The following is a 72,089-nucleotide window of genomic DNA, read 5'->3' as shown; positions in this document are numbered from 1 at the left end:
TATAGGGTATTTCACGACTTCATAAATAAGATAGATAGATAAATTACCTTAAAACCATTTCGATTTAACCGATTTAGTGTCACTGTTCGATATGACATGAGATTAAGGTACAGCAGTAAAATGGTGGACTTCTGAAATCGCGATGCCACGCAGGTGTGTTGTAAAGGATACCCGAAAGTTGTTCCCTTGGTCTATTTTGTCACAGTATTTCTACGCTATTGAAACCTCAGTATATTTTGTCTATCACTAATTTTTCGAAATCGTATGTAAGTAAGAAGTATGAAAATATGGAAAAGAAAGAAATGTATATTTTAAAAAGTAGCACAAAAAAAACGGATATGATATTCCTACAGGACGATGGCCTCCAGGAGCAAAATAATCTGAAAAGGGAGTTTTACAGATACAGATATATTGATGTGGTCATTAGATCTGTTGAACATGACTTCTACCAAATATCTATGCACTTAACAGCGATGCTTTGTATAAACACGAGTACCAACAGACGTTTAATAAATATGGGTATTGGCTGAAAGGAAGGAATGATTTACAGATTCGGGATTGGCAGAGACATCAAAACGCACCGAAACGTTTATCATACTAGTACATACATTTGTAAAAAAGAAGACACCTACTTGAAATTTCGTCGGTACGCGACAAATAATTTAATAAGTTAGTGGTGCTTATACCGGGGTTTAGAAATTAGTAAAATGCAGTGGATAAATGTATGTATTTAATACACATAGATTCGTTTTTGAATGAGTTTTCAATTGGTTCTATCAATAACATAAATTATTTGTAATAAATGTAATTTAGTAGTGATAATTAATATTATTATAAAAATTTGTTACACAGGTAAATCTGTTTTCACTTTCTTCGCCAGTATGCCTCCACCTAGCCCGGTGATTAGAAGAACCGCCAACGTCGTTGCCAGCATGTCTTTTGTATTACTATAGCTACTTGCGTAATTGGCGTATATCCAGTCGTTCAGTTACGCCTTATATAGATATTGATGACGTGCCAGCTTATCATTTATATAGGACTAAACGAACGGAATTGGGAAAGTTTATTTTGTTCTCATTGCGTTGGCATTACGCATGTAAAAGCTTATTAGGCACTTAAGAAATGCAAAATATTTTCCAATACTTTCAATTCTGGTCTAGTTTCAATGCACCATTGGTGCCAGAATAATCTGCTCTTGCCACCGATAGGCGAGACCTGTCCCGTTGTATGTGCACCTGTTTTACTATCGCGTTAAACGTACAACTTACACTGGGCACTCTTGCATACTTCAACATTATTTATTGATTTTTTATATGACATTATGTATTTAAATACTGGTGAAAATACACGTATGCAAATAGGAGGTTTTTATTATATTTGAGCGTGGACTGCTCAAGTCCGAAAATTAGAATTTTGCAAATTAAAAAAATGAGCTTGGAAAATGCCAAGAGGTTCGTCTCTTATAGAGAAAAAAAAAAGTATGTCTAGTTTGAACTGACACTAAACTGACCTAAAAAGGCCGCCTCGAAAATAAAAAAAAAAGCCGAAATGTATTAACTCAAAACGCTAACAAGAGGCAACTTTCAAATACTATGCATATTTTGTTAAACCAGATAGTCAAACGCACTTAGGTTAAACTGATCTTTAAGTTAAGAGTGTTTGTTGTATCATATAATTCGCTTTTTGATTTGCCAAATTTGACAGACATTTAAGAATCCGGATGAATCATAAAGCGTAAATAGGTAAGATCTATTATATATGATGATAGAGACGGTAATGCTTTTACAACTGGCACAAAAGTGGATAAGGCGATTAGTTTTATTTACTATTATCCTGACTATACGATAAAAGCAAATTACCAAAATTACCAGTATATACTTATCGTACTCTCTCAAGAGCTGAACGTAACTGCATGTTTTTTAGTACGTTTATCTTATAATAATAACAACTGAAGACTTAAAATACGGGTCCGGAGGACACATTATATCACTCCTCTCCACTGTTCGTTTTTAAACACAGGCACTGTAATGGATATTCAAAGCTTTTTGAAAATGCAATCGGTCGACCGAAAATAAAGCATGTTACGCACATTTCTGCTACCGAAATCAACAGAGTCGATTTAGGTTATATTACGCACGTTCCACAAACGCAGGTCCAATATTTCCAATCAATGTCTTCTTTTTCACGGTCGTTTGTTTAATATTAAAAAGATCAAGGCTGGTTTGCTATTGCTATGCTTATTTTCGAGCTGGCTTTTTTCTTGGTATAGTAGCCACGAAAGTGCACAGATTCATATAGCAAAGGATATTAAAATAGCTTCATAGCTGATAAGTTAAAGGTGGGGGCATATAGGACCAGGTACACTGATTATCGACAAATTTTGTAATTAAATAAACGTTTTATATTCAAAAAGGTTTTTTAAATGTTAAGCTACAAAAGTCGCTGGTGAGATTCCGCTACACAAATTCATTACATATGTAAGCTACAGTCCAAACGCTTTTAAGTACGCCTAAATTAACCTAATTTAATATATTATAAGGGGACGGTAAGAAGCTTCGAATCAGAGAATGGCAGCCTTTGCAGACATGAATCGCTCCGGTACCTAAGCCAGGAAAGACGACGAATCCAAATAATAAGTTATCGGGTGTAACATTCGAAAAAACTATTTATCAGAGAATCTTATAAAATGGTGAACTGCAAGGAATGATCTCAGAACAGCAACTCGCTTGAGGAGTACTATAGACTATCTTTTAGTATTTATTAACGACGTAAATCTGTGGACAAGCTTCGGTATACATACAGATCCCATGTGCTGTGGTTTTGAATGTATGTCTCATGATTTATTGGTATAGGCATTGCATACTAAGGACTGGTGAAAGAGTTAATCAAATATGATATAAAACACTTTAGGAAACCAAGTCTTCTGTGTTAAAGTGCGGATGTATTTTCTAGATTCGCGATGTACAATCGTAAAAAGTTTCTTCAATCTATCTTGTTTATTGGTTAGGTAAAAAAAATGCGGCTTTGTGAAGCTCGTAATACACGCGAATAGTATGATGTATATGCTCATCTATACAAGCAAGTTATAGCATGGTACAAAAAAGTTAAATAACTTCTTGGCCGTTGCGGCAACATAACTAGCGGCGCACAAACGCAGAACAATGCTCTTTGGCTTAAGGAGTTTTAGCAAAACTACAACAATTAGGATTAGTCTTTAGATAAACTGGATATAAATAAAGATCTAAGAGTTCCCTTCTTGATTATACTTAATTGTTATTGAACATACTTGAATGAAGTTAAGAAAAATGCGTCGTGTACCTTTCTATTACAAGTTTTTCTATCTACAAGAATAAGAATATGAATATTACAGTGTACGAATTCCATGTCATTGATCTATGCCAGTCAGATGTCGAACCAAAAGGTATGAAGCAACTTTCGGTCTTACGCAGAATTGAATCTAGATACAGGTCTCATTTGGTTGAAATTTTATTTCGAACTTAGAACATCGTATGATGTCGAAGGTATGTTAATTATGACGATGTCGGTAGCAGGCCGGAGGAACGCTGCAGATGTGATTCATTCAAAAGATTTACTGAAAAATGAGACTATGATTGATTTAGTATTAAAGCACTAAAGCCCAAACCTAAGGCGCGTCTATGACAAATGCATTGTGGACTCATAAAGTGAGTGTTAACAATGGGCTAACTACATCTGTGACAAATATAGAGATTTTTATCAAAATACTTTAAAATGAATGAGAATATGTGAGAATCGTCAATAGAATCAACAGCTGATAGTGTTTGTTGAAATTTCTTTGAGCTCCTATTACAAATAACAGCGGTGTTTTTTTCTCAATAAATGAAACACATTTATAGGCAAAATTTCTGGAACTCATATCAATCGAAATAGGGAAGCAGCGAAACTTTCCGAGATCTATAAAAGCAAGTGTAGATAGCAAATATACCAAGAACACATATAATCAACGGCAACTTATTATACAATTCGTTTGATACTGTATATATAAACATACGTCTAAAAAAAAATTTGGTATCTAGTCAAGAGTGACAGGAATCGGTTTATCAGTGGGGCAACCATACGGGGAGAGTGAAGAGATTTCATATCTCATACACTTCATGTTTTGGTTAGACGATGACGAATTAATTTTGGTTAGATTTGATGTGAGTCCAGATCCTAGTAGCCTTTCGTTGGCGTCTGTGTAACGGTATGGTAGGAGCTGTGTGGCTGCTGTAAAACTATATTCATTGGTCATATTAGTGCTAAAACGACAGAAGTGGGGAGCACTGACCACTGACTAGCCGCTTTAATGGGTATGGCAATTGGTGTCATGTATTATATTATAGAAACTGGGTGCTGACGGGTGAAAATTGGAGATTGCCTGAGCGTGTGTGTGAATGTGTGCGTGTATCTCTTGATGGGTGAGTGTGTACCATGCTGCTACAAGGACGGCAGTTCGTCAAGGTCGGAACTCTTGCGGCGATATAAAAGCCATTACCTCACTTTAACATGGTGTCTTTTACCGCCAGCGATCGCACCATGAAGATCGTAAGTCTGAGTAGTGTGTCTGCATAGCGTCGATATGCGCAAGTATCGCATGTTTTCACGCAAAGGACAAACACTAATCTCTATCGCGACCTAAGTAGAGTTTGTTAAATAATATGCATGACGCATGTAGCTCATAGAATAAAATTCCCCGATTGCAAGTGAGCTTTCATCGCGATCATTTAAGATTGCCATTACATGGCTAAAAAGTATTTCTACATTTTTCGTTACTAATTAAAGAAGCAAATTTTTCGCCTATGAATTTTACATAAGAAGCGTTACGTTGTTCATTTTACTGGTAAGCGAACTATGCTGATGTCGAGCTAGCTGATCGTAGCATTATTGTTAGCGCCAGTTTGTTCTTGCTGTTATAATGATAGTGCCTTATTACCATAATTACAAAGGCCATTTTCGGTTGCTGTCTGTCATATACAGAAATGATTCGTTAACTTCTGATTGAACATGACGTCGTTCCTATTAGGTATTAGCCTTTTTTGGAATACTAGCTGCCGCCTCGGCTGGCTATCTCGGCGGGTACGGGCCTGGATACATCTTTGAATACGGTATCGGCTTAGGGTACGGCATTGGCGGGTATAGCCTTGGCTATGGTCTCGGACACACTGGCTACGGCCTCGGCTATAAGGATTTCGGATATGGATATGGCCTTGGCCTTGGCTACGGTGGCTATGGTTATGGTTTTGGGTACGCTCCGGTCGTAAGGACGACCATCGCTGCCCCTGTCTTTGCCGCGCCTGTTGTCAAATCAGTGGCTATTGCTCCCGCTATCATACCTGCGATTACGCCTTTTGCAAAGGTGACATTATTTAATAACAGTAAAGAGATATGCACTGATGATGATGATGATAATACTCGTAACTTTTATAGCATAAATGATAATGCAAAGTAATATTGACGGACGTTTGTGAAGGACAAAATATTATGGACATGTGCATTAGAATTAAAAGTATTTTTTAAATTTCGATACATTAGTTTACCTTTGGCTTAGTAATGGTACGGAAAATTCTCTAATTCGAATTTAGCAATAATTCTACAAATGGCTTGTACCCACAATCAGGTGCACATGTGCTTGGTTATAATCTATTTTCGTAAAAATATGTAGCGAAGATCGAGAAAAGTGCAAGCTATTTCTCTCTATTCGTTTTGCAGGTAGCTCCCGTTGTTCCAATAAAGAGCGCTGCCATCGTAGCGCACTATGGGATCGGAGCTTCCATGTATGGTCATGGATACGGAGTTAGTCCCGTGCACACATACGGTCTTGACTTGCTTCACAAGAAGAAGGCGTAATTAATATTATTGTTAATTTAAAATAAAAGAAAAATACCAACGCTAATATGTTTTCATAATTTTAACTAAATATGTTAATAGAGGCAGTGTAATAATTGTTACTGTAGTAACTTTTAGTTAGTGACTTTTCACATTATGATTTTGTTTTTTGAGTTTACCAGGGAACAATGCAATAATTATAGTAATATCATAGATCCTTATCTAGGAACACACTCGTCTTCTACTGCATGTACAATATCGCTCAATACACAATGACAGATGCTTGTACGGGCGAAAATGGGGATCAAAGATGGCACCAAATTGTACTCCACAAGTGGCAAAAGAGGTATGGCCATTCTTTTCAGGTTTCAATCTCTACCAAGACTGATCTCATATTTTGATAATCATTAGGTACAGCGCAGTGCTGTAGTTGGGCTGATAGAAGATCATTTAAACATTTTTTTAAACGTTTCAACGGACTGCAAAGAAATAGAAGTTCTCATAATCTGCGGCGAAGAGTTGCGCAGTCGATATGGTTGTCCTGCTGATTCTCACTTGTGGCCCAGTCTATATCATGAATAAAATATCATAAGTGCAATAAAGCAACTACTAAAGTAGAAGCAAAAAGACCTATATATATATATATATATATATATATATATATATATATGTTGAAATGCGTAAGAGTTAAGGAAAATCTTTTATCTAAACGCGGAAATCCATATCTAGGATTGACTTTTCTGCGGTGCAGTCCGCCAAATACTTTTCATCGCCTGATGAATATGTTTAAGTGACAAAGGGCTGTTTGGGCCGTCCATCTACTGGATATATTACTTTCAGAACCCTCTCCAACCGTTATCGGAACTGTTACACAACTATTGGATTTCTCGCCAATATAATTAAGTCTTAAAATTTATTCGTAATTGCCATTCATTGTACGGATAAGCATATTCTAGTTATAAATGAAAAGTCTTCAGCTATGTTTTTTAGAGGCGCACTGTTTGTACTTACTAACGTGATGAGGAAAAAGCCTGAAAAATATACATCAAATACTTCTGCTGGTCAGCGCGCCTGTGATTGAGGTTATCGCAGCCGCTATGCCATATCATGCCTTCTTGGACCATATTTGTTGATGCAACGGTAATTTTTTGCCAACGGCCCGAAGCCAACCTTGGAAGTTCTAGAAAAATTTCTAGTCACAATAAGTTTCATTGCTACTTTAAAACTTTTCTTTCCTTCATAGGCCACCAATTTACTAATTTAAAGAGATGGATTCAGCAACCAATTTTTTTAACTACTAGTCCAGGTGGTATTTACAATACTGCTTTTCCAGCAGAAAGTTTCATTCGTTACAGATAACCCGTTCCAGGCACTTTTCCGCCGCAGCTTTGTCGTTCTAGGAATATTTTCTATAATTAATAAAGAGATATATCCCTAATAAAATCCGATCAATATCATAAGAAAGCACAAATTAAGATCCTCAAAGGAAAAAAGCTAGTCAGATGTCGGTCGCGATCTGACGCAAAGCCGTTACAGCGCCTCGTCAGTATATCTTGCGGCTATACTTTTAATAGCTCTGTCCACCAAGCACCATCCAGTGCGATGAGATGACTCGAAGCACTAACAAAATAGCTTGATTATTTGTTTTTCGCAAAAGTTGATTTCGAGTATGATAGTTCATCAAACTATCGATCAATAACCATCAGTCGATTCTATACGACACTCCTAGAAAGATGCGCGTTCGAGGGCCACATTTTTATTTATAGATTTCTCCAAATATGATTTTCTTCGTTTGCGGACGTGGCGGTTTTTGTCATTCGGCTCTCGGTTATTTCTATAATGATATAACCCGTTCCCGTGGAAGAAGCAACGCGCCCCTAATTAACGTCCTGGAGGATGCCCTTATAAAAATAATTACTGAAAACTTATATGAGCAGTCATTCTCTAATTTAATAAAGCTAGACATTTATGTTTATGCTTTATACATATACCCTGCTTCTTTACACGAGGTCCAAAAGAATATGCTACATTCTATTTAATTTACAGCTGGTTTCACTTTCACGAAATAGATTCGCAAATTGTCTCCCAGCGCCGATATCTGTAACTTTGAGAATAAACATTATATATATATATAGCTATGATGCATCGTGCCTCTGTATAAACTTTTCCAACACAAAAGGTATCATTTTTAGGATTTTTAAGTGTTAAGTTCGTTCGACATACGAAGTAATTCGGTCAACCTTAATGTAATCGTCGTTCAGCTGAATTTACCAGAAAGATATCTTGATTTGGTACTTGCACAGAGATTAGACTAGGATAGCCGTTCCCTTAAGTTTCGTCTGATATGGTATACTGATACTACTATTTTATCCGCTTTTCCTCGAACGCATATTTCTGCACTTTGGTAAATTCCTTCTTTAACCGATAATAAAGCGATAAGCTTTGTGGTTTGAGGCAGGGCATATTCTAAACATTCGAATACTACGTTGTCTAACATAATGCCATTTAGATAATCTTTGAATTAACTAAGTCTGCTTATACTTGAAGCTTGGAAATAAAGAAACCTACCTTACCGTTTCAAAGATCGAAACTTGAACAGCTTGTCAGATATTTAGAAGTAACCATAGAACATTGTTTGTTCATTCAATTAAACGCAGAAACTATGTAGTAAACCCTCCGCTTGCAACACAGCTACACTTAAAACTCCTCGCCACTTTTTATTATTTCCTACATCCAAAATAACAAAATGTGCTGCTCAAAATTACTATGAGTCATTAGGCATCGCCTTCAGTAATCGTTGTTCATACTTCTCTGTGGCTTCTGAAACTAAAATGTGATTCTTTGTTACGGTCAATATCTTACAAACCATTCCGGCTTATAGGCTCATATGCTTAACTGAATTTTTTGCAAAGGATAAGAGCCTGCCCCAGAAAATGCTAATGAAGCTGTTTTGACGAATCATCCTCATGGTGGTGGGCACGCACGGTGGTGACTCCGGCAAATCCGGTTTTGTACAGCGTATTGTTGACAACTATACATTTTTCCACCAAGGAAAGTTTTAGTTTTGTAGGTACTAGGATAATGAAAGGCTGCTTAGAGAAAAACTTTTTGAAAATAACCATATCGCATTACTAGACAGAGAAACCGTTTCAATTGGGAACACATGTGCACAGAATTTTGTATTTTTATGTGACGCTGTTGAGCCGAATAGCAGGTTGATAATAAAATATGCCTCTATCTAATACAAAAAAGTCAGACTGTATATCTTTTCTACTGGGCCCAATTTTAGACCCAACGCATTTAATGTGCAACCTACACCGATTCTTGATGTTGAAATAACAAGGAATCAGTAAAACAAGCAACATCAGTTGTTATTACTTACTTTTGAACTAGTGCACGTAACAAGTGCCTTATTGGGAATAAATTCTATTATACTCAAGCACCCTAGTAGTATCCTTTAGTTGCGGAACTTTTTCGTGTCTGAAATGTAGACTCTATGAGAGAGAAAGATAGAGAGGTTGGCAGAATAAAGGTCTTGAAAATACCAGACTCTTTACCGCAAATTAAATTAAAACAACGACACTCTTCAGATTGGTTTGTTGGAAAAATCTAATTTTACTAATTTATTATGACTTGAATAAAAGGATGTGACGTACCAAACATATAACCAAATGATCCTTATGACCTAAGCAAAGACCAGGTGTTCCTTTTGTGATCGAGTACAAGCCGGCTTATCTCTACCCCCGGGTCGGCTAGAAATATGAAAACTAACTCTCAGAAAACGTTTCAGGTTTCTAGTACTTGTAAAGGAAAAGTCTATCAATTATCTTTGATGGTCGACGGCGTTAACTGCGGCCTAGTCGTTCCTCACTTCGATTATGAGATACAGCCACGTATCAGGTCGCTATGAGAATCACTTATTAAAATTTCTCATCAGTTTCAAGTTAGCTGATCTCTCTGTTAATATCAGAAAATAATTCAGTAGATGAATGACACATTGGATTATTCATAGTACCTACAATTCTTATATTAGGTATAATAAATAATATTATATAAAAGATTCATTCCTTTGTGATTACAATACAAAGCTAAAGCTGTTCTAGGTGTGTCCATTTTAAGGCATAAATTTCAAGGGGCAAGGTCCCCTTCAGAAGCAGTCTGGGTACAAAGAACACTAGTCTCTAACAACTAATTTAGTATGGAAACTGCGTAACAGTACGGAATTATTTAAGTACGAGTATGCCTTTATTAAGCCAAGGGAGGTTTTTAGAATATGAACTGCACCAAAAAGATCTACAGTCAGTAGCACAGTTATCATTGCCTGTATTGACTGCGGAGTTTGTAATTTTCGAGTCAGACTGTGAAGGTACAAAAAACAAATGTACCAATTGACAGTTTTTAGTAAGCATCCTAGCACGATTGAAAGAAGAAATTTTAGAGTTATTATGTATGTAGAGTATGTTTTTTATAAGTTAACCGTACGAGTCGCATTAAGCAGGAAGACGTGACCATAGTAAATATGTATACGCTGAAATGTTTGTTGTTTATCAATTTTTTCATTAAGAATTAAATAGGTAGGAAAAAATAGACGGCTTTTTTTAAGCAAAAGGGAAACCGTCGTCGGTATAAGTATGGTAATGCATGCGTTGTTGTTTTCCAAAAACTACCTTTGCAGGCTAGAAAAGACACTCTCGTGCCTACTAACTCCTGGTTCCTTATTACCAGTGATGTGTCTCTCGCGTTACTGTCCTATACATATGTATGTTTCAAACGTAATATCGGTTACTATTGGTACTCGGTTTGAATGGTTTTTCTCACATAGGTAATAATAGATAACAACGAAACGTATACGTATTGCATTAAGGTAGACCATTTTCGTACACTTGCCTATATGCGTGTCTTTGATGAATTTCATACATAACTACACATGGTGAATTCGTTCTGTAAAATGCAACATTTTTGTAAGTTATTATGCCATTATTTTGGACGTTCGAGAAAGGCTACGGTGTACGTTACCGTCGTTTTCGACCTTTAGGGCAGTTACCCTATATGTGCTCATAAGTATTTTCTATTCTATGATGCGCCATTGATTCAAATTTATATTAACACATTTTCTCAAGACAGAGTCTTATGCTTGCTTCTATCTCTTCGTAAATTAATATAAGTCATGTTTTTTTTGCAGCGACGTTTACAGGATACATTTTTGTGCAAAATAACTTACTTTTACGACAGATAGAGATGTTTAGCAAAACTAATTAATCGAGCATTATTCTGTCGTCTTGAAATTATTTCAAATGAGACCGATAGAGGGTGCCGTCGCAACAACTGAAAGAGCTAGTGATTTGTTTGAGTAGCACATCTTGGTAGGCAAAATGATGCCATTGTACCACCATAGGGGCAAAATTCAATGAGCTATTGGTATTTTCGTAGCACTCCACGTATTTGTCAGCGTTATCGTGAGCACCATTGTTTCAATTAGTCACCACAATGAGCAGATGCACATAATTGTTACTCAATATGTAGTTTCGAAAATTAGAAGTATTTGATTCGTCTTAGCACCAACATGATGATTGCTGATATTTTTCGTGAAGTTAAATTATCGATCACGCAGCATAGAGCACTACTGGTACACAGTATATATATTGTAAACCCAGCAAGCACCCTTAGTCTGTTGAAAACAACTGACGATGTAGATTGTAGAGCCGAGCGACAGAACAGCCATTTTATATTATGAGGAGTAATCGGCAACTTTTGCCACTGTCCATTCACAAATTCGATTGTCCTCGAGCTTAATTTAAGTAAAGCTTTTGGCCGCAAATAATTCTAGCCCTATTCTTTAATGCGCGCACACAATTCTGAAGTGTACACAAGGAAAGCGATCTATGGATGAAGACTCTTCCGCTCAGGTGAAGACCTCGATTTTGCAGATTCAAACACTTACTTCAAAATGTCACAGAGGTTTAATATGGTAACCAAAAGTAAAGTATAAAAATCTCTCCATTCCAATGCTACCTCTGTCACCACTATATTATCACGTGCTTTTGTACCTCCGAAGACTGTAAAAGGTTAGCCTCACAAAGTGGATAACCGCATCAAATGAAACAGTTATGAAATAATTCTTAGTCTGAAAACGGAAAACTTTGGATCTGTCGGTTATCACAAAACCGACGACATTGCGCAATTCAGAGAAGTTGTTGATGTAGGACATCGCAATTATCATTCAGGTCACGCAGAACGTCACCATTCATGGGCAGGATGTCGCATACCGAGTGATTAAAATGTGTAAATCTTCCATTTGTTATTTAAGTCTAGCAGGTCTTTTTGGGAACACATGGACAGTCAAGTCCACTCACGCTTACGTTGTCACTTCCGCTCTGTCTAAGGGCGATTTATTCAGAGACCAACGGACAATGCGAATTGACGATAGTAAACCGTTACCACTAGTCACAATGTAATTGCGAAGTTAGAAAGCGCTTCAAGATGCCTGGAAAAAATAAGGTTACATTGTACTATTGCGGTGGACTAAATTTCACATCTAAAGTAACTGAGCGACAAACCTAAGCTCGTTCTAAACGTTCTAACAAAAACTTCAATACTAAAAAGGATTGACAACTTATTGAATTAATAGTTTTCCAAGTACATTTAATGCATGCATTGTTTATTATGATTATTATTACTATGATACTGTTTTCAATGATGATTGTTTCAAGCGAACCGCGAAAGAGAGAATTGAAAGAAAACAGCTTCTTTAAAATTCCTTTACGTTGTCAACAAGATGGCAGGAAGAAAAATTAGGAAATAGTGGGCAGAGTAAATGAAGTCCTGCATTTGACGAGTTCGATCAGCTATCAGAATATTTAGGTCAGATACTGCACGGACAGTTTGCGTTCTGACGTTCTATAAAACTATATATGGCCACTGTTATCTATAATAATAATATAAGAGGTAGAGAGAAAAATTATGTATATGTGCATATATAGCTTGTGCAAATTGGTCACAATGACGCTTTCTGGGAATCTCGATGCGCTCGAAAAAACTTTCAACGGGATGTTCCAATGCGTACTCGTTGGGTTAGAAATTTTCGAAATTCATTCTGATTTAAAGCGTTTCCGCGCGTTTAGAATCTTAAACATTTATAAATTAATGGACGTAGATTGTAAAGTTGACATTAATTTGCATGGTTCTATATATATATATATATATATATATATATATATATATATATGAGAATATTTTGCTACTGGGTACAAAAATGCGGAAAAACTGACTACAGCTATAAATTTTAAGATCAAACTATAAATCTTCGGCGATGCAGCCGAACAAATAATATGGCAATTAGTTTGTTTTCATCAATAACAATGAAATGGGCCAGTCAAAAACAATGGCTGTCATTTAATCGGGATTGAGTCCCCATTCTCAATTCATCGACTAAGCCGTTCCCACCGTATTAGTCACCTCTTAATTGGAGATAATAACAAAAAGAGAGAACTGCACCACTAATTAACTATTGGCTTCAATAATGACGGCTGCTATAATTTTCCACTGCTTATACTTTTTGCTTAGTATACTTACTGGTCTAACCCATAAGCTAAGTATCGCCGTGAACGGGTCAGAAAAGACGTAGAGTTGACCACTATAAGACTCTGTCTGAATTCTCAGCTAAGGCTTTTACGTTTTTTACGTTATCTACGGACAACCTATTTAAATTGATCTTCACCACACGAGTAGCGCTTTTAAGAGCTTTGAGCGCTCCGAAAAGTAGTATTTAATTTGCAGATCACAAACATTTGAGAAGAAACGAGTAACAAATCCTGTAATTCTTTTATAAACGACCGTCATTCGACTTGTCTTTGCAGCGCGAAACGTTTAGTGATAGTAGCAAGTGGAGACTTGTGTTGCGTTTCTTTTTTCGCTTTCAATATCCTTTAGGTTTATGTTAATATGTAGCCTTTTCAGGTACATTCGTTGCTGGTAGATCTGTCCGTAATGGTCTATTTATTTTTTCCAACGCTGCAGCTGAGTTCCTGTCGTCCGAATCGCTGTTGAAGTACATAGACGTTATTGCCCGTTTCTTGCCGACCGTCAGTCAAACCAACAATTGACAGAGGTTTTAGCAGAAGAAGGCACAGGAAATTAACTTCGCCGTTTCAGCATGTGTGGTTGTATATGCGGCAAAATGAATGTAATGAGGGCAACCCTTGTTCAAATACTGCATTTAAAGACGTTGGATCTGTCAAACTGAAACGTGATTTTTCGGTATTAAGAAAGCAACAATTGCAATTGGATTTTGTTCAATGAAACAAATCCTCATTCAAAGCAATAGTGGCGCAATTACTATTAATAACAAAATTCCGTGCATGAATCTTCTGTTGATATCAAATTGGCAATTATATATATATATATATATATATATATATATATATATAAAGTGCCATCCTGACTGGTCCTGTTATTCAATGTAGCCTCCACTCATTTTGATAACAGCTACGATTCGGGACCCAAACCGCTCACTGGTTAATTAAAAAATATTCCTCTTCTCAATCCGCAAATGACTTCTTAATAATAACCGAACGTCAAGCGGTATTTGTGAAAGTAAATTCGTTGAAGTACCTTTCAAATAAAAAATTATAGCAGAATTAAATTTTGGGCTGATAAAGGGCCAAACTTTAAAAAATATAAGACCTCAAAATAATGAAGAAGTCTAAAAAATGCGTAAAAAAAAGTTGGAGCCTATTTGAACGACTTTATTGTAGACAGATACTCTGCCTTGTCTGAGACAATATTTAGCCTCAGTTCTGGACGTGGAGGTCGAAACACCTATTAGACACTCTTCCTTCAAAACTGAATGCTGTGCTTCTGTATCGGATATCAAGGATAATCAAACATGGCCTTTTGCGCCTTAATCTTAGCAAATATTCAAACCTTTTATCTAAATCTTCCTCGAACTTCTCGGATCATGCAAACTGGCGATAATCTAGACCGTTGATTTAGGGTAAAAAAGATTTAACTTTGCTAACGGTTTATTTTGAGAGTAAAGGTACAATAGGAGCTGATCTTCGCTCAAATTCAGATGACGAGACTGTTTTCCGCTAGGGTCGCGCTTCAGAATAAGCCGGTACTAAGAACTTCGTGTGAACGTACTTGCGAACGCACTGGTGAGCAGTAAAAGATCCGAATGGAAGACTGGCATTCTGTACATTGAAAGCAATTCAGTCCATACAACTAGTTTGTGGGGTCTTATTTCACTGACGACGCCACCAAGGATATGCGCGTCCATGTGTGCGGATACCCTATGCAAAGTTTCGAATTTGCAAAATTTAACAATGGAAGTATTTGCACACATAAAACCAGTAATAATTGGTATCAAGAACATAGAATAAGCTTAAACGTGAAGAACGAATGTCATACAGCTCCACTAAAGTGGTCTCACTTAACATCAGAATCTTTACTATGTTTGCCCTTCAAATCTAAAACGAACCATTTCAGTGCGTATTTGGATCACCAGAATACGTTGATACGCTACAGATCCAGCCGCGTAAGTCTAGGGCTATCTGGAAAGGTTTAACACAGAATTATTTTTATCAGAAATCGAAAAGCTTACCGCCGGCGTTAGTGATTGATATCGTTACACATCAACGTAAGAAAGAATTAGATGCCACGAAATCCGAAGGTCTGATTCCAACAAGATGACGCCTCGAAACACTCCTAAAGGCATGCTTAGTGAATGTACGTTTTGAAAGCAATTGAAGCACACAAGATTTGAATGTAAAATAAGGATAATTATTAAGCAGAACTGAGGGGAGTGCTATATGCCGTAAGTCGCGTAGCATGGTGCGAACTCAGATTCTGTAGATCCACGCCCTGCGCAACGTTTGCATCCTCAGAAAGATATGAATGCAGCTATTGTACTTACGAACATACTTCAATATCTCTGATTTCAGATTGTCCGTGTTTGACCAATATGACAATGTACACAATGATAAATTATAAGCACTACATCCTAACTAGAATACGTGTGTGGGTTAGTTTATGTTCAAAATTTTCATGTCCGCATGTTGGTATTTGAGGTTAACTGACTCCGGGTTCTTCCACAACTTTATTTAGTTTGGCTCATTTGTTGTGAAACAATTTTGTTAAACTAAACATTTTTCACGCACTTTGCATGCCTTCAGATAATTGGCTCTTTCCAGCAACACAATAGTATATTTGTTCTCGTTTCGAACTCCGAGCATCCCGCATGTTCCTGAAAACGTAATGCTGGAACCCATAAACCGTCTGGAAATATGTTACTAAAAGTATTAAAAACTTTAGATCGGATGTAGTTTTGGTGTTCCTATTAAACAAACTCACACCTAATAGGATCATCCTTTTCCACATTAAGCAAATGGAGATTCTCTCCTGTGTTGTCTGCATTTAACTAAAGACCATTTTGTTTCACGCTTTATAAATTCTGATTGTGTTTATATTAGCAGCATTGGAAATGAATGCTAGGATATCGCTTTCGGTGTTTTGTTTCGAAACCATACAGAAAAGCCGTAAATTGTTCTGGTGAGAGCGAACGTCTTAATAAACTTGATTATTAGATGACTAACTGTAACTTATTTTAAATAGCAGGTAATAACGACTGTTTAAGAGAATCAAAACGTGGACTGCTTTCCCAGAATGCAATCTTTAATTAACATGGTCCTTTATTTTGTTTTCTACCTTAGTCACACGGATTAATCTTGACAATAAATTGTGTGTTTATCTTCCCCAGATATTCTTAGCGAAACTGTACACGCGTATATAAAATTTCATCCTGAATATTACCATATACTTAGTAGCCTTACTGGACACTATAAATTTCACAGTTAGTTTTATTCAAAATGTAGAGTTCACATGAAATATTTCGCGACGCTTTTTTATTTAGTAAAAAAGCATTAATCATCATCATCATCATCATCACTTTTTTGCTGTTTTTTTTTTATAGACGTAGACTAAAACTTGATTTTAATACAATTAGCATACACAGATATTTATCCTTTGCTTCTGTCTCTGCCGTTTATTCTTCCCAGACCCGGCCCCACGACCACCATTACGACCATAGCCCTCGCTCATTTGCGCCGCGTCTCCGCCATCGATAGAGCCCCCGTCTTTTACCTTTGCTTTTATCGCTCTTAGGGTTTGAGCCTTCATCAGGAGTACCGCTACAGTTCTTCTCCTCGTCAGAAGCTTTCAAGCGAAACACAAAACTCCAAGTTAACGCGCGACGCTCAACGGAGCGGAACCTGACGCTACAGCCGTCTCCGCAGCCACAGTCGTCAGTTTTACGAAACGTCGCATCTGAAAATCCGGACACAGAAAAAAACAGACTCAAGTGAAGTAAGCACTGAGAGGAAGCGAAAGTGAAGTGACCTGGCGTGCTTCTGACTGGTGAAAAAGTTGTCGCGACGTAGATGAAGCCATGCGAGTAAGAAGCTGCGGATTATTGCGGAGATGAAGATTTTCAAATGTGTGGTTTGTTCTGCACGGGAAAATAATACTGTTAAATGACAGAACCTCCAACCGTCCTCGAAGTTCCTTATACCAAGGAAACACCACAGGTTTATTAGCTGGAAAATACACATTTAGCTCAATTTATGACATTCGTCTCACATAAGTGACTTACAGGGTACCGGTAACGTGTCTCACAAGCAACACGCGTTGAGATACGTTAAGGAAGCCGGTTTGGCGGCGGCTACTTTGGACCGTTTTGTACGTTCCGATTTCTTGGCTGTCAAGAAACAGGAAGGTGAAAACCGACTCAGAAATCACCGGAACACGTCAAAGCGATAACAAAGAAAACAGAAACGGCGGAAGACTGAGCAAAATAGGACCTCCGTCATCATCGGATGTCTGAGAACGCAGTGCCAAACAAAGGCCAACAGATCCATGGCAGATATCGGTTCAAAGAATATCAGCAAGATCTGTTGATCAGGGTTACGTGACTTCAACTAATTTTGTAAGTGTGGCCAATTTGGTCAAAAAGTAATATAGTACAAATTCGTAATCACCTTTTAAACGGAAGCACAAGTATGATTTGCGTGTTCGTTCATTTACATGTTATTTGTGACTGGAGAAATGACCGTATGCTTTCCTTTAGCCTGACAAACACTAATTGATACTGCTCGAACGTCGAGCGCTTCCGGCACGCCTAAAAGTGGTGAGTTAGCCCAGAAATATCCGCAAACCGTATATTCTCTAAGCGTTCACTTAGCAAAATAAGCACTTTTTTATTATATTATATTATAATTAATAAACGTTATACCTGCACCTTTGATATACCAACGTTAGAAACGATTAAAAGATACTATTTCTGACACAATAGGGCAGAGATTTGCTAGCCATTACCTCAGTTGATCAGTCTGTAGTAGATTAACTTATGGGTAAATTCTAAACGGAGAGATATTTACTTATACTTAGATATTAGCCGAGAATCAGGATGTCTGTGGCTGTTTGTTCACAAATTGAATATCCCTGATCGAGGAAATTGAATCAACTTTTCTATCGTATTGTGATTCGAACATCTGGAGCGGAAATTTCAGTAGGATGGCGCTTGTGTTCTCAAAGGAGGTGGGTGTCACCTTGACGGAAGATAATAAAATTGATACAACTTGTATGAGCGTCACGTATGATGAGCAAAGGAAATATGTTGAAATAATACATGTGAAAATTTCTCGTTGCTTTATCATTATTATTACTAGTGTTAGCGGCGTTGTGTTATGTTATAGAGGACCCAATCAGGCAATGCGACCGTTGCTACGTAAGGAAAACGAAGTGCTTTTATTTTGTGACTTAATAGTTGTCTGTAGTGACTTGTAACAAGATAAGTCTGAAAAACACGAGTCGTTGTTCCGTGAACCCATACAATACTAATGGGCTCGTGTGAAAATAATCCTTCAGATCTTACACATGGCTATTATATCTGTCTGACATTCATGTTTGCAAACAGAAAATTATTTCTTAATGATCTCTCGTGCAAAACTACCTGCGAGTCAGAAATGAATCGTGACATTTTGTCGTCCGTATGGTGGTCTGTCAGTAAAGCACGCAGCAAAGCGATACATTCCGTACACGGAAACATTCATGCCACCAACAGTATTTAGGAAAACAATATTCTGCCATAATAAACTTTCGGCTCTGTGGGTACCATGTATAGTGAATGAAACCGCACAATATGCGGGCTACAATATACTCTAACCCCCTTTTCATGCTGGGGCAAAATTATTCGTTAAGGCTGTTTTGACTCAAACACTGCACTCGTTTCGGATTAAAGGTTTTAATGTAACGTACATGTATCTAAACACTCTGCTATCTTGTCTGTATTTCGAAAGCATGTCACTGCAGCTTGGTGATCACAAATAAGCCGGCTTCGGATTCAGTTTACTTTCTCGGTCACCATGTAATAAGCGATTATCCAATAGTAATGCTATGCATCGAAATATATCTTCTGCACTCGCCAACAACACTAGATAATTGATGTGGACAATTCCTTCATTTGCACAAAAATATTTAGTAAACTAAAATAGGACACTGATGGAAGAAATGTCAAAAAAGAACGGAAAATAAACATTTCTTACTAGCACGCACAAATTTGGCCACCACATTAAAAACGATGTTGCGAACTTAAAAGCCAACGACGCGTGCGGTTTTATCTTGAATGGATGAGGCCTGAAAAGATAGATAGAGCATTTTTTGGCGCGCCGGATTTCTTCATATGCTTCGTTTCAAAACTCATCCGGGCATTAAGCGTGATAGGAATCTTGATCATACAACGAATATCGTATTTAACCTGCCTCTTGCCTACTAACTTGTTACATTTTTCAAAAAGTGTAAATCGCAGCTTATGGGTGGCTTTGTCGTCTTCTCTCTTCTTATAACTAAATATAAATGAAGCCCTTTATAATATTTCAAAGACACAAATGACGATTCTCAAATCAGCTCCCATCACAAAAAAAATGAAGGCTGTTATAGGGCACGCTCAGTTGAAATGTACGATCACGTACATGTGGCCAATGCAAAAAGAACTCTCGTCCTACACTGTTGTTAGTGGATATTAAATAGAACTTAAATGGCGTACAGATACGTCACAAGAAGATTAACAAAGCCCTATAAGATACATCGTGCATGCAGCCCTAAAGTGTTCGAGCTATAACGATTAGAGGAAATCAAAGAGATGAGCTCATAAAGGGCGTTGCTAATTCGTTCTGGTAGCAGTATTCAGTAAATAAATACAGTGGTATAGTATGTTTTCAATAATGACCGTACCAAACAAACTCTCATATTTGGATAGCGTTTAGGCGAATAGTTCATGGTGCAAACCCATTGATTTTTCAGGGTCTTACATTTGACCAACAACTTCTCATCGCCCATCACATAAGTTTAGAACTGATTCATGACCAAGTCTTCCTAAACGTTTAAAGGGAGGCGTTTGCAAGCCGCTGGCGTTCGACTAACTTTTTTAAAGGGTAGTCGAAAGAGTCACCGCCGTTGCAACGTTGAGATGCGTCGAAAGAGCCTCCCGCGGCCGGTTCTTCTAATTTCTCTGGCTTTTCACGTTTTCATTACATGTCAATTCAACATTTAGCAAATCGAAAAAACCTAATTTCAGTACAATGCAAAATCATGTTTAAGCTCGTCATAAAAAACTCCCTAGTAGCCTTATTAGGAAACTAAATTCTACGTCCTTTGCAATAACCATGTACTAAATCTTTACGCAAGCCTAAGATAATTATGCCATTGATGAGGTTTTTTGAGCGAGAAGGTTAGCTTTTGGTTCATGCCGCAATTTGGCTGAATTGAATGCACTACAGCTCTTTTTCTATAAATTAGCTTCCTTTATACGACTGTATCTAGATAACAAATAGACATTTCAACAAAGCTTTTTTTTAAATAATGAAACTCTAATAATAATTTAATAAACAAAGTAATAAAAATCTTATTTCTGACTATATTATTCATTATTATAGATATTCAATATAACCGCCCTTTACCGCAATTACAGGTTCAATTCCAATCCTAACCGCTGACACCCCCTTTCAAATGTCACCTTTGCTATTCTCTCAAGCACCTTCTTAGTAAGGGCACCAGTATGCAAGTCTACGTTGTCATGTCGAGAGTTATTAGATTTCCGTACATAGCAATTCAGATCTATTCATATATACTTTTTCCGAAACATTTTCAAGCAGCCAATTCTGGACCAACCAGCTTGCATAGACCGGTGCATCATCCTGTTGGAATACGTATGATCTGCCTTTGGGCACTTAAATTATTCATGGTTACACAAAAATTTGTAGAATATGCAGATAAACTGTATTAGCAATGCATTTGTCTTTCTGGGAGTGGTACAGTGGACATTATAGCCGAAGATTTGATTCTACCCATAATATGCACATTTTCTGGTTCGTGAACAAGATAGGAATTACTTCTGCGGTTTATTTTTATATAAAGATTAACAAACCTTTGTCATGGAAAATTGAGGCCGACCCGTTGCTTCATTCTTGTGAAAATTGAGTAGCAAATAACGTTAGTCAAATCTTTTGATTTTATTGTTCTGAGAGCACCTGTTAGATTTTATGTTATGGTATATGTCGTATCTTTGAAATCCTCAATTTTTTCATTAACGCCTTTATTAAAACAGAATAATTGTTAGAGGTATACTTTTGGGCGACAGCCTTAGCTTTTTTTCCGCAACCGCGCGCCTACATTCGAAGCACTTCACTATCAATTTAAGGCGAACAAAAGTTTATAATCTCGGTGGAAGTTCGTCAAGTACATAAGGACTAAATGATAGCCAATCTTTGCTCAAATTCTTAAAATGACGCATTGCTGTTCGCCATGACGAATTTGTTGTCTTATTGTAGAAAGATTTGGCTTTCTTTGGTAGCAGAAACAGCACATAAATGCATGCGCGTGACTGTAAATAGCCCGCCAAAATATGTTCCAATTTAGATGAGAGAGAGAGAGAGAGAGAGAAAGAGAGATCGATAAGAAGGGAATTTTACTAGTTCTCCTGCATAATATGTAAAGGGTCAATATTACCTTTTGTTAGTATGTTGTTAAACCTGAACGTCCACATTAAAATGATGCGGTAGCTGTAAATGCGCCATACTGCTAGCTTTCCAAATCAGCCTTATCGGCTATTTTTTGGAAGGAAACCTAACAATAGCCCTGGATACCCTGGATATTTGGATTGACTTTTAAAATATTAAAAATGCCTACATTTCAGTAAATGTGACAACATTCGCTCCGTAAGTGAATACGATGTATTTGTCGCTTCTCATTAGCTATGCTAGTATTTACTTGAGACGGAAAACAGAACACTCATCAGAATGTGACCCTTAACGGCTGTTTCGAAGGCTCTTAAACAATGACTCTGTAAAAGCGCTAATATTCCAACGATACAACGTTAAATAATGATACGACGTTCTAACCGAGAAAGGAGCCAAAATAATTACGAATATTAGTTTTTTCTAATTAGAGATATGACCCATCTGCACCAAATTCAAACAAAAAGAGTAAGCCCGTCTTTGTTGCATCTTCCCATACATACAAGTCGCACACAAACAGTAAAGCTACTTCGGACTGTCTAAGTTTATAGCCTTATCAGAAAACGCAACAGAGACTTACAGAAATTATTTTCGAAGGGAAGTGTCTAGCGTGGAAGGTTTAACAAACATTCGGAAGGAAACCGGACATCGGTAACGCACGGTTTTAACGAACCACTTACTGGATTGCGATTTACAAAATCATTATAAAGAGCAGGTGCATTGGCATGAAACAACGTGAGATTTATTAATTGCGTCTTATGAAAACTTTTGCAGTAATTTTTGTAGCACTTTTGTCTTTTTTCTTGTCTGCTCTTATATAGAACGTGGGCTGCGTTGGAAGACGTAAGAATGCACTACAAATTTGTTTTTGTTTGGTAAACCTCAATGCATTTTTTAAATATTGAAAATCTGTGAGAAGATCAACAATTCATTTTTTACCACCCTCAAGTTGAGCAAAGGTAGTTGCAGACGGTTTAATAAACATCGCCATTAAACATCTTGGTGCTTATGTTTTACTCAGCGTTTTTACGTTTGTTAACCAATCGTATCAATGAAATTCATAATTATAATTTATTTTCATAAAAGTATTTTATCCGTACTAAAAAGTACTTGTGTGAAAAGTATAGCATCCAGAGTAACCGTCTCTGTGTGTAAGCCAAGTACAAGTGATCTACATATGATGAAACTCTTCTTACGAAGTTTTATCTTCCTGATAGATATATATATATATGATTCCTCTGAGGAGAGATAGCCGATTACTGTGCACTTCTAACAAGCGGACAAAAACAACATTTTGTTTTCACTCTCTATGATCGCATGCAGACTCACTGAATACACTATTGAATCATCCAATAAAAAAATAAGCATAGGTTGTGCTGTAGTAAATTGACGTTCGCTCTAATCGCAGCTTGTTTAACATTCGATAACGATTGAACGTGGCTAGGCATCAGAGATATATTCAATCTAAAAAGAGGTTTTTACACTATCGTACATTTTTCTAGGCAATGTTTTCGCGCAACCCTTGGTTTTTGGTTATAGTATGGTATGTTATTGTTCCATTAACTCATTGGTATACATTAGATTTTTTCATCGAGCTTATTAGCCTCAAATTTTCAAACACCCTATTCTAAAGAGTTAGCGTTCACGTGTAATGCGAGATAGAGAAAATGAGGTAAAATGTATAGTACACGATGTTGTAAGCACAAAATAGGTATGACTTCGCTTGTTGACCATTTGTGGCAGTTGTCCATTAGTTATGCTATATTTATGTGACAACTAATACATTGTAGTCCCTTTCCCCACTGCTTCGGAAATTGAGCCGATTTTTTTGCAAGCCTTAGTACCTGACAACTGAGCTATAGAGAAGAACATACAGTATTTTTTTCCTGAGAGCTTTAAAATGGTATTTGTTAGTCTCGTTGGCGAGTCTTCCAGTATTCATCTTGCGGTTGCATTTTTGTCGGCTAAACAACTACACTTTATATTTTCACTACGCTGTGAGATGATATTTTCAACAATTTAGTTTTTACATCAACAAAGATGTACTCGCTTTCTTTATTTTTGCTTGGGTGGTATCTACTGGTTATCGCAGTCAGGGAATCACCATTTTTATCTACTGCTGAATGTTAAGAATCCACTATTATCGGTTTGACTAGTAGTAGCACTTTCTACTAGCTTATCAACAACACAGAGAAGAGCCAAGAGAAGAATCATCGTTACGATCAGTCAGACTTTTGATCTGAGTTAGTGGCTGGGCTTACCTCGTGGCAAAGACATATTTTTTTTTACCATGCAAGAAGATTACGCGCTTAACGAACGATAGGCTAAAGTTAATGTTTGTAAATTAAGTCTGTTTTCTATTTCCTCACAAAGAGGATTCTGTTGAGCTTTCAGATAAGCCGACCGTAAGAGTAAGTCCTAAAGAAGTATAATTGAAGGGGCAAACAAGCAATTTCGTTATATTCAAGGGCGGAGTCACTTTTTCCCTTAAAAAGATAAAGCCCAAAATAATTTTCGATTATAGTCGTAATGCGCACGAAACTGCGTAACCCTCGATGCATGCTGTTTTATTATTTCTTCAGAGGCCCATGGAAGTGATGCTATTTGTACAGACGGACATCCAACCTGCCTGAGATGAACGGAGTGCAAAGCCAACTGACACAGTGAAGTTAAGTCAACCTTTATGTACTGAAATACGACGCCATGTTTGAGTCAATTTCGACGTTCACAATGTCTATCCTAAAATTCGTGTAGAGGTTCACTCCTAAAAAATAGTTATCTAAAGAAAAGCAAAAGACCGAAGAAAGATTTCTGTTGGAAATCAGCAGATAATTTGATCTTAAATTGTCAGTAGTTTAGTAGAAAAAACTTTAGATAAGTTTCCTAGTATACAGCTACCGTTTACTTAATCCCTTTATTGCAGTTCGTGTCCATTTTAGCTGGTCAGCGGATAGCCGACACGCAGAACTGAGTTTTATTTATTTATTTATTTATGAGCTGTTATTTACCGCAGTAAAACGTAAGACCTTATCACGATTTTAAGTGATCCAAAAATATTTACGGCCAACTCACCATGGGAATGCGAGTCATTTATGACCCTTATAAGTATGATCATAGAATATTCAATACGGTGGCTTATATGCTTTTTTGCCGTTTTGTAGCCAAAGGTCGATGGCTTAAGTTCAGCCAACGACATATACTGCACGACTAGTGATTATGTAAAGAAAACATAAAAGGTTTAATTAAAATAATTTATGTTTTCAAGTGATCATCTAGGTTTCTTTTTAGACTCCTGTTGTTTTTTGTACGATACGACTTAATTATTGGTACTTCTTTCCGATTTCTTTATCTCAAGGTAAATATGCAGTGAGCAGTAAAAACTGTAAATGGAAAATCTAGATTAAACCGTCCTTTGTTTTTCTTCTGTAAAGAGCAATACGATCTATGTCATGTCGGACTGAGTGCCGGAAACGCTTGTGGTCGTATTGGTGACTGACTATAAAGGATGCAATAGGATGATCGAGCAGCTGCCATCATCACGTTAGATACGTGTTATGATCTAAACAGAGACAGCGCAACAATGTTAACCAATAAACGGTAGGCCAATACAACTGCAGTTGTGGGGAATATACCGGTTTCTGAGTTATTGTTTTCCGTCTAGGGGGCCGCTCATCGCTAATGCTTAAACAAAGTTACTAATCCTTTCTGATACAACGGTGATCAGTACCACCAAAAATTGTGCATCTTTTTCCACGTCTTTCAATCCCAATGGATATCGTGGAATAAACCGCACTTGCAAGAACAGCAAAGAGTCAATAACTTATGTCCTTATTCCTGACGGGTAATGACACAACAGGACGGCAGCACCAACAGCATAGATAGTACCGATGGCTGCTAAAGCTTGCGGATTAACCAGCCAACCACATGAGAGAAAGTAGCCACGATAGCTGTAAGACAAGACAATATAGTAGATAATACCCTGCTTTACGCCAAATAAGAATGTCACTGTGAATCGTTTTATGTGAGGTATAATTATTCGGATGCATTGACGTTCATGTTACAAAAGCGAATTAAAGTAAACGAGCGTATAGATTTTCAAAACTTAGCAACATTTGACAAAGTGTCAAAAAAGCACTTGCATGTGTACGTTACAATATGGCGACCGAGTTGTTGCATTGGGTATTGAGCAGTCCACGCTGGCAAATCGTATTTTACGTAATATAATGCCGTTTACCAAGCGCTTGCGCCACGACAAACATTTCTCATTAGTCAGACTCGGATTTTTCAAAAAAAATCCTGTTCTTACCAAAATTGATCTGCCTCTAAATTATCATTTCCGAGATAGTGTTATCACACAAATTATAGATTCTAAATACTAGCTTAATTCACTTCAGATCTTGACATTTTTAAGGACTGTAGAAATGAGCATGTCAACTGCCCAATACGTCTTTATAGCGGAATTGTCAAAACGACTTCAGATCTTTTGCGTAGCCCACTGTAGAAGACTTTGAGATGTTCAACCGTTTGATCATACTCTGCATCTATTCAGGAAATAGTTTCTACATATTCGTTATATGGATAAGTAACACAGTTGGCATTATTGTAGCGTAATCCAATTGTAAATAGCAGTTTTATTCTGCTACTTTTGACAGTTTTTTTATAGAAGGGATCTTCTATAACACGCCTTAAGCCCTAGATAGCCATTAGTATCACTATAGCTACCACATCCTAATATGACGCAGCATAATATGCATCCTGCGCTGCAGGTGGGTAGTGGCGATTTCCGCTAAGTTGTATCTGTTAGTACACTGGACGCGAATAAGTATTCGATGTGGGCTATTTCTTTCATACCCTTTGCACAAATTAAGTTTGCACAAGTTAAATAACAGACCTGCATGAACCTTGTTTAGTGATCATATAACGCACAATATGGGAATGTGCTAAGTTTAGCTATTGTATATTTCAACCATAGGTCGCTGAATACCGCTTGCAAGCAAGAGAAAAATTATCACCACCTTATCGGAGGGCATAATAATAAATTAAAATAAAAATAAATAAATCTTATCGTAAAAGCTGATTTGAAGTAAAAAAAAAAAGATTTATTTCAGTAAAAAATTAAGCGCAGCCTATTTTAAGCCTATCTATTTTATGTCATAAGGCGATGCAGCGAGAAACTGTTGTGTATATTGCTCTTTGAAGAATAAATTCGGTTTTGAGAAGAATAAATCTACATTGAAAAGTTGAGTTGAAAGATTCCTGTGAAAGCGTACAATTTCACGTAAGAATAGGGGAATAACGTGACGTACCGGAGCGTTTTTTTTAAGAACAATAGCGCTATAATTTTCAGTTTTGGCGCATCTGTTTTCGAAATTATATTTAGAAGTTCAATACAACATCTGAACCATTTACCTTAAAAAGACCGATATTACCTTTTCCGAAAAAACAGTCACGCAATTGCTTGGATGTTTAGTGAGTTGTTTTTTTTTTTCTTCTTAGAAACCCGTTATCATCCTATTATCTTAAGACACAACTTGTTATAATGTATCACATTAAATGAAATACACTGATATATAGTTTCTTACACTTACAAACACTTTTTTTAGGTTAGTAATCTTATCATCGGTGAAAGTTCTGAGCATGCAATCAAGTGTGTACCCTTTATTATTGTATTGGCCAAGGCATTAAGCACAATCATTAAGTGTGACGCCGTCAAGCGCCACAATAGGCTGTTAAGTTATCAATACAATTTTCAAAAATGTAACAAAATAAACTTGCCTATAGTTAGAAGCCAACATACGATAGTCTCTGCAACAGTTGAATGCAACAACTTCTTTTCTTTTTAAATTTGTCCAAAAAACGAAGCTCTAATTTCAATAGAGACTAAATAAGAACTCATCAAAAACAAGACTCAGCAAAATTTGTTAGTATCTTCCGTCTTCACGCATTCTCTCTAAAATAAGCGCTTGAGAAAAAAAAGGGGTCATTCTATAGACCAGCAGTAGCAGTCGCCCACCGTTTGGCGTGTGTGCGAATGAATAATATAAATCACAATCTTATTTCGTTGACATAAGTATTTCGCTGATTCCAGTGGATGAAGGGGAAAAAATGTACGACTGACGTTTAGTGTGTGGAAGTTCCACATTTTCGGCCAACTAGTGTAAGCCTAGAGTCCATATATAACGACTTCAAAAACCGGTTTCTAGGAATCCAAAAAAGGAATAGGTTACTTAATTTACTTTCCGCCCCTTATACATTAAAAATATCCCGAGTGTATTGACTTCGTGAATCGTTGCTTAGAGCAAAATACGAGCAGTTCTCGCTGTTAAAGAATGTTTGACTGAAATTTCAACTAAAACTGTTAGGATAAAATTATTTAGCTATCCGAATATTAGTTTGAGTGACGGAAAAGATGATGTTAGAAACTTTATGATGTGGTAATAATGATAACTGCTTTAATTGGTACACACTTAAATACACAGATTTGAGCGCCTTCCTTGATATCAGAGACCAGATCAGACTGAGTCGAATCAATTCTTAGTCTCACGTGTGTGGCATATCTGCAGTATCGTTGAATCTGAGCAGCGAGTCTCTATAGGCAGACTGTATTTATACATCTACATACATGTTGCTAAAATGAGCCAAACAATATTCACCTCCCTGCCGACTGTGCCCAATGGTCTCTGAAGCATAATGAACAAAGAAACAGCTGAACAAAGGGGGGCCGGCGTCCGTTTCTGGCGTCGGGTGAAAATACGAGGCAATTTTAGTTAGCTTTGTAGTCCGGGAAAAGTCTACAAGCCGAACGAGATCGCAGAAGCTAATCATTAGATCCATGAGAATGCTCGAACATCGAGAGCAATGAAGATCTACAGCAAACTGTTCTGGACATTAGCTTCCAATTGGACCACCTTAAGAATGATTTCGCGGACTTAATTTAAAATAAAGTTACGCGTGAACACGCACTGGTGCGACTGTTCACGCGTAACTTTAGCACAGATGCGAGTCTGTTTTTCTACAGATTTTTACATTCTTTAAAAGCTCAGAAGTACGTTTGAATTTAACACGTAGAGCAAAGAGTAAGCACTTGAAAAATCATGCTTTTTATTACCTTTTCATAAGAATATCTATTAAAGGCCGGATCAAAGTACTTTTAAATGCACAACAATATTAATTAAAGCAACACTGATGTATACAATCATACACAAAAGTATCTTTAAGAAGCAAAAATTAAGAGCATGTTATATATGTATATATACACTTCAGTACTTCAGTTTTAAGAAACGAAGACCACCAGTGCGAATTGAACAATCTCAAAGACAGGAAAGCCTAACTGATTACCATTAGGCCTTGTCTGTTGTCAGCAAATTCAAGTATTTTCCAGGATAACATACGCAAGCTCAAGATGTACTGCCTGGAGGACAGCTTACGTGGTATTCTGCATAGATGTCAAAATCCGAAAGCAACCGTACTTGAAAGTTACGAAAGAGAACAGAGTCATATTTATTACTTTAGTGTAAATTGGAGTATTTTGGTAAGTTCCGTTCTTAGACGTTACACCCGGCTATATCATACGCTGCCTTTCTCGTAGACAAATACCGAACGTTGGTAGTGGCGTTTAGCTGTCAAGCCCCTTCCCGCGTGCTGCAACGCCTGACACGGGATACAGCATGCATGTATATCAAATAGCGACCTCAAATGTGTCACTAGGTTCTGTAATACTTGTGCAGCAGAATATAAAGCTTAATTGTATACTCCGACATCGTTTTGGTACATATTTCTGCTAGTAAGGTATATAAATACTTGCTAATACAACAGGAGGCATGTCTACTGACGGGTTTGCTCATCTTTTAGAGGTCTGTAAGGCCATAGAATAATTTGAGTGTTTTACGTTCGGCATCGCCGTTAAGCATCCCATCAAAGGGTTGGCTCCAAAGCGAAGCATGTCTATGGCCACATTCGAACCTAGACCAGCACGTGTCTAGATTAAAATTAGCTTACAAATATATTATCCATTAAGTTATTACAGATATTTTACGCCTATAGACGATTATAACTGAAATGAACCGATCCTGAACACCTTGAGATATAGCATGTTTAGCGTCCCTTGTCCTAAGTTATATACATACGACATTTCTTTAATATGAAAATCGTTTATCGCGTTCCTTATCCATCACTGCTGTTTTGTGGATTTGGTTTTGTACTCGCTTGTCTGGAGGAGATCCTTAGCGAACATTTCATTAAGCAACTTGTATTCTGTGCCGTTAGAAATTTTGTAAAAGATAGATTAGGTACCGTTGGATTGATATACGAAGGACCAACTATTTCATCCATCAGCGTTTGTAGTAGGTCAATGAAAACGATGCGTAAATGACGTCTCTGTATCGTCTTTAAAATGTGCGTAAGTCAACTGTTATAAAACAATAAATATTTCTAATATACTAATTGAGTTATTAACCACAACATAAAAATAAGGGTTCGCCTATCAAAGAAGCAAAATATGATGCTTGAAAATTAATAGGGAGAGTTTTCGGGCATGTTCCATTTCATCTTTTCTATATAGTATATGCTTGTAAAAATAGAAGGGATTAGAGTATGAAAGGTGTCACCGTATTTTTAGATGAGAGGATCGAATGGAGGCCCGCGATATCTGAAAGTTGTGAGAACTGCCTAGATCGGGAAAGACCCATTTCGAATACGTTATGTTGTTGTATGGCTTTGCGTCGTCCAGTAAAATGGATTTATCTCTAAACATTACGCACACAAGCACGTTCTAGCCATAATCGGCTCCGTTGGTAACAGCTGTGGGCCTGAATGATGTGTGTTTTATTTATTTTACGACGGACAATGTCAACTTCCCCAATAGGGCGTTGCCAGATTAGTCACGATTTTCGACGTTTTAAAGCCCGGTTGATCGAGATTAAAATCATACCTGCAACCTTCTATATATGCATATGAGCATAACTTTTTTTAGTTAATTTTTTTGTTAAGTACAGTTTTCATTTCACACGAATTGCTTATGGTTTTTCATAATTAACTCGTATAGAAGATATAGTATTGAATATTTGATGTAACAAACTTCCTTTCAAGTTTCCACGTAAGAGTTCGCAACGTTAGTTAACGTGCAAACACCTTCATAGGCTAATCGCCGCTAGCTTGTTTAATTCACACAGGGTGCCTAAAATTTCTCTCTATGCTAGCACATTGGTCATAGAGTCTATTTTAAGCTATATCCTTTTGCATCTAGCTTGGGTCTGCAAGCAGAGTTAACCTGGACCGTATTTCTTTTCTTAACCCTAAGCCAAGTTTCTTTTGCAAAATACATCTGAAGACTAAAAAAGTCTTAATTTATGGTACTGTATATTACAGACTCATTGATTGCATCATCAGCGTGACCTCACACCCAAAGGACTTTTTCTAATAAAAAAGTATGGTATTTCAGGCACTCACCTCTTCTAGGGCAGGATCATATATGCGATACAGTGAAACTCCTGGTAGAATTGAGTGCCTTCTGCCCGCACCTTTGTCCCCGAAATGGAGTCGCAATGTAGGCAAAAGAAGATAAGCAGATCATGCAACCGTTACCAGCACTACATAGGCCAATATCTGAGTACTTTGTCTACAGCCTTAGTAGCTATCGCGCTGTTTGAGATCTGTTTGGAAATCACGTGCGAAGCTTCCGTTCTATTTGATGCGAAGAACAAAACCGAATACACTATACGTATTCCAGCACTGAAAAAACCTGCAATTTTTAAAAGATTTAGTAGCAGGTAAGGAAAAAGATGATTTTATAATAATAAAGCCAACTAGTGTTATTTAATTTCTTACTTATTTAGCATAAATATAATGCCCTACGAATAACTAAAGTGTCAAGTAAAGATCCATTTCAAAATAGTTGTAATAATAATAATAATAATAACAATGATAATTTAGGAGAACCGATCATATTATTTGCTTTGGATGATCTTGTCATTAATCTTTTAAGGCAATCCAAATATAACTCAGTCTTGATTAAGCAGTGAAACTATTTAACTGCCTACGAAATCTAATATCGAAACCATCTTTCACTATTTTCAGTATGTTTAAGAAACTTTTTCATGTGGTATTTTACGTAATTTCCCAATTCCAGTCGAAAGCCTTCAAATAATAGTGCTGGTGACAACGCTGTTTTACCGAAGGTAGGGTCATCAAATCTAAATCCATCTATTGGTACTTTCCCCTCGAGCCCTTCAATGCCGTCACTTCAACCTCTGTCAACATCAGTTGTGAAATTGCCGAGGGGTTCTGACGTAGCACCCGTTCCATTTTCTTTTTCGCCGCTACCTTTTACGGCTTTAAAAGGTCGGGGAGCAGTGCCCATGTTCAAGGTAACAATACAACGTACATTCAGTTTTCAAGTCGATCCTCGAGTGTTGTTAGAGAAACTAAATGTATAGAGATAAGTGTATTAGTGTCCGTAGCCTGCTATAGTTTCTTTTCCCAATAAGGAAGTAGTTACACTTTAACATTGAAATTTAGTCCGCTTAAATAGCGATTTACGAGGTTTAAAAAAATAGCCATTTGAACTACAGCGTTAATAAGTACTGAAAAAGTTGCACTTGCCGTGTAACTACTTCAGCTTATTTGAGTGGACTACTCTGTCCTTCACTCAGAAAATATATTGAGGATAAAGAGAAATTAAAGAAACAAATAGAAGATTGTAACTGTGACATTTGGTACTTTTATTTTTGTTTTTTAGCATTCTAGAGCTTTCTTTTAAAGAAATTCCTAGTTTGTTTTTTACTTTTTGATCTGTTTTAACTTAGTGTCTGATCTCTCCAGGCTGTTTAAATCTTTTCTTGTAATTTATTCGTTGAAATGTCAGATCTGTCGTCTTTTGAGGAACTGTACACACATTTAAATGCACAAGGTTAAAAAAATCTGATAAAACAAATTGTAATCTAAACGAAACAACGACAACGTACTTATGAAGCAACGAAAGACTTTTCCAGTTATACAAAATGCTTTATCATTTGCAGATGATAAATTGGAAAAAAAATAAGCAATAGATAAAAAGGCAAGTACTTCCCTAAGGGACTGACCTTATTGGTCATATAAATTTTTTGTAGCACACTACCATAACCATGTGAATCTAATCTTAACACTCCGGCAGCAACGTATAAAAGCATTATACGCCTCAATCTTCCGAAAATAACCGGCCTAACAGCAATACGCTCAAAATAGATGGTTTCCTAAATAATAATCAAGCAGCGAGCGTTGTAGGTTATCTCTGACCATGCGGACTTTGAAAGTCATTCAGTCTAGACCACTACTGACAAGGATTTTCCACCATAAAATGATAGCTAATCCACTTTGTTTATATATGGGATCGCTATAAAAAAAAGGGTTACTTTTCTGGGTTTGGTTTTAGTATACGGGGCCGCCAATTTGGGCGCGTGATCCGGCTGCATTTGCAAGAGGGCAGTTTACGACTGGTGGGCCGCCGTCATTTGCTTCGATAATATCATCACACCGTCACGGCTCGGGTCATTCCAAGAGGACACCATACTTTGCAGGTTGATTGGCAGTGGCAATGTTGCCTTTTTGAACTTTCGACTCCTTCCTGCCTTAATGTTGTAATACATAAGTCGCTATTAATACTTACCCGTAAATGTCGATATGTCAATATTTTTTTAGTGAATGGATTGCTGTTAAAATTCCATGCTCAAATAAATTATGGTCTGCATCCTTCTCTAACACACTTCTAATTAACAGTAATAGCTCGTGCTAAAATCAGACCACATGCTTTTTTCTTCATAAAGCATAATAGTAAGGCTTATCAAAATTGCCCATATTATATATATCATTGCAGTCGTTACTGTTGTGCCTCATTACTGAACGTACCCCTTCCAATAATAAACATCGCTTCTTTTTCCTTCATATGGTCAGTTTATATGTGGTTATCTCCATTTTGGTCAGCTTATTTGTATCGAGGGTGCACCACTTTCCACTCTGTCATTAATCTAGCGTCTATAGTCATAGGTCAAGGGTCTAATTAGTTACTGCTGATTTTATTTAATAGGTGGCAAATTAAGCTCAAGCAAATTGCCCGAACTAGAATCGCAGAACAATCTGCGAGTGGTCGTCTTCCGCCCATACACTGGCGTGGAGCGTAGTCACACAGCAAACGACGATGAAAGATTATACGAGGAACCACATAATCGTCATAGTTTTAGTGGCGATCGAACCAGAAAGTTCGTAGAATATCATAACGGCAATAAATATAAAGGCTCACCAGTATCAGCTCCAAGCCCATTTAATGACGCCACTGAGGTAACGTGAAGCTTTAGTAAATTTTATAAGGCCAAGCGTATATATTGTAGGAAACCGGGAGCTACCCTCTCCCTAAAATCTTATTTTTAGGCAATTTTTACTTACTTTCAAGTAGTAAATTATTATCGTTGAATTATGTACACATTCATGTATAGCTGACGATTTCAAGCAACACAAAAAGATTGGGCATGAGGTTCATGTACCAGTCTTTTGGTGTAATATATTTTAAGCGATGTTCTATTTGAATTTACTGTGATTATTATCATTATCAATTACGTACATTAACTTCCTTTTTGGCTTAATAGAGATGTTCGAATTTGATTTGATACAACATCTTCAAAACAATCTGAAACAATAACAATATATCATCATATCACAGAGAAGAACAGTTACTTTCAGCTGCATGCAAATGTACTACGAAACCTGCCATAGAGTATTCTCATAATATTGTTCCGCAGGTTACGTTAGCTATAATGCCTTTCATAAGTACTGATTTGAGAATATGTCAAAAAAAATGAAGCTAACTTGCCTCTGAATCTTTTTTCTCTCCACTTCAGATACAGATTATTAATATTCCCCCTCGTCGAGGGTCTGAACGACGTCGTTTCTTTGGATCGCATCGTCAGATCGCAGGAAGGCCAACAGTTGTCCGAATGCCCCCGAGCCCTATACGAGGCTTCCAACCAACGAGACTACCGCCGCCAGTAAGACAGTCTTGATTGAAGAACTATGTTAAATCTGTGCATGAAATTAACAAATAGGTGTACGAGCCATTAATCGAAGATGCCACACCATAGATCCTATTAACTAAAACCTAATTAAGTAAAAAAAAGTATGATGACTGATGTAAGGGAGGTCATGAAGAAATGCTCTTAGTATTTCGTTCCAAAACAAGCAAGCACTAAAAAACTTGCCCCCAATTTGAAAAATAATTATCAAACTTGAACTTCCCATACGTGTTATTATATAAAGACGTTTGTAAAAATACCATTTAATTACTTTGAAAACCATGGAATTTTGGGAGCAGACTATAATTCTAAACACCCAGTGCGTCTTTCTAATATCAACCGTTTTATATCGAAACAAGCGGATTCAAGCTTCCGATTTGTTTTGCTGCTCTCTCCATAGTTCTGTTAGAGACCCATTTTAGCCTTTTTTCTGAAAACACTTGAAGGCGTCCTTGGACTGTTAGACGGATGTTCCGGGAACCATAATTCAATTAATAAAATAAATGCGTGAATGACATGAGTTGGGGGCACTAAGCGTTTTACTTGAAGTTAAGACCAATTACCAGAAACGGATGCTTAACAGAAAGAAAGAAGAAATTCAAGTGCTTTTCATATGAGTGTATTCAGGGCAATGTACGAACTGTAACTTAGCAACTTTAAAATTAAAGGGCAACTGATTATAGCTTCGCATATCAAACAACTTGCTGGAAACGACATCGAACTCAAGATGGTTAGGTATAAGATATGGTGGCTACAAGTTATAGCCCAACACTCTTACTTCAGGCAAAAGATTTAGCGGCATCTTTGCAAACAAGTCACGCGAACTATTAGACTGGTTCGCTGCAGTGCATAGATATTGCTTAACCTGTTTGAGCTTCACTTAACGTGCACGGAATTATAGTATTGGTCTTTGACTCCAGTCGAAAAAGTTCATAAAAAAATGTTTCATCTATGCAAAGGCAGACTGCATTTATTTTGCGCATAATTACTGCAGAGGAGCCTCTGTTTTATTCGTAGCAAACATTTTTATAATAGCAGTTTTCTTTGTCATTTTCCGTAATTTCGTCACCAACCAACCAAAACTGATCTGGGTCCCATGGAATTGTACCTCGAATTCAGAAGCATTAGGCAGAAAGTATTATCCTGGGACTGGGACTGGGACTGTGTACTTGTTTAACTTATTAAATATAATAAAACTATTCAATTTCTGATATTATCGTATCAGTTTTTTTGTATTGCGTATTGCGTTTGTCAAAATTCAACAAAATGCATTTTGCATCACTTCATTGAAACCTGTGACGATAAACTAGTACGCTGTGCTACACGAACGCTGTCGATTTATAACTATGACAGATCAATACCTTCAAAACTTTAATGTGCCCTTATTAAGAACAACGGTCACATGTTTTAAATTAGTTTATGCGGTCCATTTATTGAATAATCGCTTCGAAAGATGTCATCCCATGAAACAGTTTGAAACTAAACTACCAAGTAACTTTCCTATAGTGTAACAACTTACGTTGCCCATAATTGTGTGTCTACTGTTAATCTGCAGGGTATAGTTAAGAATTCGCCTAAGCAGTTTATTGCCGAAGAGAAGCCGCTCGCAGATGGACGGAACACGTATATCATCTCCGAACTAGACCCAAACCAACCCGACATAATCAATAAGCTACGAAGCACGCTTACTTCTTCCACCTTAAATAATAATATCTTTAATAGTGAACACGTAAGTTTATACTTTTACCATTATATATTGATTTGGGTAGATCAACTCGAAACGTTCGTCAGTGTCAATTTCTTGTTTTTTTTTTTTTAATTTTTACGATGTTTGGTTTTCGTAAGGGAGTACCCCCTAAACGTTGAAAGTTCACGTTCATTAATCTTATTTTGCGCAGTGCGTGTATGCCGTGGCGTAGGGCTTCAACCTGGTTGAGTTTTTAGCCAATGACTTTGCAGCTGTCTAAGCTTTTCCGCCGATCGATATTGGGCATAATAATAAACATAGTACTATTGCAGCCCATAATCGAGTAAAAGGCAGTAATTACTCTCAGACGTTGTTAAGCAATATTTTAGCAGTTAGTTACCTCTTTTAAGTGACGTCTTTGTCTTATGAATAAAGACAACTCTATATAGCGGTTATCGCAGTTTCATACATAATAGTTAAAAACTTGAGGTTTTTTACAAATTAAACTTAACAACAAACAAACAAACAAATCAAATAACTTAGACATTTTATCACGGCTTTAAACCTAGCCATAAAATTTTTTTCATTCGAGTGAGTTAATGTATTTCTAAAATTGATTTCACCAATCAAATTGCTCTCAAATTCCTATTATTCCCTTATTTGCAGAGAAATGTTTTTTTTAAGCATAATAATCCGTCCTATACTATTTTGATTATTATGTGATTTTCAGCAGAGTGGCGATTTGAGTGACGACTGGAATTTACCACTGTTAACAACGAAAAAAAGCTCAAGTTCACCGCACTTTCACAGTAACGTCAAAAACTTCAATAACCTAAGAAATCCCTTTTCCATTAGCAGCGGTGGCTTGCATGGACATTCGAGCACCCTGGAACAGTCTGGACCTAACTTTGGATCTGACTATGGAAGCCTTCTCGAGTTGCAAAACGCTAAGCAACGCATACACAGCGTAAACGTTTTCCAGAGTAACAGTATGCAGAGCAATAGTAACGTTCATAATTCCGACAGCAGCAGCAGCAGCCAAAATAATTACAATCACTTCAGTCGAAACGGCAACAACGTGTATAGTCATAATCACCAAAATAATCATTATAATAATAACAACAATAGAATTCCTCAGCAGGCTAACAAACATCGATTGGTAATTGCCTTAAGCGGTGCTACCAAGAACTCCTGGGAAGGATCCAAAGATACGCCTCATTGGAATGCCGGCATAGATGATAGTCGAAAGATCTCATCAATGGCATCAGGTCATGACAAAACCAATGATATCCAAGTGCTAAGAACAGACAAAGAGTCCAAAGTGGTCGTGCCTGCGGGTATGATCGCCATTCTGGTGCCACAAAACTTTGGAATTACCGCCGCGAGTGACGTGCTTGCAGGCAATGCTGGTAATGTGGAATTCGATGACTATGGTCAATCATTTTATGAATCTAGTTCGACAACAAAGAAAACGGTGCTGGCTTCACCTGCTGTTCTATCAGACATATCGTCTAACAGTGGGAAGATTGAACCATCAAAGTCACCGGGACCACCATATAAAGTTGACTTTACACAGGGCTTACCCCCGAATGCTATTGCTAAGCCGGATTTCCTTGGTGCCCAAATACAAAGTCGTATGGGAAGCTCGGCAGATGATACCGATTCCTTTACGTCAGCTAACGAAGACGTATCGATTAAGAGAACATCTGTACCCATCGTATTAAGTGCATCTTCCAAAAAACAATTATCCCGAAAATCTGACAAAAAACCCATAGCAGTATCTGCAAGTCTATCGAAAAGCATAGAACTACCACAACGCGTTAACAGTATACGGGATCAGATCCATCCCTCCTTCCAAGAGAATCAACCAGAAACGTTTGCTTCTGTAAGACCAACCACAAGCTATTCCACTTCCACCACAGCCCACCTTGAAACGACTCGTAGACCAATACATCAACATTCTGCGAAATATCCAAGGACGAGACGTCCAAAAAACCAAACTCGGCAACTGTCATCCCAGACGCAATTGCCTAACGATTCTCTGCATAACAGTAAAAAACTGTCAACATCTACAGGAAAAGGATCAAGTATAACAGCTTTGCCACCGTTTTACTCACAGTACCAAACACCCCCCCGACAAACTACGCCAAGCTACCTTAGCAACCACAAAGTTCGTTCGCCTCCTACAGCCTTTCCGCCACCAGCGTTCGATTCAGAAAGTGCCGGTACATACCTGCCTCGTGCCGAAGCACTTAAAAGGACCCTACAAAAAGGTCACAAAACTCAAGGACCTTCTAATAATCATCGACACCATCATCATGTGCCCGAGCCTAGCCGCAGTTCACAGACATTTTCATTTCACGGCTCGCTTCAGCCACTCTCAGCGCCCAACTTAAGTAGGGAGAACGTTGTTGGACGTATTGGAAGAAGTAATCGAAGGATTGATTCCCTGTTTCCAGTAAGTGATCAGAAAGATAGCCAGCACCAATAACGAATATAGGTCAATTGCAAATAGAGCCGGTTATTGACCTAACATGAAACCCAATTTCAAGTCGGGCCGTTAAGATTTAAACAGCCGTTCTCAGTTAGATCATACATGCGTGTCTTTTCTATAATATTGTTCACTCGCTTGAAGTGGAATAGACATTAGTGGAATCAAAAAGCCTCGGGCTTTGTTATTAAAAATATACGCTTAAGTGCGCAACTTAATATGCACATATTTCAATAACTAATGCACCCCGTACACGTTAAGAACATCTTGCATGATATAATATTTATTTCTGTGCAGCTTGAATGCAATGTACTAAATATTATCTATTGATCGGCTATTATACAGATTGTTCAGATGCATACTTGAGTGCTAACCAGATGCGTGATACTGACAGAATTTGAATAGCAGGTGATTCCTATTAAAAGAAGCTGTTGGCCAAGTTTTCTCCAATCCGAATTATAAAGTACTCATTTTTTAAACGTATTTGCACACCGAAATCATAAGCTTATCGGTTTTACTTTCTCAAGATCAAGTAGCATTGGAAATAAACTCCTGTCGTCATATAATCTCGTAATGTCCATCCACTACAGTAAACTGCTAGTTTGCATTATATCTAGATATACCACTTCAAAAAGCTGTTGCCAAGGGAACGAGAACATTAATTTTTTGCGTTTCTGCTTACATGCACAATCCTCTGATTTTTGTAAGCATAAATAACAACGGGCTGGCTTCGCTCGCTCTCTCCCTCTCTCTCTCTCTCTCTCTCTATTTACACTCACAATTTACTTGCTATTAAATTTGCGAATATTCCGTCATGTGCAATGCGCGCACAGCCATTCTGTAATTAAATTTGTAGCAAGAGTTATCATTTTAGCAATGCATCGATAAGGCAAATACAAAATTTTTATATCTGCTATCTACCTTCCTATGCAGGTATACATTGGAAACTAGCGAATCTTTAAGCGCACGAATTACGTTAACAAGAATATTTTTCTATTATTCCGTTTTACGGAATGAGCAGAACTAAAAGGAGGATCAGAATTTTCTCCCGAGTTTCGCTTGCCGGGAAACTTTATCATGGTTTGGTTGTAGCTTGATACGGGCGTTATTTTCATTACAAGGATACATTATTCAATAATTTTGATAGCATCATACTAACGCAACGTTTAAATACTATAAATATTTTTGAGATAAAATAATTTTACAACAAAACAACTATGGATCAGTCACTAGATCGATTTCTCACGTCACTATAAGTTTAGCTTTTTATTCAAGTGGTTAAGGTACAGCTGCCGCCGAGTGCGGTCGTATATACGTTGAAGAGCAGCCATCGTCTTTACAGCAAACCATTGTCTGCTTTGTAACAATACCATCATACAGCCAGTCAGCATTTGGCTTCGAGCTTTATCACTTAACCGAATAGGCATGTTACTTCTAGCTTAACGATAGATTAGTCTCACCTGCGTCTGTACCCACCAGAAAACACATCAGCGAAAAGCTCGATGAAGAACGGAGCACGTTTGTACGTGGTAAGTGTCCAAATCGTCGAAGGTTCGCCAAGTATTAGTACTACTACTACTACTACTACTACTACTACTACTACTACTACTAAATACGTTTCGTCTTCTAATTCTAGCTTTGCGAAGTGTCCAGCTGTAAAATGTATCCTATCAAATGTTTGGCGCTCATTACACAGTCGACTTGATTCACTGGACACGTATACGAGCCCGTTCAGCTTTGCCAAGAACGATTATAAGATTGTCCTCAGTTACATAGTGCTAGTTGTAATATATATCGTCCGATTTTTGATGTACGTTCTGCTACTTGGCATATTGTTTTTTTATCCATTAGTGGACAGTTATCAGCATCGGCTTAATATTGTTCACAGTGCCTGTTCATGTGATCATATAAACGTATTAAAGTTAACAAAATGCTCACCACAGTAAATGTTTACCGTTTAATTGTTGCCACCTTTCACACTAATATTGGCGTTCAGTGCGAACGTACCCGGTATAGACACGTTTTGCTTCGTGCTGGCAGGACCCAGTTTGTGTACCGGACATAAAAAAAAAAAACAGCTAGCAAGAATATGTGAGTTTCCATGATTAGTTCTGAACTACGAGTCTTCGGTGTAAATAATAAGATCAAGGTGAACGTGAATGATAAACCTACTATATAAAGTAAGCTCTGAATGTATCGCGTCACCCTGCTGCTTCATATTTATGTATAATATCCTTCTTACATGCAAGTATTGCATCTTAAATAAATCTATATATGTCGGTTTTTTCATTTTTGATGAACTGTGATGTTTTTTTGATGAACGCTGTGAGAGTAGAACGATACTAACAAAGTAAGCATGCGAAGCCACTCCTCTCGGATTTAGTCATTCCATATATTCGCGTTTTCATAAAAAGGAATACAACACGTTAAGCAGCTACGGAAAATCTCAGCCGTTATATGCATAACATTAACTGAAACTCGGCGTGTACTGGAAATTCCTAGGGCTAACTAATAATGTTTTGACAAGCAAGTACCTTAACTGTTATTAATAACACTGCTCGACGGTAGCTGGATAGAGCGAAAAAAGTTTGCTGGCTTTACAGTATACACTGGTAGCACTTCTTTTTTACTGAGTTCTTCCGTTTTCTGAGCAAATAACACTTCGAAATTTTTAAATAGTTGACCTTCATTTTTACGGTATGTTCTTTTGTGTACGGTTCTGTTCTGCATTTATGTCGTGCACGGTTAATATAAAAGCCTCCAAAGACTACCGAGTAGCATGTTTGTTTCGTTCCAGCATAATGCAAATCCTTTCCCTTGTTAAGCGGCTTAGCCTTTCACTTTTAGAGTTGACTCCCATTTATATAAAGACATTCATTTTAAGATAAAGAACTAACATGTACAATTTTCAATCCAAGATTTATATACTATTTTACTACGATTTATATACAAGATAAAAATAGCAGACTATAGGGACGACCAGTCAGTCATATCAGAACTCAGAAATTAAGTACTTTTACCTTGGCTAGAATAAGGCTAAACTTCACAGTCTGGTTTGGTTAGCAGTCACTACACGGATGCGAATTTTGATACTTCATCAGACATTTTTCTCTATGAATTACCTTGACTTTCGAGCTGGAGGTTTGGCTATATCGACCTCTGACAACGTTCTCTCCTCTTCACTGCTTCGATACGCTCTCTATTTCCGCTGTATCGAAAAAAGCAAGCGGCTTGCGGCTGGTTTTTATGATACATTAAGCCAGCACCGATCCCCCGCCAGCTGATGCTATTCTTCGTTTATCGTTTACACGCTTGCCTGCGATAGTCACCCTCTGTCTAGATCCATTTTCTGTTTTGGCCCTAATTTTGTATTCCTTCTAACCAGCTCACTCGGATTCGAACAGCTAAGTTAACTCAGTTATTTTCTACAACTTAAACTTGTTAAAGGGAATATTTAGCTTAACCATTTGAAGGACTAAATATTTATGATTGTTGCAAACATTTACTTGTAGATTTTATCCTTCATGGGGCTCCATATATATCCAACGTACCAATAGCATAAAATTACGCACGATTTTACAGTGACATAACTGTTCATGATAGTAAGAAAAAAATATGTAAGACAGTGTTAGATTTGAGGTAGTTAAATTCGTGTTAATCATTGCTCAGATTTTATGTACGGATGTCCGCTACTTGGGATACGACGCTGACTATTATAGCTTTTCATAATAAATATTAAAAATAAACTTCGATACAAGTGCTTAATTACAAATGCCTCTATTAACTCGTAAAATATTATTAAACTTATCTATACCTAAAAATAAATTAATGTACTTCTTCTTCTGCTTTGTTGAGCAAATTTCGACGTCTTCAAGGGATATAAACGGTTAAAATCATATAAGCAAAATTTTACGCAACAGAGATGATCAGCTCAAACTGCTGGTATAATACAACTTTAAGAAATAGGTTTTGAAGTTGGCTAGATGAAATAGGCTTACTTTATTTCAAATTGAGTTTTTGGCAAAATTTTTTTACAGACTCCTTGGTGACTAAAAAGTGTTTGGTGTTAGTCAAAGGTTTCAAGACATTACACCTTCGATAAGTTAACCTAAGGATGGAGACAAAAACGTTCTACTGAGAAGTAAAAAAAAAAAAAAAAAAAAACTAGGTTCCATACAGATTAATCTTTAGATAGATGTTTATACCTGCTTCAGCGTTTATTCTCAATAACCGTAACTTATATATTTATTTATGTTCTGATGGTATGAATGTTAAGGAAATTAGATAAGCTGTGATTAAACTGCTTCTTATGCATTTGACCAAAATACACACTCAGGGAAGCCTGGTTTTCTGCAATGTGACGGGAACCGGTCACGTTCATGTGCACAAGTATACTACTTAGCTGTACATACCATACATTGTGTCTAAGGATTTGCATTGTTTGCGACCATCGTAACAAACAATGGAAGTAGTCTCCTTTGCAATATCACGTTATACTATAGCAGTCGTTGTCATCGATAGCCAGTTGAGGATAGGACAGAAGCTTTAGCAGAGATCAATAGTGGTACTGGCTCTTTGACAGCAGCAAGCTTCATTGTTTGCAGTGACTCACCATTATCTCCGTCTTCATGGGTCAGGGTCACTTGAAGAAGACAAAGCAGAATGACCCCAGCTCATCATCGCATCTGGTTATTTATCCACCCACACGATGCTATTATCCGCGCAGTCGGCGACCTGTTCTTTAACTAAACGGCTGACACACGCATCCCTAATACTGCACCTAGTCTTGCCGATTTCCCTAGTCCCGTCCAGAACCAACGAAATTTGTACCAAAATATAGCCTTCAACAAACAACAAATCAAACCGAGATAGAAAGCACTATGAAATAAAAATCGGTCAATGTATCTTCTACAGTGGTTGTTATCGTTATTTGTAAGGATCGCAACCACAGTCAGATAGTTTAATTCATTGAATAGAACCCGTATTACTAAATATTAGAAACGTTTATAACATCGTATCATCAAATCAAAGAAAAACACAAACAAGGTAACAATAAGTTATACCGAAATATATCACTTCAGCTAAACTATAACTAAATTCGTTTTACGACTCTATCTAGTGATATTGATGACATCTGTTGCGGTATGCAAAAACTGCTGCAAAGTTCAGGATGTAGCAACTTGATGACAATGGAAAACTGTTGAAATGGAATTTCATCAGTGTTATATCTATCGTATTTGCTGGCACCTGACGCGGAAGTGTTCCAGTCTATTCTTGCTGACACTCATACAAAAGCTATCGCACACTTGCTGATCTATTATACGTCCAACTTCCGAAAGAAGATTTTCGAAACTTTTTAGTCAAACTTTAGCCACTTTTAGTCAAAAAGCTAACAAGGTTTTAACACTCCACATTCATTTGGGAAAAAGAAATATATATATTATTATATATCATACGTATAGAGTGCTACAAACAAGGTACAAGTGTTTGCAGTAGGTGCCTATCTCAATAGTAGTTTTTGTCACCCCAAGTGAAGAACCGCACACTGTTGAGTTGCTTGAAACGCAGATCGCGTTCTGTGGCTCATGTATTGCAAGAACGTCCTGCAGCGCTTGCTGACGAAGAGTGTTCCTCTTCGTGTAGGGAGTTAGCCGGTGCAGGTGCGAGCTAATAGGGAAGCAAATCAAGAGAGAGGAGTCGATTGTGGCCTCTGAGCGCTGAAACTTATCGAAGAACGATAAAGCCTTTAGCAAGATCACGAAGGAGTCGACGGGGTGGATTGCAATTGATGGTGAAGTATAAGCAGGTAAATTGTACTATGTCCAAAATTTGAACTTTGCGCGGAAGGTGAACGCTTGTGTTTTGATTGTGATGGTTTTGGTTCCACCGATTAATGTATGACAAACCTAAATAGGCTCAAACTATCTATATTTGGTTAGAATTCTGCTAGTTGCTATGGGCCTCACTTCAACAAAAGTGAAGTATTCAGATCAGAGCAAGCATGTAAATTTTAACAATTTGAATCGATTCTGTTGGTAAACCCTGTTTTGTACTAGTACTTCTACTACGTGGGCCATACTACAGAGACACAGCTATAGTATTAACCCACGAGGCTTTGATGAACACCCTCTCACAAATTCTACTACTTAATGAAAACCTGCTACTTTTGTCAACCACAACCAACAGTTTCCTATTAAAACTGCATTACTTCTCTTCATACTATATACTGAAAAGATCAACATTCTCATGTATATGATATGCCTATCAAAATATTACTCTCATTATTATTGTATATTAGTATGAAATTCGTAAGGGTAAGCTCAAGCTTGTTTAGCTTTTCTACAAACATAATTATTTTCAGTGGAAGTATGCGCCATTAGTATGTATGATTTTTTTGCTATATTACCTATTTGTTTTTCTAGGGTACGAAATCTAAGGAACAAAAAGCAGTTTCGATATCATGTTGAAATTTAATCAGTTTTCTCTGTTAGAAAATGATTTAGATTTTGAGAAAAATCATATCCGTGGGAACCGCGAGTTCTGCGTTGTCGTGTAATAAAGGTGATTAAGCTCTGTTAAATAATCTTGTTTGTTTAATGTATAGCTTATTCATCGTTTCTTTGATCGGATCTTTGAGAGTACACATAGGCCGCAATCGACTAATCAGGACTCAAAAACTTCTGTGGATGACACTTGCACTAGACCACCCAATGGACACCGTAAGCACATCTGCGCCTTCGCGGCACCTACTTTACTTATTAATTTCTATGAGATACCGAACCGAGATGTTGTAGGTCGTTTTGATCGTTTCGTATCAAATTATGTAATCTAAAGGATTAGCACGAGCTTTTTTACGCTGCTGTACTTACTCGCATCTGTACTCACACTATGCTCCCTAATTTATGTGCCCAAGTAGACAACCAAGGTAAGGTTTCAGTTCACGATCTTTGGGTTGTGCAAATATTACTACAATAGTAAGTAATTATGTTATTAAGTTGTTTTGTTGAAATTGTAATTCGCAACATTTCCAAAAATAAGGTAACTTAAAGACACACATTGAACTTAGCTTAATGAATAATATTTTGAAGTAAGAAGCTTATTTGATATTTAAAATTAGCGGGTGGTTATCTGGTGGTTCGCTGCGAAAATTGATGAAACTCTTTAGCTCATGTCGCCCCAAGTGTGTGTATATAACTTTATGCCTATTAGTTCTATAGAGAAATATTGATGTTAAAGGCATAGAGTAGAACAAAGAAGCCGATCTAGAAATCTGAGGAAACGCTAAATCAAAATAGGCCTGTAGCTGGGATATTGATAGGGAAAAAAATTTAAATAGACTTTCCCAGATTAAAGCTGCTGTAGTTATTACGAAAGAGGTGGATGTGGGGATGGATGAACTTAAAATTATACCTCTACAATTCCATTCTCAGTCCAACGAAAGGTCGTATGATTAATTCTATGCAAATTATATTGAACAATAAACTCTACTGACACACTATACAGATAAATGTTTCCGCTACTATTAATAAAGAAGGCGCTGGCCTTCATCTAAAAAGAGCCTCACCAACTGTGTTTTGCATCCTTGAGATACTTACTTCAGCGTTCTTGACCGATAGATAAAACCTCATGGAGCCATGGTGGTTGCCATAGATGTCGAAAAAATGTTTTATGGTAAAATACTAGGTGATTATAACAAATCGACCTTCCTTGATATCTATATATTTTTTAAGGAGATATATGAAGGAATGGAACAGCGGTGTGTCGTGCAAGGGTGACTATTTGATTGTGAGACAATTGCCGCCTGGATCAAGTGTCCGGATACGATGACGCGTAATCGTACATGACTGGTTTTTAATTTTAGTCGCTTCCACGCATAACGAAGGTCAATTTGCAACCTACAGTTAACAATAAATAGCGAAATAGGATATGCCACTTTATATATATATATATGTGTGGCCTTCAGACAGTTGGCTTCGTTGGTACATAAATAACCAGAAAGGATACTTTTAAGTTGTACTGAGAATGCACCGTCTCAGTCCAGAGGCTATGAACGTTCAAAGCCGCGCGATTTTGAATAAGGGTAGTTTATTATCACAGTGTAAATGCCGTATAATTAGTTATAAGAATAACGAAAAATCTAGAAAACTAATGAACACTTCCCTCAACTGTTTCTTATAGATAGACACTTACAGCTAAACCTAAGTTTCTAAATAGTAAGTGCGTTTGTTGCTTTGTATCGTAAAAGCTAGAGTAACTTATTGTTTCTACGTCGAAAAGCCACTGCAAAACCAAAAGTCGATGACCGTAAAAAGGACTAAAGTCCTAGCTTAATATCGCTGTGTTTTATAGAAAATTCACATTTCTAATGTATATCAAGGTATGTATTTTTCGTTTGAAAGGTAAGGCGCCCACTTAGACGTCGTCCCTAAGCGTATTATAAGGTACTCATACGATGAGTATCTTAATTACGTTTAAGAATAACATCATTCTACTCAAAGTAACCTGAAACAAAGGATATACTAACCTTTTTTAGGCTCTTCAGTCTTTCCATGCGTTGAAATCATTCCACTTAAAAATCTTGAGCTCCAAGCAAATACAGTTTGCCTTTGACGGTCGTATGTGCTTAGATGGGTAATAGCTGGAAGCTAATTTTTTGTATCTTGCTTTATAAACGAAACGAACACAGCCAAGTGTCGCTAATTTGATTCTAATCATTTTAAAATAAAATGTGTTCGTATAAAGGACTAGTTTACGGTCTTTGCTGTCGACCATCGTGTACAAATGCAAGCGACATGTAGAGGTATAGGAATACTTTTACAGACACGACAAAAATTCGTGGTTGTGCTACGGGAATCTTGTTGAAATTGAAGTAGCACCGAATCGATAACCTTATGCGTTCGTGCAGCATTCATATTAGAACACTATAAAATATTCATATGAGACCGCCCTGAAAACCGTTGGTGCATTTTGCTTAACTGAACGTTGCTCAATAAATGTAGATCGGGCTAAGAGAGAGAAGGATTAGCTAAACGAGATAGGACGGGCATATCGACGAACGGCGTAATACCTAGAATTATATTAGTCGTTCGACGTGCAATGCAGTACCATTGATCGATAAGATGCAATACCATTGAGTGATGTTTTGTTGCTGTGACTGAACGATCTGAAACAGAGGTCAACCAAAACGACCGAAGATCTGCAACTATCATTTAAACAAGGTTTCATTGGACAGACTGGAAACTTGCCATGCAACGCTAAAAGAAGAACGCGTCAAACGGATAATTACTTGCTAAGTGCTGATGAAAAGACTGTTAAATAAAGCTACAAAACGTTTAAGTATTTGTGTACATCGGGGCCAAATATAGTCGTTGTTATCAAACAGCACGTATATAACAGCACGTAGAGACCAAAGCTTTATAGGTGCACTCATATGTTACGATTAGTGATGTGTAGATGGTGGGAAACGGTAAGAATAGGTAGGTTCATAAATAAAACAAAAACACGAATCAGTTTGGTCCCAGATAAAGCACAGAGGGCTATACTAACTAGAATTTATTATTAAAAATAATATCTTAACATTGTACGATTAAACTGAGTTTTTCACATATCGTGCGTTATTGCTAACACACCCCTGGAGCCCCATCGAAGAATGAGGACAAAAGTTCAAGAGTCTGATCTGTCTGCGTGAATATTCACTCCTGATCAATCTGGCCGTAAGCGAAAACGCGTTGCCTTTAAAGATACTCCAGAAAATGCATTATCTAAAATCATTCTATTGAAGCTTAATCCATCTTTGGATCCACTTAGTACAACGACCTTTCTTCCTTGCTAAGTGAACTCCACTAATCGCTATACACTAGAACTGCTAATTAATATATCGACTGAGGCAAACCTAAATTTATGTTGCAAATGTATGAGAAATGTTCCAAATCTGTCAACTAATTCCTGCTGGAAAGGCCAACAAACATGAAATATACCTATTCCTCAATCAATCATAGTCAGTACGATTGTAGAAGCACAGCTTATCACGTGGAGTTGAGCAAATTTAATCTTCGAACAGGTGTGTTTAAGTATAGTAAAGGAAAAGAAGCCGTGGGAAGTTCAAACAAGTGGTATATAAATGCCATACAGTGAGCAAAGATACTGTTGACCGTAACGGGAGAGACCTTTGTCTAGAACGAATTCGATAAAGCAGAAACGCTTACTGAAGATCCACAGGCTACGTGTATGCATCAGAACAATCTAACGGGATAGTAATAATATATATCGTCGTCTTTTTAGAGCGCCATTCAATGACTTGGGTTGTTTTTTTGTTTTATCTGGCATAGATGTACTTGTGCAGTTGCACACTCACACTAAGGGCAATCACCCAGTACGTCAGTTTTACTGATTGAATTGATTACAAGAGGCTATCGCAAATACGATGTTGAATTGTTACGGGTTCGCTATTTAAGCCTCGTGACGTGGTAATATAGTGGCAACTTGCTTACCTACTTAGACAGACGTGATGGTCCAGGTTGGAAACCTAGCGCAGATAAGCTTCGTTTCGTGCTGAATGTAGGCCGTCCGAAGAGCAGTACCGAACGTAGGACTCGAAACATTTATTTGAGTTTTGCCATAGGCTCATCTGATGATTGTTCTCATCCTTAGGGGTAGCAACGAAATTTGTTAAACAATCGCTTGATACAATAACGCGATAACACAAAAGATCACGTTGCCAATTCTTCAAGAACTATTTTGCTGAATGGAATACACCACTGTTTTAAATATCGTTCAGCGCTTTACCCTCCATAAGTATTGAGATCAACGCTTTAGGAGTTTCTCAACAGCTGTGTATTTGTGGTTTGCATTACTATATCTAATCTGGTTACTCATAGCTCGCTTATGAGAGTTAACGGTAATACAAACTACGCCGTCTATCCCCTTTGTCAGGATATGGGAACAACTAAAATCATTTAAATTTGGAGAATATATTGGCTTGAGCCATTGCTCGATTTGAGTTGTGATTATACGCGGCAATAAAGTCATGCGTTGTTGTCGAGTAGCTGCGCCGTATCCTGTCAATGATCGCCCCACACATCTCGTAAGATTTATTGGCCATGTCGTTTTTGGGATAAGAAATGCTCACGATATTTATTGCGCGTATGGACACTAGCTCACGCCTGAGTCAAGGTAAGCATTGCATCCAAAGTTGCTATTCAACGCTATTTTCTTCCCCAGTCCGTCTCCAGTGGATGAAATAGATTGATCTATTATGTCTCATTAATCATTACAGCGTGCTCCAGACACTTATTTACTGATAATAGTTGCGAAAATCAGGTACACTACACGTGTTTTACCTATTTTTGCTTTTCTTTTTTATTTTCAGTGTTTTCATCATAATTGGGTAACACATACTTTGGGCTCCTTGCCTAGCCCTGAAGGATCGCGTTGTGCAGGCTAGACTTTGTTCAAAAACCTCCGTGATCACAACAATTTGTTCTTCCACTTAAGATCCTGAAAGGCACTTATTTGCTCATCAAACTCCCAATTTCGGTCTTTAAAATAGTTGCATCAATAACGACCTCTTGTTTCTTTGATAAATTCTGGCAGCGAGGTCTTTTTCATTGCTAAGCTCTTATGATACTAACCATTTTCAAAGATAGTCAGCGATCTGGCGTAAATATATTTCTGCGGGGGTGAATGTTTTAGCTATGTTCGACCCGCTAAATAGCTAGTATTATAATCTGAGTACTAATCATCGACCTATGCTCCGGTTAATTTCAAAATAATGCGTGCTAAATACGATTGACGTTTGTAAGCGTGAGCAATAGAAAAGTTAACTTGGATCTCGGTTTATAGTTTTAAGTTCGAGACATGATTGAAAAACTAACTTCTCAAATGTGAGAAAATCATTTTACAAACAGATTTTCATCGCTCGTCGAACATAACAAACACTAGCATTTAAGCTGTCACCAACGTTCCTTGAGAAAAAGCGTGCGCTTGGCTCACAGAGGCAAACAGCACAATCTCAAAGGCATAAACAATGCAATACTAGTGTTATTTCAAGCGGGGTCTAAGACATTTTGTAAACTTCAACGCGTCTAATGTATAGTTAATTCTTTGATAAGAAGCCAGGAGAAGAGCCGTCCTTAGTTGACTTGTCGTCGTTTCCGAAGTACGAACGCATTGTACAATACTGTCTACGCTAACCCATGAATCAAACTCACTTAAATACAATTCTAATTTTAGTGGTTTGCTTGCAATGCCGTTCTGCATCACAATGGCGTACTTTTGAGTACCTCCACTGCGAACAACAGACACCGAGCGTGTAGCTTTATTATGCTCTCTAGAACGAGAAGATACTGTATCAAAGTGGCCACCAACCTTTCTGGTCATAATGTTCAAGTGCTGAAGTGCAGCGTCGTACAATGGGTATGGCCCGTTGATGTATTGAGCATAAAAATAGACCACCACAAAACGAGACGAATCAACAACTTGCCCATTAGCCACCTCAGCCGTACGCAGACCAACTCGAATGTACAGACGACGACGAGTGCCTCAGCAACGGGACGGCCCTGGCTGCTTTCGGCGCTGCTGCTGATAGTGCAACTCTGAGAGGTGCCGGCATTCTGCTAGCGCTCTTGTCCTGCAAATTGTTGTGTCGGATACGTATTGTGTTTGGGTCTGTGCGGAGTTTAGGAAGAAAAGTCCGCTGTACGGGTGAGAAGGAAAGAGACTCTTGATCGAGAACAATTCATAGCAAAGTGTTTGCTTTTGGAGACACAGTGAGCTACTAGAGGTATAGCGCCCGGCTTACTTCATGCTAACGAAACTCTAAGCATTTCAAAAAACTTCACTTTAGTCTAGACGAAAACACATGCGTGATTTCGTACGAGAATCTTCTGAAAGCCTAAATCCAAGTCTGATAAAATTTAAGCACCGCTCTGTAACTTCGGTTTTTTAAGCTTTTTTTGAGACGATACAGTAAAATACAATCTATGGTAGCATTTAATAAGCCGGAAGACGATGTCAGGATTTTAATTCAAAACAACAGATGCAGAAAACCACTCCAGTTGTTTGTTCAGTTATAAATGTTTCTCACTTCCTTTAGGCAACGTCTAATGCTTTATAAAAACAGAAAGTCACATCTCATCACAGCTTTACAAACGTGACTTTACATTGCCGGAGCCATATTAGGACCTTTATGTATAAATAAGATTTGACGAAAACGACTGATTAGTAATTTCATTACGACACCTTCAAGCTAGGTGGTCCTGCACAAAATTTGAAGTTGTAAATTTCCTGCAATAAATAAAAAAAGGCGTGACTAAGACCTTACAAGTGTAACAATCCACAATGGCAATGGTACAATGGCTATGTGTGTATTTATAGTGTTTGTACACTTGTTTAGTCTTTAACGTCTGTAGACCCCAAAGAATGCCTTTAAGATTACATAAGGAGATAATGCGCAATCACTACATGATAAAGAAGCCTATTGTCGATATATATGTAAGGCTTTCTCGTTTATCTATACTTCGTTAGTAAGTGAATATTCTTAAGTATCAAGAGTATTCTGACATTGCAGAAGTTTCACGTTGAAGGTGTAATGTACACCGAGAAAGGTTGTAAAAATGTTCTATAAGCAGCCCAACCAGAACCACTTTTCACAGGAACCATATAAAAGAAGGGAATTCACCGGCGTAGCATATCGAAAGATGGTATCGCTCGTCAACGAACGTCCGTCCGTTTACAAGCGTGTTAAAATGAGATTAACTCAGTTCCTTCACGACCTAATATCAGATGTCAAAGAAGATGGAATCGTTTTCTTTATGTTCAGAAAAATACCACTCAACAATTTTTAAAACAGGGCCAGTTTTACCAGCTTGTGTTTTTATTATGAGACCGAGTCAAACTCTAGCGAGTATGTTACACCTCGTATAAGACCGAGCTTAATTAAGTTACTAGTTATTTGAAGATTAGCATGTTAACTGAACCTGATCAGGAAAATGGTTCAGCACCACTCCATGATGACCTTGGCCTTTACACATTTTTTTTGCCAGGACCGAAACTTCTCGCTAACAGTAACAATGAATCGTCTCAAAATCAATTCCCATTATATGTTGAGCCATTATATGCTGAGAAAGGAGTTCATTAGAATTAGCGTAATGACGGTTACCCAGGTAGGGCATAATGTAGCGGATGGTGACAAAGGTCTAAATATATGCTACCATAATTTGAAAGCTAAACATGCCCACTTTACCTATGTAATTCACGTGGCCCTTAAGATAAATAGATCTTTAAAAAAAGCCAATCCTTCATTTATGTTAACTCTTACTTCTATTTTCCTAAACAAGTTATTCCTGAGAAACGAACAGAACATTTTTTTAGCCAGAGACAGTCAATATATTCATGAGATTGGACCATCTTCCACAGCGCCCAATCTTGGTGTTCTTTAGGCCTTTACGATTTTGACAGAATATGATAGGCGTTTACTTGTGTTCTTATATGTGATTGTTACTTGTGTTCAATCAATTTTTAGCTTATTGGTCATGTGAAAGCACGATCCTCTGGTTCGTTAGAAAGATTTCTTAGATTAAAGATTTCATAAGTTATTTTCAGCTACAAAATTCTTGCGGGTGCTCGAAAAAATTATATGACAAACATAAAACTAAAACGATTTTCGAAGCTGTGTCTCGAACATTCCTTTTATTAATTTCGACATTATTTCTCTTAGGACAAATATACTACACATAAACTATCCTGAAAAGTCAGTTTCTAGGCCTTCAAAGGCCTAGGTTTTTTTTTTTGCATCTTATTCGTTTCTAAATCAAAGTGAAAAAATGCACTATTAAACTATGGTTTAAAGAACGTCAAATAATTAGGACATTGTTTATAAACGTATAAAGCAATATATTTATTTTTGATAACAAATATAAAAAAAAAATGCAAATAATTGCAGCAAAGTTCACAAAATATTTTAGCATTATGAATAAAGTATTTTTCCCGCACTGCTTTATGGGTTCTCCCGGAACTCACACCCCTCTCTCTAATATGTACCCCTTATGTACACATTATATGTACGTATGTATGGCAGACATTCTAGTTGATCTCTACGGGCTCATAATTTAGATTAAAGGTAATCTGAGGTGAGACCCGACATCGCATTAAAGGAAAAGCAGATAAAGAAGACAGCGATTATCGGTTTCTGACCGGGTTTTAATGTTAATATTTAGTTCTGATATCACAGAACACGAACATTATATATACATGTGCATATGATCCGCGGATCAGATGCGCGCTGCTCCTAGGGCGTCATAGTAACACCGTAAACCTGTTAAAGCATAAAGCCAACTGGGTCTAGTAAGCCGAACTACCAATTTTAATATTTACGGTCTGCTTACTTGTTTTTGCGCACGAGGAAATAATCTATCCATAGAAAGATGCATGGTATTCTAAGAGCTATCTATAGAATACCCCATATTACTCTTTTCGGAAATCACAATTTTCTTTTTAGGAACGTTGTCATGGGATGTTTTAAGTCATGATTCCGTTTCAATTTAACACATCGGTTATACTTTGGTGAACTTCAGGAAAAAAAACTGGAACTATTCAATAGTATCCTGCTGAACTCACTAAAGAGCGAACGCAAAAGAGATCAGATTTGCCCTTGGAGATGCGTTGTACACGAGCGTGTTATCCGATTCGAAGTAGTGAATTTTTTCTACATCTCGATTTAAGATAAAGCAGAGCTGTCCGATACATATGGCAGACTACCATCGTATTTCAGAATGCTCAGAGAAGAGTAGATTTACAGATGAAAGCGTAGAGCAACCTGACAGCCATTAAATTTAACACGCGCTTGCCTTAGTTATTTTTTGGGTGAGAACTGAGTGAGTACACAATTATGAATCAACATATTATTGAATGAAATGTCCACTGTTGCAATCATCGTATCAATGCCATCCTACATGATGTCGTTTTTTTTATCACCACCGTTGCTTAGACAATTAGTTTCTATTTTTAATCATTAATTAAAAATTCAGTGTGCCGTGCGACGCGACTGATACATAAAAAAGCATTACTCTGATAGTAATAATCCAGCAATTTTACAAAGGACCATAATTGGTACTCTGAAGAATTACTCATTAACCTTGTACGTTTTACTTCGATACGATTGTTACTACGTGCAATCTCGTTCAGGATAATATAGTACGTAAAATGACCCAAGTTGATGCGGTATCTGACTCACTGAAGAGAAACGTATGCATGTATCTTCAAGTAATATCACCATGTAACCGATCCCGTCCTTCACTGTACACAACTCCAGGCTGGCATGTAAGGGCCTACATCTACGTATAACGTAGGCAGTCACATATGGATGCCATTGCAATATGCTGCACTGGTTTTGCTTGTTGGATTTAGAAAAGTATGTTCTTTTCAGACTCTGCGGAATATTATCACCTTGCGGAAAAATTATGTGCAGTCAATAAGATTTATTCGTGACTTTCAAAGTCTCGTAGTTCACCCTATAGAGCTCTTTTATGTTCATTTAAATTTGTGTTTTACGTTGGAAGCATATTTACAAACGCGGCTAATATGGAACGCCTCAGCCTGTGTTGTAAAGATCTGGCGTTATGGCCGTCATCCATGTTGTCCTCATGATATCTGAGACGTCCACTGCACCAAAAGACATCTGAGACACAATTTTTACTTGCTTGCGATATGCTCCGACTACCTCTACCCCGAATAAAATGCAATAAAGTCACTCAAAAGCATTGGGTGCTGAGAACAATATCCTTAGACTTTGTCATAAAAGTCCGATGGTCTCTTAGCTGCCTATTGTACGCGTTGTGCTTGCTTTGTTAGAGAACTCTACGGAAAAGCTTTTCTTAAAGTTACCATCTAACCGTGGATACCCTAGAGTGCTAGACGCTTTGTTGATATCTGAAGTGTGCTCGATTTAATCAGTATATAGTACTATAGGATAAGAAATCCATTCAAAGCCTAACGTATGTCCTAGCGAATGGCACTAGCATTTTACGAAACTTCTTATACAAAGCTTAAACTGCAAAAAACGCTTTGCTTCGGATCTATCCAATTATAACGATTTATAAGCTTTTTACAGTTGATAGTAAAAAACCATAATCTCAAGAACTCTAAGTGTTATAATAATCGATTATCATTGTTATATATATATATATAATAATAATTATTATTATTATATATATTAATATAATTATCATATTATAATTGGTTCTTATAAGACGCCTTTCTTAAACGGGCCGCGAGTTATACGGTACGGTCCCTATACAAGTAGCCTTTGTATCATTCGCCAAAAGGACAAGTTCTGGATTCTTTGAGAATAATTATTACTAACTTCCTAATAACTGCAAGTAACTACCTATCAAGTAACCTAGCAAAGTTGATTTGTTTTTTAAGACAAAATTTAAAATCTTTCGTCTTTGGTGTGTGAAATCATCTGTAACTTGCATTTTCATAGTCATAAGATCGCACCTCGACGCCTCTGTGATTTCCAAAACCATGAAACACTCGCTGACTTAGAAGACGGCAGACTAACATCAATCATAGGAACCTTAGTTGTCAGCTGTTGATAACGGACCTACTTCCGGACATAGACACAGACCGCTCTCCAGCTTGTGGCCCTGTATCAACTTCGGTCAAGAGTGCAGCATCGAAATACTAGAGACAGTACCTTATAAAGAGATAAAATACGCAAGCATCAATTGACCTCAAGGGCTTGCGAAGTATGAGCGTGTGGTATAGATCAAGATCCTGTGGCAGATCCAGTGTTAACGAATTCAGTAGGTAGGGACGGTGTAGTCCCTTTGTTGAAGACTCATTTACCATTTCAGGTACGATGACCTACCTTGCTAGTTTGAAAAGTGGGGTTAAACCGAGAAAAAGGGCTGCTGTGCAGTAGTCGTATCGCTTATGATCGATAGTTGTTGACTTGCAAAAAGAGCGTTCTCTGTACGGTTCCGCCCCCAACTCCGGCCTCTCGAGACGCCTGTACGAAAGCAATTACTTTGCGTCTGCTGCTGTTGGATAGCCGTTGCTACCTCGTAGCTTGTAGCTCGTTCTTGGCTGTGTAGCATTTTTAGCAATTTCTTCCTATTGCTGTGGTTGTCAGTGATCGCGGGTTCTAGTTGATCTTCTGTGCTAGTCTGTTATAGGATATTATAGAAACCAATCAAGCCTAGAATATTGTAAACATATTATTCATATATAAGTAGCCTTTCTCCGTATTAAAATCTGTAATTAAATTTAGATTCTAGAAACGTAAAAGGTGAATACGAGCATCAGGTGCCCTACTTGAGCCAAGCAGAAAACAACAGCAAAAACATACAATGTACACTATGATACGCATTGCATCAGCATTGATCTAGAAATATCGTATTCAGTTCTCCATAACCGCTTTTCTTAAGTTTAAGAAATACAAGTATAAAAAAAATCTTATAATTTGCTTATGCCTGGTAGATTTGTATATGTGTCAAAAGTAAAAGTAAGGAAACATGCTGTGGAATAAAAAATAGAGTTCCATAACATCTCCACTATTTAATTGATGTAACTGTCCGGCTAGGAAGAGGCTCACTGGATTTTCTCAACCTGTAATTGGCTGCAAGTACTTGGCGGCAGTCTGCTATTTTCATACAGCTCGTTCGGCTTCGTTCTGCCTCTCTCTCTTCATTTTCAATACCTGTTACCCCCGCATGCAATCTCGTTCACTAGCCTCCTGAATGCTTAATCGAGTTAGTCGACCACCCGAGCTAGCCTACATCATCACACTCGTAGCAAAATGCTCAAATCCTTAAAGATCGTTGTCGTTTGTTTTATTCCTTTTTGGTTCAGTAGATATATTCTATCATCACCTTGCTGGTTTATGCTGCTGATCCGACGCAGCTGGACTCACTCTGTTACTGCATTCGGTCATACCAACCGCTATAAAGGAGACTACTCGCTGTTTTTACCCCACTCATTGGTGCTATCCCGGATTAGCTCTGGAGACCGCAGGTGCTTCGTACATTCCACCATCCGAATGACAATGAATCTCCCCTGGATTAATCTCAACGCGCAGATATTTACAATTGGTATTAGCGATGTACCATAATATGGTAATCCACGGGTAACGATACGGTAGTTTTAATATTGGCCGCTTCTAGAACTTGATTTACTGCGGCACCCATCTGAAGAGAAAATTGGAAAGCTTTTTCTATATGTCCGCTTCCCGATTTTGTGATGCGATGAAGAAATGCGAACTCTTCTTTCAATTATTTCTAGCCTAATCGATAAACTTGTTATAAACAGTATGTAAGCCAGTGATATGCCACAACTTCGTAAACTCGCGCACCGAGTGCGACTTAGAGTTTATGTGGCCAATCCTTTGCTTTCAAAACAGGGGTCTCTGAAATTTAGTCAGCATTTATGTAACACCTATTTTTCTTAGTTGTTCCTTAAATAGTCTGTTACGGTGTCAACTTTTCATGTCGGATTTATAAATTGTTATAAAAGCTATCCATAGAAACTTACGTAACCGCATGGATTCTCTTAAAAGAATATTTTTTGGCTTTAACCTTGTAAAAATGGCATGCATTAAAGCCTAATGCGTCCTAGAAAAGCGAAAACCGTCTTCTTAAACTCGAAAATAATGGAAATCAAGTTGACAGTATTTTTTTGCCCAATCTATATGTAAGTTCCTAACGTAATTTGTTTTTTGATTTTGCTGTTTGCTAATAGCTTCACATAACTCACAAAAAACACACCACTTCAAAAGTAGATAAACTTACTTAAACGAAATAGTTAGGTGTGACCAAACCATGGGAAGAAATACCTCAGGCATTAGGTTGATGCGTCACTCACCTTGCTACCATCTGATACTATAGGCAATATCAGTATTTATGGAAAATAATTAATCATATAACCGTGTTAAACAACCAGTCGCTTTATGAGTCTATTCAGTTACTTGAATTCAGAAGACATTTACTAAGCCACGGGGAAATTTTTTGAAAAATGTGAACTGCAGGCCTACTTGTGTCAAGCATTAATCTGCAGTATTGGCGTAATAATTATTGTGTTAATATGTCTTTATTTGTATATATTATTATCACATAATAATTACAAACCTGGCTTGTTTACGTGTTTGCCGAAGGAAACAATAGCACAGATTATAACAACTGGAACACGATTGTATACGTAGCACCTTTTTCAACTACGTCAAAAGATAACGTCTTATTTACTTGGTCTTTCTCTTTGTTCTGGGTATAAAACCAGTAGATATTGTTGCTCCACATCGATTATTTGATCTAATCCTTAGAAAAAACCTCTGAATATCTATTTGGATTTCAACATTTCGTCTATAAATAGTCACCGCCAAAGCAAACCATATTTACAAAAATACACGTCTATATGAAAGATATCACACTGATCTAGGATAAATTGTATTTTTTTATTACGATATTCATGATTATATGCAGCGTGTCAGCGCTTTTTGGTCGAATTTAGTTGTTTTTAGGTGCTAAGTTCTGACCAAAGAATTAAAAATATTCGTATTAAGGATATCGACAGCGAACAGCCCCCCCAGGTGAGCGGCAGGAGTAAAAACCGACAGGCGGAGCAGTATCCTGGAAATTTACTTGATATTCAGGTGACGAAAATCTCACAATTGCTTACTTGCTAACCTATCTCCATAATAATATCGCTGTTAGCAGAATTGAACTGACTAAGTGATCTTTTGAAATTAGTATTCCTTGTTGATGGATAACATTGCCTTAGTATTACACACAATGAGTCCTCTTCAAAGCTACTTATTATTCCTATCAACAATAGCAGTAAATATTGCTACCTACCGTGTGGGGTCTTACGGCATGCTTGATCGCCTGAATCGTACCGACGATATGAGCTGCGTATATATCCGAAACGGGGATGCTGTGCTGAATCCTCTTTGTCAGCGCTTCTGCATTGTAAAGGGCAGAACTCGTTGCCGACGCTTGAATCGAGCCGCATCTAAAGATTTGGCTCGCATTTGAAGATTTTTCGACGGAGGTCGGGGAAGTTGAAGGTCTAAAAAAGGTAAGTTCTAGCACGAATCCAACGCACAAGCACAAATCGAAGTATGTAGTCAATAAGAGCGTTTCAAGCCTAGGCGTGAGCTTCTCGTTTTCAAAATGGGCGTAGACGATAAATCCAGCTGAAGGTAACCAAAGAGAATGGAGTGCTACGATAAAAAAACAAGAGAGCGCGACAGGCTAAAAAATGGTAAAAAATAATTAACGGAAAACATCAAAACGCAGTTTCTGTTTAATAATCCATTCCGGGGATCACACATAACATTCGTACGTTGGACGCAAGCTTCTTGAACAGGTTTCATAGAGCTGATTATGGAATTTCTTATAAAAAAAAATCTTTTAATAAATGTTTAATAGAAGCGTTAGCAACGCGTATCAGCTATGGTGTTTTAGTAAACGCTAAATATCACTGGCTTTAACCCCGTCATTCGGCACATGCATTTCACATGGTTTTTGTAAAATAATGAGTATATTTTAGAATAGGGTCCTACTTTGCATATTCGCCACATATTGCAGTGTGAGATAGGACACTTAACTCAAGCCATTAGACAAATATTAGTTTTCTCACGATCATGTATTGTGGCCTTATATTTTATATAGTGTGGTATTATAGCGAATTTGCAATGTTAATGTGGTCGAGAGTGTGTGCATAGTGTATACATAATTAACTGAGAATTTACCACGGACTAATTTATATGAGAAGTATAAACAAGAACAGCTGTTGTCACGTTTTCATTTGGCCTCTGTATATCCAATAAATGGTTCCACAGATGCGCTGAAAGCCAAGGTGTGAAGCGGCAAGAGGAGAGAACACTCGTATTTGCTAACGTTCTTAGCGCTTACGTCTTCCTTTTGTGGTAGAAATTGTATTGAAAAATAGTTGAATGAAGACCACGTAATGTCAACACTGAAGAATAATTCTCATATAGTGTTTTTGAAGTGTCGCTGTATGTTGTTTCATCTAAATCGATCTTGCATCTATAGACAACGTACGTAAATGTACGTTCGCGCAGCTTCCTGTGTTTGACTGATTCCGTTTTCTCCATTTGGGATGCATATGCTAAAATTAGCATATAATAGAGTCGCATGTATACACCAGGCTTACTAGACGTACAATCCAAATTTAAGGTTAATGTGCTACAATGTCCGGTAACTGACCGTCGACTGGAAGATAGGCTAATGTTATGACTGTTAGGTAATGTCATTGACTCAGCTTTATTCTTTATCCGCTTGTAAATTTAGATTTACAAATCTCGCTCGTCTGCCTATTTAGAGAATTGATTAAGGCTAGTAAGCATTATCGGCAGCTTTTCACCGTAGACAACTGAATAAAACTGTGTAAACTGCACACAATATGTGGATACATTATTTTATCGAACAGTCGAACGTTGCTCTCCTTTTTGACGATAGGCTTGCGTTGACTTGAACACAAAAGCTACTACGATGACGTAAAAAGGCCCATTCCGTTAGTTAATAAGATGTTCACAAGTGTTTGTAGATGAGAGGTTTCGAACGTAAATATCGAAACCAAAACTAAAGATATCAAACGGTATAGAATGCTATTTAAATAGCACTCAGTTGTTGCAGCGTTTGGGAAGCTGAAGCTCGCTGATAGATGAGACTTTGCTTATTGGTGTTTTTGAAGGACTATGACTCATGACGATGCCCATGATTTTGTGCGTCAATTAGCAACACTGACCATTTGTTTGGAACGTCCGATGTGCAGCCCTTTTTAAACACAAGCATGTTCTATTGCGCCAGAGCCGAGCCGACGAAGGAACACACCGAATGATATTTAGCGATTCCTAAATACAAGCTGGGATGTTCCTAGGAATAGCGCTGTTCTTCTCAATGTGCTTTTTATATATTTCAGAATTACAAACCCATTGTGCGAGTTAATGTAGGTCCAAGGCCGACGCGTACGACTGATAATAGAACTGGTTGATAATGATATCTGCTTTTCCGGGGCCATCGGTTAAGTAAGTTTTATCCGGTTTCATTTTCCTTGTTTCCACTTTTGTGAAAGACCTGAACGATTCCTGATTCCTGTTGCTTTTGTTTTTTACACTGTTGTTTTCACTAATAGTTATGAAATATTTTTATAATTTGTTTGTTTAGTTTGCATACTTAACTGTGATATTAGTTTGTAGCGTTTAGTTAATGCTGGATTGTAATGGCACACTTTATTGATTGATTGTTTAACAATCAAGCCAGGCGTGCTTGCTAAATAAAGTAAAATTTCTTTTAGTCCGTTCGGTTGCTGCTAAAGTCCGTCGATCACTCTTGGTTGCAAGAATGCTAATTGGATTTCTAAGATTCCAACATGATAATAACCCGCCGGAACGTTTCAATACTTCTAAATGTTCCTACAATTTCAATTGCTGTTATTTATGTATTTAAAAAAAAAGCATAGTTACTTGACTTTTTCTATAATTCGTTTGTTCGTGACAATGATATTTCCAGAAAGAAAGAAAGAAACCCTAATGTTTATGGCTCGTCCACATATAACGCTCATATAATAGCACTCTGAAGTTCGAGGATCTCCAGGGTGGCCATTTAACCCATTTCATTCCATTGAAGGCGACGGTAGCCCTTTCCAGTAGCATGAATCACTACTATCCTAGCTGGTCGATAGCCAGAGCGAACAAAATTAAAAAATGAGCTTTGTGTTTGAGCAATAAGTTACTTTGTCATTATTGCTTCTGTGCATGCAGATCCATCTAAAGGTTTTTGTCGTTTGTCAGCTAGAAAGCGGAGAAAAAGAGGAAGAGCCTAACAGCGGCTTCAACTAAGCAACCGCCTTTATATCAGGAAATTCGCTCTTAGATCTATTTCGATAAACTATAGTGGTGCTCAGAGATAAAGTAGTCTTTGCTCTTCTTTGCTTTCTCAATTGTTGCAAGGCCTGTCAACAGTAATCGATTGAAAAGGATTTGAAGTTTCAAACGAAAGTATATTTTGAAACAGTTATTGGTTTCCAATTTATTTGATTCAAATACTACCATTTAGCCAAAAGTTCTATGTCGTTTTTTCGGGCGCAAAATCTGACTTTATTAGATCCGCACGGATTGTGTAAATAAAAACAGCACAATCCAACATGATAAAGATTCATTTGGAGTTACTCCCGATTGAGTGGCCGTCCCTATGTAAAAGTATGCAATATTTGTGATATGATAAGGTCGCTACTAAAGCAATAAATTGAACTCAATTAGTTTTAAACTCCCATTTTTACTTAATCTGTCCTTAGATATTATGGCAAATGTCGTACGTTAGCTGTCTACTGTGTGCTATTCTATATTATTTTATACTAGAAGACTTATACTATTTTCCTGTAGAATAAGCAAAAGTTTGCTACAGTGATTTACAACTCAACTTTTGCAAACGGTGTTTGCAATCCATCATTTCATGCAGAAATTCAGATTTGAAACGGCCGCCTACCCGGTACTTACTTAAGCTTTGAGCTGGCAACGGACGACCATATTTTCTCTGATTGTTGGTTGAGATCTTTATAAAATGATTCGCAGATGTTTTGCATACGCTGTGATCACGGTATCGATGGCTGTTAAAAAGGTTAATAAATAATTTTAGGTAGTATTTCCTCGGTGACTTATCTACTCCAATAATATAGAGGTAGAGTACATCAATAAGTTTAAAGCAGAGTAAGACAGCTCTACAATTGGAAAAGAAGATTGACATCTCGAACGGATGCTTCTTGAAATTGGAGCCTCTGTTTACAATAAACCTGTTTTGCCTAAGACCCAACCTTACCCTACGAAGAGCCAGCTTTAGAACTTGTTATGTCAAGGTTTTCACTATACAAAACTAAACAATACCTAGCAAAGCGGCATGAGATAAAGCTTTCTGTTCTCATACATGTACATAATTATCTAAGCTGTCATGGAAAACAAAAGTTACATAGTACATTAGTCATTCTACAATGCCTTAAGACGAGCACGTTACGGCTTTTTATCTTCAAAACACGTATACAAGCTTGTTATTACAGATACGATTAGTACGATCAAACCTCTCTTACTAAAAATGAGCTTATTAAAAAAATTAGCTAAAATTACTAGCGTACGCAACCACTAAAGCTTGAAAAAGTTGATCATTGTCTCCAACGTTGCACGAGATACCAGCAAGCACAAATTGTAAAAACTAACAGATTGTTCTGTGATTTTACGAAGAGTAGGGACATCGTGCCTTCTCCTTGCCGTTGCTCGTAAAATGAGATCTGATTTTCAGCGCTTCGCCTCCAGCCGCCAATGTACTTTATGTCTCCGTTTGATCAGACTTGTCATAAGGCTGACTGTTACTGGAACTGCCCTCTGATGATATAAAAAAGGGTCAATTTATTCATCCTCGATGCAGCTAAAAATGTCATCGTAAATTCAGTGTGTCACGCCTTCCCTTAAACATCTTGTATTGTTAGAGAAATGGCAGTGTACTACTATAATCAAACAACATGGCGAAATCGGTCCTGTAGAGTTTAAACAGCGCGCTTCGTTCGTACATGGTTTATGGATTGAAAACCGAATACGATGACATATTTGCGGCTCATTTGAATCGTATTTTTTCGTCTATTTTTTGTTTTCGAATTGATTGTATGGTGCATTATGTAAAATACAGTAAGTAATCGCCGTTGACTGTTAATATGTGCATATGACCTTTGCCCAACATGAAATTATTTTACAAACATACAATAAAATTTCTTTCAAGGGATAGCTGAAATGATAAAGATGCTAAAAATTTGATTACATTTTTTCCATTTGCTACCGTACGTTCACTTAAATTTCTGATCCTGGTGCGCCTTGATGCGCGATATGACGTCCCAGTGAATCTCACTAAAATCTACGATTATCTAAATACGATAACAATATAAATATTCAATGATTTGGAGAAACGATTCGAAAATCTTAAGAAACGAGTGAAGTTAAACTTGGTGGTTGATGTTAACTTATTTGAGGTTGAGGAGCCTAACTAAAATTTGCGATCCGGGACCACCAAAGTGCGATCGTCTGACGGTTGACCTCAGTCAACTCTTGACTTGACTTTTCGCCTAGTGCGCAAATTTGTTGATGAGCATGACTCGGCTACGATACAACTCTTTTTCTACGAGGGGATCACAGGTGGGCTATTGTTTACTCTGGGCTACTTATCTTTATAAACAACGCCGCTTTGGTTTCTTTCTGCCCAGTTCGTCTGACGCGACAATGGGGTTAAATTTTCTATGAGGCTAAAGTTTGGGTAGCGACTGCTTTAACGTTCGTATGTGCTGAACGGCCCAGAGAGAAGACATTCACGGAGAATGTGTTTCTATAGTTCAGGAAAAGCTCCGACTTTATATGATTTTGTGTCTGAAGGAGTAAACACGAACAAGCTGAATAAAATCATCATATGCTAGCTGCTGATTAGTGCTGGTACGTTTGTGAAGCACTAAGCTAAAGGAGATTACTTCTCTGAAAAAACTCACCAAAGATGGAGTCCATTTTCTATAGGAATGAGACCTAATGTTTAAAGTAGTGCTGTTTAACCACAACATCCGAACGCAATTCATAGCGCTAAATTAGACCAAGAGCTTTTAAAAGACTGACACTACCTTTCTTGGCCTATGGTGTGCCGGACACTGATTATAGAAGCTACTCAAACTGTTTCTGAATAATGAGATGACATAGAGACCCAGAAAAAAAGTTCGAAAGGCACACTAAGTAGAATATTAACGAATGAACTGAGTGGCTTAATGAAGTAAACTACGTTTTGGTGAATGCTTTGAAGGATAAGAAGTATGCTTAGTACGTTAGCACGTTTGTTATTTCCAAAGAGAAGTCTCCGAGATATGGCAGCTTCCTTTAAATTATGAATTTATTAGGCTATAATCTTTAATTCATCTTCGCAACGTATCGTTTCAACTTCAATAACCGTGCTTATATCCTTTGACTTCAAGGCAACGAAGTAAACTGCTTCTGTGGCTTGTGTAATTCGTGAGAGTTATCATTGAATTATCGAAATAATTAGCCCTTACACACTCATATTCTTAGTACAAACGCGTTACATCTTTTAAGCAACTATATTGTTTTAAAAGTTTGTTTGTTTGTTTGTTACATTTCTTACAAAATGTAAAAGATCGTGAATCGTTTATCATATTTATCCTTAATCGTATGTATGTATACCTTCGCAAATGGTCACTTCTAACGTAATGTATATATGCTGTCCTTCTCTTAATTAAAATAATCAAAAGAAACCGGTGATAGGGAGGGAGCGATATTTGAGACAGGTCGATTTTTTTTCGCTATATGATATTTTTTGACTTCTTTTCGTTGTTTATATATTGAATTTTTTTTTATCACTTTTGTTAACATTGGATATTAAAAAAAAAAAAAGTCTTTAAAGCGCTGACCAACAAACGATGAGGTAAGTGCGTGACCGTAAAGCAAAGCTCACTTGGTAGTTTCCCACAGCTTCAGTCTCTTGCATCGAATAGTCATACGTACCGTTTCGTAATGATCGTTAATATACTGAGTAAAACATACAGTGTTAACCGCCATTTTTATTTAATTCTATTTATATATTTTTTAATGAGCGCCTTTGAACGAAATTTGACCTTTATGTCTTCTCAAAACTCTCAAAAAAGGGTCATATTTTTTGCAATTTTCCTTGGCCCTTTGTATACAATATCTGCATAACTTATCCACCACGATTTGCTTCTATTGCTAACGCTACTTTTTTGTACTATCGCTGTTCATCCATCTTCACCTCGTTACATAATCGAAGAGTATTTTTCGTCAGACTGCTTTTAAAAATCAAAATTAAAAAAAAAACGCCGTCCTATATATCAATTCTAGAACCACTGCCGATAAACTGCAAAGGAACATCATATTCAATCCAATTAAACCCAGAGTAGCCAATCATAAAAGCGTAGAGCCAGTCACGGGCCTTTTAGTATTTAGTACTAGGCTACTCGCATCTAAGGTTTTTTCAAAGTACAATATTTGTTGGATGATTTGGGAAAATGATAACAAATATTTTTACTCAGCCGTTTTTCGTGTTTCGGCTAATATCCTGCTAGCCGATATTTCTAATCTATAGGTTCGAGCAGATTTTACGAATAAACCCAGAATGGAGCTGTTTAGGTATACATGACCATTAAAATTCGGAGTTATTTCTGGGTGGCGGAATTGTTTCATATATAAGAATATTGGTTGGGATGATCCGCGCACCTCTCAGTTCATACGCTATCGGAGTGTGAGTACATAAGCCAATAACATAAGAAGATCGACCACTGACGGCCGACCACCCGCGCCTACGTTACTCGTAGATCGCCTTTCAACAGCAGAAGCTGTTAGATCACCCTCAATGATTGGAGCCGTTTCAGAGGCCACCTGGTGTGACAGTGTGGCTCATTGACCGGCTCTCCGTGACATAATTCTATGGAAGAAAGCTTCACGCCCGAAAGGCACGTGCCTACGCATTTACAAACAATGTCAAAAGAACCCTTTAGGTATACGAGCGTAACAGTGGAAAGCGTAAGCTAAACCACAAGAACACATATAATTTCGAACGTTATTATTAGCATGTTCCCGCTAGCAACTAAGGCCTCATTCACTTTACAGCCTTACAAGGGTATGATGGTTTGGTCGTTAGACGAAAGATGTTTAACACATTTCCGTTGTTAACAAGCTTTGAGTTCAACCGTGAAACATTTTGTGGACGAACATTAAAGATATCGTCCGGATCCTCAAAGTTGAGTTAAAGTTGCCAATAAGATTCACAGTCCTGCAATTCCGAATAAAATATAAACGTCTCTCATCACATATACAAATCTAAATGCGTCTTTGAACTGCAGGGTTTGTTAATGACTATTTGTGTGGTAGGATCATTTGGAGGTAAATGGAGATTCTGAAGTTACATCTCGAGAAAGATAACCATAAGTAGTATTATAGAGACTTTATTTTACGGATTTACTGCAACAATTTACTAATTCGTCACCTGCATCTATTCTGGTGAATGGCTTAATTTATTGACATACATCTTGCATATATACTGTTCGCCCTGGCAGGTTCGGACTAGAAACGTCCTGCACTTAGCAACTCAAGACCGCCTCCAGTTTAATTCAGCTACTTATGGCATGACTTTAAAAAGTTTATATTAAATTAATGTAAATAAATTAGCAGTGAATACCCAGTTCAGTGTTCACCAATTGCATCAATTACAAAAGCAATCAGCTGAAAAATAGAATCATGTTTTTGACAAGCTTGTTTGATGTTTATCATATATTGTGGGTATCAGAATGTACATACGATTAAAAAAAATGTTAGCTTTATGAATTCTTCTGACTCTCGGCATATCTACGGAACGTGACACGCTTATCATTCATAAGGAATAGCTACATTATATTTATACTAACTAGACTGTATTACTGAGATTGCTGCAGATCCTACGCGGAAAACTTAAGTTGAAATACGAACAAAACTTTTGACTTGAAACAAGTATCTGATTTATATACGAGATTTTTTGTACAATCATTGCTAACTACGAAAAATGTTTGAGCTACATTGACCACGCCGATGTAATAGCAGTAATAACAATCGATGCGCAACTTACATGACGGTTTTTTGAGACGCTTACTTGTCTGAAACAGTTGGCAAAATAAAACACTCATCTGCTAACTTAAAAAATCTATGTAGAACTATTTACATATTTTTCTAATAAGGTGAAAGATTACACTGTTTTAACTTTTCTTAGCAAAAATGTTTGTTTTGTCTCCAGAAAATTTCCTCCTCCGTTAATAATTTAGAATGAATCCTTCCCTTCATGTTTAACGTTAGATCTTAAAATTTGTTGGTCAGTACACGTCATCGTTCCATATAATCCAATCTTATTAATTAGTCTAAAATGATTTTTAGATTTTATCATTATATCACATTTTTATGAGATATAGAGGTGTGTAGGCACGTAAACAAATAGTTCTTGGCCTCATACGTAGTGACCCCGCCATTGAAGCATCATTATTGTGTGGCAGAGCTTGGTACTATAGTCGAATAGCGCAATCTAAAGATGATATATGGGCTCCTTACAAAAAATACTGTGAAACTTTATAATAACCTTGCAGAATAAGATTTTATAGAATTCAACCTTATTTTTTTAAATTTATGCACTGCAAGATTATCGTCCCATGCTTAAGTGGAAGGATGCAAGCTGCACATTTTCATTATAATAAGGCATAGATAATGAGACCACTGAGCGTTTTAACCTTCTTTGCAGGAGAATTGGATAAACATGCGTATTAGTCACTTTGACCTCATAATGGCCTATATTTCCTACTTACCTTACTTAGCCATTGGATGGCCTATAATGTCCTAAAAAGAACGTTGCTTAGGATTTGTTTCCTCGATCAGTTTCAAGAAACTCCTACTAAGGGCATTAATTTGTTTTATATAATGATAGTTCTTGATTTAAGAAGCAATAATTATGTTTTATAATTATGGCACCATAAGTGAGAGACTATAAGATTTTGTCATAATGGTGTAGCGTTAGATACGAGCATAATATGAACTGTAAATTTGTTATTTACCTCCCAATATACTTATATTTACATTTAATAGTAAATAAATTGTTAATAAACTAACTAACAATTATTTCATTGTTCAACACAGAATGCATCACAAAACATGTAGACGTATTGTGGTAAACTTAAACAGAAATATATAAATCGTAGTTCCTCGAAAAGTTTATTAGTTTCTTCAGGAGGGTTAAATAGCTCTTCCGCAGATTTTTTCTGTAGAGCTAAACGAGTGTTTTGACCTCATGTCCGCCTAAGCTTGGTTAGTGCCTAGCACAAAACAAGTTACGTCTACGCTTAATCGCTAATCCAGGCACTTCGCGTATCCTTAAGTTTAATACAGAAACATTTTACCACTTGACCGTTCTGCATTCTGTGGGGTTATGTTAACGAGATTATTTTATTAATTATTAACCTTAACGAGAGTCAACAAAGTTTGTTAAACATGGCTCTTATCATTTCAGTTAGTGGAAGTTTTACCTTAAATCGCGCATGGGTGATTGATAATCTTTTCTTTTCAATGCTATGTCCCTTAATCACTTTCGCAGTCTTTTTACGCTCAATTGTTTGACCCATATCAAATATAAGCAATTGCTTAAAAAGATTTTTATTGTGCCTGCGTTCCTTTCTTATTACCCAGTAAACTCGTATATAGAAGAAAGCATCGAATCGGCATTTGACAGAAATGAGGGAGCCCTTCTGAACAGTACTTCAAGGAGGATTTTATTTAGGGTGTTATTTTGGAGCGTCATTATTGAAATTTCTATTTTTTTTTATGACACCAACAATGACGCATGTTGAAACCCTGACTGAAAAAATGGCTATCCTTTTAGATATTCAAATCAATATAAGTCTTATATAATATAATATATACAATATAGGTTTATAATATTTACCTGCACATGTATAACAAAAATTTGTCAGTCCGTCTCTCATATTGTTTTACACATGTAAAGTTATTGGGATCAGAAACAATGTGTTTTTAGTCTCACTCGAATGATAAGGGTTTATTATAACACAAGTATATTAACTCTCAAGAAACGATACGATTCTTCTAGTGTAGATAACTGAAGAATATATGTTAGAAAAATCCTTTTTAAAATAAATATTACACAACGATAACTGGCAGAAAAAGTTATTTTCGACTCACAGTTGTTAGTTTAAGTTTTGGGCCGCGCAGTTTCAAATGATCAGTCCGTGCAGCACTTTCCTTATGCCTACCTGGTGTGTCTTCTTCAGTCCCACCTTCAGCATTATCCCTGCGTGACTGAATGCAGTATCCAATACATTTGAGACTTAATCGGGTTAAAATCACATGTTGGCCGATCGCGACACAAAAAATGATTTCAGGGAGCGTTGATTAATTCTGTCTATTGCTTAAATCTTTCTAGGAGATTCTGGAAGTGCGTTATTCCAGCCGACGAATCAGGAAGGCTCTCTCTCAGTCGACCCTCGGTCAGGAATGTCACGCAGCGTTGAAAAACGTACGGTTGATTTACACTATGTGATTAATAGTTGCGAGAAGTCACCTGTTCATTCGTTAAAAAAGGTACTTTTATCCACAGGAATATATATATATATATAGTAGCAAACTTATTACTCGCAAAATCACGGATCGTAATGATATTATTGAATATTTTCGATGGAACCAGCGACTTTTTTCTATCGTTGTGTGTCATGCTGAGATATGTACGTACGAAAAAGCGTATGAGGGCAGGAATGATATTTGGAGTAAGAAATTTCATTCGGAGATCTTGTTCAACCAAACAATAAGTTACTTATGACGTCAGAGTTTCTGTAACATTCGTTTTTTTAAAATATATTTAGAGCGTATTTTTACTGCCTTAAATCGGAGAAAATAATTTTTAAACAAAATATATAATTAAAGCGTTTTACGCACATATCAAAGGAGCAAACAGCGTAGCATATAGTAGACACCGAAGAGCTACTACATAATGTGATCATAAAAATTCGTCGAAGGTCTGGAGTTTTCTTTTTTAACAGATGAAACCAACTTTGATTTGAATTATTACGAGCAACTCAATCATGACTATTTGTCAGTTGCATGAACTTCGTTAAATCGAATTGCAGACAGAGAAATAATTGTACGACGATGCTGGAGCTTAATGAATAAGTTGTTACGGTTTCTTTCAATACAGTCAGAAATATTTCCGCTAAACAACTAGCTGTTTCACCGGTACTAAAACTAACGAAGCTCTGGTACTAGTAAATCTCCCTCGTAATAACATGCGACATTTAGATTAAAAATAATTGTCTACGAAATACCATTTTAAAAATTACGGTTACTAATTTTGAGCAACTTTAAAATTAGTGTTCAGAAA

At 37.2% G+C, this 72,089-nt stretch overlaps 3 protein-coding genes and 3 long non-coding RNA genes across 14 annotated transcripts in view; 4 read left to right on the top strand and 2 right to left on the bottom strand.

The window, feature by feature from the left end:
* The first annotated feature begins 4,417 nt into the window (after positions 1-4,417).
* On the top strand, positions 4,418-5,911 carry LOC111263460 (uncharacterized). Its single transcript, XM_022838555.2, has 3 exons — positions 4,418-4,563; positions 5,042-5,374; positions 5,728-5,911. Exons 1-3 carry the CDS (start codon positions 4,525-4,527, stop codon positions 5,863-5,865), a joined length of 510 nt encoding a protein of 169 aa, XP_022694290.1. The 5' UTR covers positions 4,418-4,524; the 3' UTR covers positions 5,866-5,911.
* Positions 5,912-16,453: 10,542 nt separating this feature from the next.
* On the bottom strand, positions 16,454-51,901 carry LOC111263464 (uncharacterized). Of its 2 annotated transcripts, XR_015312322.1 has the most exons (8): positions 51,493-51,901; positions 49,617-49,771; positions 48,255-48,289; positions 47,651-47,771; positions 43,739-43,967; positions 34,750-34,958; positions 31,359-31,650; positions 16,454-17,166 (listed from the first exon to the last, which is right to left on the bottom strand). It is a non-coding gene; the product is annotated as an uncharacterized LOC111263464 (long non-coding RNA). The 2 variants fall into 2 exon arrangements; XR_002682240.2 differs by lacking the exons at positions 47,651-47,771; positions 48,255-48,289 and having other exon boundaries at positions 16,458-17,166.
* LOC111263462 (uncharacterized) lies at positions 30,888-32,372 on the top strand. The gene is made up of 3 exons (XR_015312323.1): positions 30,888-31,005; positions 31,351-31,678; positions 32,038-32,372. It is a non-coding gene; the product is annotated as an uncharacterized LOC111263462 (long non-coding RNA).
* On the top strand, positions 34,853-44,039 carry LOC111263461 (uncharacterized). Of its 4 annotated transcripts, none has more exons than XR_015312321.1 (4): positions 34,853-34,924; positions 36,504-36,677; positions 37,366-40,655; positions 43,731-44,039. XR_015312321.1 is itself a non-coding variant. In XM_086969655.1 (4 exons), exons 1-4 carry the CDS (start codon positions 34,874-34,876, stop codon positions 43,731-43,733), a joined length of 1,956 nt encoding a protein of 651 aa, XP_086825781.1. In that variant the 5' UTR covers positions 34,853-34,873; the 3' UTR covers positions 43,734-44,039. The 4 variants fall into 4 exon arrangements, 3 of the variants coding, with proteins under 3 accessions (XP_086825781.1, XP_086825780.1, XP_086825779.1); XM_086969655.1 differs by having other exon boundaries at positions 37,366-39,093; XM_086969654.1 differs by lacking the exon at positions 43,731-44,039 and having other exon boundaries at positions 37,369-42,898.
* Positions 51,902-59,551: 7,650 nt separating the features above from the next.
* Positions 59,552-72,089, bottom strand: part of LOC111263455 (uncharacterized) — a 27,996-nt gene continuing 15,458 nt past the window's right edge. For 2 of the 4 annotated variants that reach the window (XR_002682233.2, XR_015312318.1), the window contains 4 exons: positions 70,969-71,276; positions 63,641-63,750; positions 59,973-60,313; positions 59,552-59,747 (listed from right to left, as the gene is read on the bottom strand). This is a non-coding gene — a long non-coding RNA (uncharacterized LOC111263455). Of the gene's footprint in view, positions 59,748-59,972; positions 60,314-63,640; positions 63,751-70,897; positions 71,277-72,089 lie in introns of all 4 variants that reach the window. The other 2 variants (XR_015312319.1, XR_015312320.1) reach the window with 2 other exon arrangements.
* The window catches only part of LOC111263454 (uncharacterized), a 38,244-nt gene continuing 37,304 nt past the window's right edge, over positions 71,150-72,089 (top strand). Inside the window, exon 1 of one of the 2 annotated variants that reach the window (XM_086969644.1) lies at positions 71,150-71,231. Coding sequence is in view for 1 of the 2 variants with exons in the window: in XM_022838546.2 (XP_022694281.1) it covers positions 71,210-71,296 (87 nt within the window). In the remaining variant the exon portion in view is untranslated. Of the gene's footprint in view, positions 71,297-72,089 lie in introns of both variants that reach the window. The other variant, XM_022838546.2, reaches the window with a different exon arrangement.

This window comes from Varroa jacobsoni, unplaced genomic scaffold (assembly GCF_002532875.2).
Source record: "Varroa jacobsoni isolate VJ856 unplaced genomic scaffold, vjacob_1.0 scaffold_767, whole genome shotgun sequence".
NCBI lineage: Eukaryota > Metazoa > Arthropoda > Arachnida > Mesostigmata > Varroidae > Varroa > Varroa jacobsoni.
Note: the sequence above shows the minus strand (reverse complement) of the source record. Positions and strands in the feature narration are given on the sequence as shown.

Coding starts and splice junctions, on each gene's coding strand:
- LOC111263461 (XM_086969653.1), top strand. CDS start 34,874: ATGCCCCCGAGCCCTATACGAGGCTTCCAACCAACGAGACTACCGCCG. Junction 34,925..36,503: donor CAACGAGACTACCGCCGCCA/GTAAGACAGTCT, acceptor GTTAATCTGCAG/GGTATAGTTAAGAATTCGCC. Junction 36,678..37,365: donor ATATCTTTAATAGTGAACAC/GTAAGTTTATAC, acceptor TGTGATTTTCAG/CAGAGTGGCGATTTGAGTGA.
- LOC111263460 (XM_022838555.2), top strand. CDS start 4,525: ATGGTGTCTTTTACCGCCAGCGATCGCACCATGAAGATC. Junction 4,564..5,041: donor GCGATCGCACCATGAAGATC/GTAAGTCTGAGT, acceptor CGTTCCTATTAG/GTATTAGCCTTTTTTGGAAT. Junction 5,375..5,727: donor CGATTACGCCTTTTGCAAAG/GTGACATTATTT, acceptor TTCGTTTTGCAG/GTAGCTCCCGTTGTTCCAAT.